The following is a 69597-nucleotide window of genomic DNA, read 5'->3' as shown; positions in this document are numbered from 1 at the left end:
TCCTTCACTCACACCCTCTGTTTCTCTCTAAAGAAACTTTAAAAAATAATAATAGTGGCTCAGGTTTTCTAAAAATTAAGACATCATGGCACAGATCCAGATTCAGAAAACTCACCTGGCATTTATACGTGTACCAGGCACACTAGGAGCCCTGTCTAAGCTGGCAAAAACCAAACATAAAGAAAACATCCTGGGGCACCTGGGTGGCTCAGTCGCGTAAGTGTCTGACTCTTGGTTACGGCTCAGATCAGGAGCTCACGGTTCGCAAGATGCAGCCCTGTGTCAGCTCCACACTGAGCGTGCAGCCTGCTCGGGATTCTTTCCCTCCCTCCCTCTCTCTGCCCCTCCCTCACTTGTGCTCTCTCTCTTTCTCTCTCTTCTCTCTCCCAACATAAATAAGTGAACGTTTAAAAAAAGAAGGGGCGCCTGGGTGGCTCAGTCGGCGAGCATCCGCTTTCCACTCGGGTCATGATCTTGTGGTTTGTGAGTTCAAGCCCTGCATGGGTCCCTGCTGTCAGCACAGAGCCTGACGTGGGGCTCAATCCCATGAACCGTGAGATCATGACCTGAGCCGAAATCGGTCGCTCACTGACTGAGCGCGCCCCAGGCGGCCCCGCTCACAGAATCTTGAACTTCGCCCTGGTCGGTTAGCTTGAAATGACAAACGTCCTCTGCGTTCTGTAGAGCGGTGGTTCTCAAAATCTGGTCCCTGGACCAGCGGCATCCACATCACCTGGGAGCATGTTACAAATACACTTTCTTGGGCCCCTTTCCAGACCTGCTGGATCAGAAACTGGCGGGGCCCGGCAGCCTGTCTTCACAAGCCCGCCGGGTGATTCCGGTGCTGCTCGCGTTTGGGAGCTGGACAGGCAAAGCTGCCTGGACGAATCGTCAGCAATCTGGTCAAGCCCCAGGTCCCGGTGCGGCCGGAGGGGGAGGGGCTGACATTCTGCATTCTCTTCCAGCCCCCTGGTGAGGACAGTCTGCTAGATCTTGGGCCACGCCGCCCTCCCTCCTGCTTCGGCAGTGCCTGAGTCACCAGGTGCATTTCGGAAGCGACCCTCTTGCACCCATGAAGTCTGGCATCGATGGGCTTAAAAATGTCTCAGGGTGCCTGAGGGGCTCAGTTAAGCATCCAACTCTTGATTGCAGCTCGGGTCACGATCTCAAGGTTTGTGGGACTAAGCCCTGCATCAGGCTCCGCGCTGTGAGTGGATTGGGATTCTCTCTCTCCCTCTCTCTGCCCCTCCCCTGCTCACGTGTGTGCGCTCGCCTGCTCGCTCGCTCTTTCTCAAACTTAAGAAAAAGATTCTCTCTCTCTCTCTCTGCCCCTCTCTAAACAAGCATGATTCCTAAGGTGCAGGGACAGCGGAGGATCACCAGTGTGGGTGTGGAGGAAAAGCCTGAGGCCCCCGGGGCTGAGTGCTGGAGCGGGTCTATCACGTGCACCCTGCCCACCTCTCCCGAGCCGCAGTGAGGACACTCTGCACCGAGTGGCTAAGAAGTGCACAGGTGAAGGTGACCCCGTGCGCCAGGTACCGATGTCAGCACCTAACGCTGGATGCAGAGAGGGAGCAAAGAGCACACCACAAGTCACCCAGGGGGAGAGGGAATCAGAATTCTTTGAGCCACGGGGATCGTGCGGGCTAAGTGATCACGGGGAGCCTAGGAAGGACATCGGCACACAGCTAAGCTACAGTAGGACAATTCTAGCCGCCATAATGGGGCCTCCTGACCTCTTCCCCGGTCCCTGGGGCTGGTAAGGAAGGGCCCTGCAATTTGGACACAGGTGTAGACCATGAACTGGCCCTGAAACCTTCTCCAGAGGCGCCTGTGGCCATTCTCAAGGGTTGCTGCGTCCTGGAGCAGAGGGAGTTCCTGGACCTTCCGGGGTATTCCACACAGGCTCTGAAGAGGCCCCATTCAGCCACGGAGGCCCGCTTCTTGGAGCGGGCTTACGGAGGCAGAGGAGAAAGGGTCTTGCCCCGAATCCAGCTCACAGCGGGCCGGGTGGGAGCCAGGGGCCGCAGACAGTGTCCCCACGGGCTGCAGGAGGGACATCTGTGGCTGGAGGCGGGCAGAGTGAGGCCCGGGGACCTGCACACCCGCCCCGCTAACGACCTGGCGAACCTGCTGCCGGGAGCAGGCGGCGCTGGGAGGCACCATCCAAGGCTTGGGAGACCCGGTGTTCCCCCGACGCTAGGAGCTCGAGCGTGACCCCCGGAACTTGAACGCAGAAGCCCTAACACCAGCACCTGGGAACGTGGCCTTATTTGGAGACGGGGCCCTTAACGAGGTGGTTAGGTTAAAAGAGCCCGTCTTGGTGGGCCCTAACTCCAGGTGGCTGGGCTCTTCTAACGAGAGGACATTGGGACACAGAGATGGGAGAAATGTGGGCACAGAGGAGGGGCCGTGTGAGGACACGGGAGAAGATGGCCGTGTACCGGCCTCGGGGGGAACCCGGCCTGCCCACGCCTGCATCGGGGGCGTCCTGCGTCCGGCACCATGAGAGATGAGCGCCCGCTGTCCAAATCGCCCCGCTGTGGCACTTTGTCGTGGTGGCCAAAGCAGGCCGGTGCTCCCCCAACCCGCTGAAGCCAGGCGGGCTGCAGGCACCAAAGCCTTACGTGAAGGTGATGCAGCCAGGGCGCCGAGGTCCCGGCCCCCAGGCTGTACCCGCTGGCCCGACACAGGCTGCTTCCGTGTCTCCAGATCCTGCCTTTGCCTTCGCGCGGCTGCGGAGCAGAATGTCTTCACTTTGACCTCAGGGTGGGTCCACTTTGTCACTGTCCTCAGGCCGAGGTGACGGTGACCTCACACTAAGCTCATTAGGCCCGATGGGGACAGGGAGAAGGCTGGAAGCTTAGTAACTGTGCGCCCCAGGGTGGGGGCTGAACCCCGCCCCGCTTGGGGTCATGCCGCCTGGGGGCCTTCCTGGGGAGGGGGCTGCCGGGAACACATCAGACTGTCCCTCCAGAGAGGACGGTCACTGCACGATGCGCTGGGCCCCGTGAAGGGTGTGCTGCACACCTGGGCCTTTTAGGGTTTTAGAGGTGACGTGGTCCACGTGTGGATGTGCTGCTCAGACCCACGTGTGGGATTGTCCTTAAGGCCACCACGACTGAGTGGGGCCTGGAGCACCTGAAGCACGGAGAGGCCGGGGCTGCCCGCCCAGGGCCTGGTGACCCAGCAGAGCCCGTGATACAGGAAGCGTGTGAGCCTTCTGGCAGGCCCCAAGAGAAGAAGCACACACAGCCCCTGTCTAGTCCTTGGGAGGAAGGCTGCGCCCTGTGTGGACAATTCTCTACTTGGAAAGCGGCTCCTTGCCTGATCTGGGCACAGGGTCCCTGCCTCAACTGCCCGTCATGGATCGTGTATTACCTGATCAGCCGGTCACCAAACGCACATGCCTCGGGGCCAGGAAGAATGGGACAGCAGGTCCCGAACACGTCCAGACCCAGCAAGGCAGATTCCCTTAGTCCTTGAGGCTCGAACCTCCCACTGGTCGGATGCTCTGCCCTCCAGGCCCAGGGGCACCAGCGTCACCCCCACCAGGCAGGGGTCACGTCCTTCTAGCTGTCAGAGGCCTGGGGCAGCACGCTCAGTGTGCTGAAAAGGAACCCTAACCGTTCTGCCCCCGCGTCACTCTGCAGCTCACCCAAAGGAAACACGGTCCTGGCGTGGAGTGCGGGACCACAGACCCCCAAGAGGACCCCCTCCCACTGCTCTGAGATTTCACGGGGGAGCCCTTTCCTCTCCCAACCAGCCTCACCAAAGCAAACTGAGGGACTGGGTGTTTGATGTGGTGCTAACACGCGGGGATGACAAAGCCCACCCAGCTGTGTGGCGTGGCCCACGGGACAGCAAGGGAGGGGCTGCCCTGGGCCTGGGGCACGGCCAGCGCTACCTGCCGGTCTGGCTGCACCTCTGGGTCCGGCTGTACCGCAGCTCCTGGCCACTGTGACACCCTCAGAGAAGCCATGCTGGGGTGGCCTAGGGGAAAAGGACAGGCAGGTGTACTGGCCGCAGCCCACATCACTCACAGACCTCCCTGGAGAGACTGGGCCAGAAGCCACAAGCAGGTGACGTCGTGTGGGCATCCAGCTGGTGCTGGCGTCGTTCCAGAGAGCTGGGACTCAACAGCCAAGTGGTCAGGTCATTTGCCCAGAGCCCAACGATTCTCACTGGAGTGGCCAGTCCTCAAACCATTGGGGCCACGGGGCCCCAAGTGTCTACCCTTGAGTGCCGCCCGCTGTCTCTCAATGCCCAGCCGGCCATGACGTGCCAGGGGAAGCGCCTCAGGACAGCCACCCACCTGGACACCCACACCCAGGTCACCTGGTTGCAGCCTCTGACCCAGCCGCCCTCCAGACCTCGTCTTCTCTGCTCTATCACCTTTGAAAGGGGCCGGGAGAGAGGGCAGCCACCACAGTCCTCCAGGAAGCCTCACAGATGACTGTGGTCATACCTAGAGAAGACGCAGGTGGCCATCCTCTGACAGGCCTCTTCTGGAACAACCCTTGCCTTCTTGCCCTGGCCTGCTCCCTCCCAGTATGTCCCGACTTGCCTGGACGCCTGGCATTCCCCAGCCAGACTCTTTGTCTCTGTTCCTGACCAGGCCTAGAAGGTTCTGGAGATGTGTCCGTGCAGTGCCCAACACAAGCACCGTCCCATGGGCCCGGCTGCACTGGGGACTTGGGACTAACCCGAGCAGATTCCATCGGGGTGACTCGGGGGTGAAGGTCACAGGCAGAGCTGTTCTCTCCCGCCAGGCTCTGTGGGCAGATGGTGGCAGGCCCCACAACGGAGGAACGCTCATGTCCGTGCCCGGCCCCCACACCTGCAGCAGCACACATCCCTCTCCCCTCTCCTGGGGTTTTTGACGCGCCTGAAGGAGGGTGCACATCCCCAGAGGAAGCAAGTCCAAGAGGGGCTTCTTTCCAGACCCAGACTGAGTTATGCTGAGACACTGGGGAGCCACTTGGAAAAACATACGAATGGATTCATACTTTACACCTACACCAATGAAAATTCCAGAGAGATGAAAAACTTAGACGCAGGATCCAAATTAAAAAGTCTCTCGAAAAAACATAGGCAATGTAGCTTCATAACTCTGGAATGAAGAAAGGCCAAATAGAGCCACCCAAAAGCCATAAAGGAAGTCTGATGTTTGACTACATAAGAATCCAAAATTTCTTCATGACAAAAGCATTTGTGAAATGAATGGATGGATGGGTAAAGGTCGGTTGATGGATGCATGGGTGGGTGAATAGTGAGTGGATGGACGGATGAACGAGTGGGTGGATGGATGGGTGAGTGGATGGAGGGATGAATGAGTGGGTGGGTGGATGGGTGAGTGGATGGGTGGATGAGTGGACTGGATTGGTGGATGGATGGGTTGAATGAATGAATGGATGGGAGGTAGTAGGGGGCAGATAGGTAGATAGTGGGTAGGTGGGTGGGTGGGTGGGTGGATGGATGGATGGATGGATGAGTGGATGGATGAGTGGATGGATGGATGGACGAGTGGGTGGGTGGATGAGTGGATGGATGGAGGGATGGCTGGATGGATGAGTGGATGGAGGGATGAATGAGTGGATGGATGGATGGATGGATGGATGAACGAGTGGGTGGGTGGATGGGTGAGTGGATGGGTGGATGAGTGGACTGGATTGGTGGATGGATGGGTTGAATGAATGAATGGATGGGAGGTAGTAGGGGGCAGATAGGTAGATAGTGGGTAGGTGGGTGGGTGGGTGGGTGGATGGATGGATGGATGGGAGGATGGATGGATGGATGGATGGATGGATGGATGAGTGGATGGATGAGTGGATGGATGGATGGACGAGTGGGTGGGTGGATGAGTGGATGGATGGATGGATGAGTGGATGGAGGGATGGATGGATGGATGAGTGGATGGAGGGATGAATGAGTGGATGGATGGATGAACGAGTGGGTGGGTGGATGGATGGATGGATGGATGAGTGGGTGGATGGATGGGTGAGTGGATGGGTGGATGAGTGGACTGGATTGGTGGATGGATGGGCTGAATGAATGAATGGATGGGAGGTAGTAGGGGGTAGATAGGTAGATAGTGGGTAGGTGGGTGGGTGGATGGATGGATGGACGGATGGATAGGTGGATGGATGGATGGACGAGTGGGTGGGTGGATGGGTGAGTGGATGGGTGGATGGATGGATGGATGGATGGATGGATGGATGGATGAGTGGATGGATGGATGGACGAGTGGGTGGGTGGATGAGTGGATGGATGGATGGATGGATGGATGAACGAGTGGGTGAGTGGATGGGTGGATGAGTGGACTGGATTGGTGAATGGATGGGTTGATGAATGAATGGATGGGAGGTAGTAGGGGGTAAATAGGTAGATAGTGGGTAGGTAGGTGGATGGATGGATGAGTGGGTGGATGGACGGATGACTGGATGGAGGGATGGATGGATGAGTGGGTGGATGGACGGATGACTGGATGGAGGGATGGATGGATGGATGAGTGGGTGGATGGACGGATGACTGGATGGAGGGATGGATGGATGAGTGGGTGGATGGACGGATGACTGGATGGAGGGATGGATGGATGAGTGGGTGGAGGGATGGATGGATGGATGGATGAGTGGATGGAGGGATGGATGAACGAGTGGGTGGGTGGGTGGCTGAGTGGATGGGTGGATGAGTGGACTAGGTTGGTGGATGGATGGGTTGATGAATGAATGGATGGGAGGTAGTAGGAGGTAGACAGGTACATAGTGGGTAGGTGGGTGGATGGATGAGTGGATGGATGGATGGATGAGTGGATGGATGGATGGATGGATGGATGGATGGATGAGTGGATGGATGGATGGATGGATGGATGGATGGATGAGTGGATGGATGGATGGATGGATGGATGGATGGATGGATGGATGAGTGGATACAGGAATGGATGGATGGATGGATGGATGGATGCGTGGATGGATGGATGAGTGGACTAGACTGGTGGATGTATGGGTGGGTGGGTGGATTGATGAATGAATGGATGAGAAGTAGCAGGGGGTAGATAGGTAGATAGTGGGTGGATGGTGGGTGGGTGTGTGGGTGGATGGATGGATGGATGGATGGGTGCATAGATAGACAGATATCCTACTGGTCCCACTGCTCTAGTTAAACCCTGCTACATTAGGTGGCCAAAAGGACAAAAGAGTAGACCTGAGTCGGGGAACAGATCATATGTAGCACAGGACAGTTCTTCAGGTAGGCGGCCAGAGAAAGTGTACGGAATGGAGGGAGGGAATGTGGGTGGGCGCTGCCAGGATGCCTGGGAAGGCGCTTTAGGTGCTCCAGGGAGCAGAGGCTGAGACGGCGTGGGCTTGGTGTGTTCCAGGCACCAAGGGCGTCGGTGCCTGGGGGAGTGGGGAGATGCAGACGGGGAGACCCAGGAGTCTTTCTCGGCCACCCTAAGATCTCGAGTCTTATTCTCAGTGTGGAGGGAGCTGTGGGAGGTTTGAGTGGTCCCCCCATCAGGTTTGCAGCCTGAAGGTGCCCTTCAGGCCGGGGTGGATGAGAGGCCGCAGGGCAAGAGTAGCAGCAGAGGAGGAGGTGCAGGCTAGAGCAGAGACGGACTCCACAGTGCTCTGCACACCGTGGGGCGGGGTGGGGGACAGGGTCTGACTTGGGCCGGCTGTGGTGAGAGGCCACGGGACATGGGGTCAGGCAGTGGCGCAGAAGAGGAGGAATGCGGAGTCGGGGTCACTGCTGGCCTGGGAGAGACTGTCCAGGGGAAGGAGGGCACCAGCCACCAGCCGCCCCCACCACAGTGCCTGGCCTTCCCCGCTCTGATCCTGACCCAAGGGCACTGCATCTTCCGAGCACAGGACAAGGCTCCCCTCGGGCCCTCTGAAACAGCTCATCCTAAGGATGTCGCCTGGGCCCCTGGAGTTCAGAGCCGCCCCATCCCAGCCCCGGGGCTGAGCACGCAGGCTTCTCGAGGGCTGGGTCCCCTCCCCTGCCTGCCCCTCCTCCCTGGGCCTGCGTCCGGGAGGCAGTCACCCGGGAGAGCAGCACCGTGGGAACCTCCTTGGGGACAGGCACAGGTCTCCTGAGGAAGTCACCCAACCTTACACTCCCACCCTGAACTCTGGGTTCCTAAGATCCTATCATCGAGGGGTAAGGTGCCAGCCCTGAGGGGCAAGCTCCCCCGCTGGTGCCGTGCAGCGGTCCGTGGTGCACACGGCATCCCTCACGCTGCGGTAACTCTCCTATTCTTTATACCAAATTTACAATTCTTTATACTAGGTCAACTATTCTACTCTTTACCCCTAGTGAACAGTTCTTTATACTGGGTTAACTATTATTCATACCAAGTTAGCCATACCTTATGCCTCGTTAATAATTTTTTAAGCCGAGTGAAGTACCCTTTACCCTGACGGAGTCAACTATGCTTTATGCTGAGTTAACTGCTCTTCAGGTTTTGTCCCGTGTCCCAGTTGCCACTGGGATCCCAGCTGGCAGCACCCCTCCCCCACCCCCCCTTGCCCTCTACACGTGAGTGTCTGAGACCCTCTGAGTAGCCAGAGGTGACCCTCATGATTTTGTAAAAATGCTGAAAACAAGAAAAATGGCAAAGCTGTTATTAGGGATACAGAAAATTCCAGTGCTCTGCCCTGTCTGAGATACTCAGTGACTTAATTTTGCCAATCGTGGGTCACTTGTGAGTAGAGTAAGAGGAACGAATACGTATAAAACCTCGAAAGCGTAAGATCAAGTTCCAAGAGAGGGGAGGAGGCCAGAGACTGGAGACCCCAGAGAGGGCTCTGACCAAAGGAAGCATGAAGGCGGTCAGCCAAGCGGCCAGCAGCTGCGGCAGGGACGGCGCTCGCCGATCCTGAGCACGCGAGGCAGCCGGGAAACAACGTCCTCTTAGAAAAATTCAATTATTGTGATGCGTCCAGCCTAGCCAGCATCCCAACCTCACCCCAAATGCCTGCAAAACCCCATCCCAGTGTGCACTCTCCGAGAAAACTCCTCACACTTAGGGGGAGCTAGAATCTGTGAAAGGACTTGATGTTACAAGGACAGGGACGCCTTGGGGGGCTCGGTCGGCCATGTGTGCGACTTCGGCTCAGGTCACCATCTCGCGGTTCCTGAGTTCCGGCCCCTCATCGGGCTCACTGCTGTCAGCGCAGAGCCCACTTCAGATCCTCTGTCCCCCCATCTCTGCCCCACCCTGCTCGTGCTTTCTCAAAAATAAATAAAACAAACAAACAAACAAACAAAAATGTCATACGGACTGCGTTTAGTGACTTACCCGTAGGGAGGGATTATCCTTAGTTTTCAGGGCTTAAAAGGAGACAGCTGGTCCGAAACCAAATTAAGCATCATTCTTTAGCTCTGCGAGCAGAAAACCCATCAAGTATGCGAGGCCGCGCTGGCGCCCCCGGGCTCCTCCGTGGGGTCGGCGTCTGCTCTGTGCGCGGGAGGGATCCACACTGGAGCCTCCTCTCGGCTCCCAGGAGAAGCGGCAGAGATGGCGGGATGGAATCGCTCGCGGGATCGCAGCTCCTGACCCCGGACGTGCCAGATGTGGCCCTGGGGAGGGGAGGGGCACGCCCAGGCCCTGCGCACTGACCGACTCCCGGCAGTGGCATCGAGGAGAGGTGGCGGTGTCACGTCCCCGTCAGGCTGGCTGCCCTGCTCCTGCCCACCGGGGCCAGAGGCACAGGGAGAGCCCTGCCAGCGGGGACACGTCTCCGGACTTGGAGGCACCAGACGCACTGCCATCCACCTGACGTAGCAGCTCGAGCCGCTTTTACACTTGGGCAGATCCTCTGGACTCCAAGACCATTTTGGGGGCTGGGTCCCCAGCAGAGTGCGTGGGACTGGGGATGAGGGGCGTGGCAAGACTGTGCCCTCACCCGCTCCCAGCAACCCACACGGGGAGTCAGTGCCCCCTGCCCCCAGCGGGCTTGGCCAGACACCTTTGTACCAGGGGCCCTGTAAGCCCCAAAGTTGTGGCTGCCGCCAGATCCCTTGGCTCCTTGAAGCGAACACGTGGCCAGAGACGGCTCTCCGGTGGCAGCGATGACCGTGAGACATGCAGGTATCTGCTAAGTGCCGGCCACCGTGAGTCTGTCTACGAGTCCCGGGCCTCACCGGCGCCTGCTGGTCCCGGTGGGGTAGACGCCAAGAACCGCCACCGAATCAGCCACGGCCTGACCGGGGTGCGGTCGCCGGGGTCAGTGGCCTGCACAGCAGGGCAGTCAGGAGGGCACTGGGGTGTGGATGGGGGAGGGGGCAGGGAGCCCCAGACCTCCTGTAGCAGCGGACCCGACCCAGCAGCCACGTCAACGCCAGCACCCCAGCGTGGCCTGGGCTCAGCCTGTCCGTCCCCGACCGCACCACACGCACAGGCACGCAGCCTGACAACTGCTCAGAGTAACCTACCTTCAGGTGAGGACTGGGCAAAGTCACACGGGGCCGCTTACCTCCAGCCTGCGAAATGGCACAGATTCCTCGAGGGGGCTGTCCTCTGTCTGGAGGGTAATGGGCAGATCCTGCCAACACTTTCGTAAGCATCACGGACGCCGTGATCCGGAATTCTACTCCTGGAAACTGACCCGCAGCTCACACAAAGCAGCAAGGACAGACAGGAATGGAAACAGCCAGCACCTGCCAAGCAGACAGTGGGACGAGGCGCTCCGAGGCCCCTGGGGAGGCGGCGGCCACGTGCACGGATCCACGTGCTGGCAGAGCAGACCAGGAGCCCCGTGACGCAGACTGGCTCTGGAAGGGCACCGAGAGCCAGTTGGTGGGAGGTGGCCACCGATCACCCATCCAATCGTGGGTGTTTATTTTTGAGAGAGAGAGAGAAAGAGCGCGAGTGGGGAAGGGGCAGAAAGAGACAGACACAGAGTCCGAAGCAGGCTCCAGGCTCTGAGCTGTCAGCACAGAGCCCGATGAGTGGCTCGAACTCACAAAATGTGAGATCATGACCTGAGCCGAAGTCAGATGCTAAACCGACTGAGCCACCCAGGCGCCTCCTCAAATTTTTTTGACGAGTGCAAGACCAGTGAGTTTCCCAAGTGGACTGGACACCTAGGGACGTGCCAGGCACGGGGACACCCCAGGACTACATCTCGACCTCACACTCCCCCGTTCTAGACTTCCCAGAAGAGCCTGGAGTTGCCCTGTGGCTGAGCATGGCTGCGGCACAGCAACGTGGGTGGGCTCACACTTCCCACAGGGACCACGGCCCTGGCGGACACGTTACCTGCACAACATTGCCTTCGCAGCACAGAGGAAGTCCCAGAGGCTCAGCCAGCCCAGCAGCAACTCAGAAGGGGGGGTGGGTGCTCCCCAGGAGCCGGGCAGTGAGGACCCCCCCACCCCGGGGAAGGGAGGGAGGGAGGGAGGGATTCTATCGGCAGCCGAGCCAAGTACACGAAGCTCAAAGCCAGAACTGCTTTCTCCCAGAGTTCTTTGTATCCGATTCCAGCAGAGCAGAAGGAAGGTGCTGGTGGGGCAGGGCAGAAAACCTGCCTCGCGGACAGCAGACAGCTGGGGGTGGCGGGCAGGGGAGGGGGAGGGCAACCTGGGACAGAGCACGGCCGCCCCCTGGGCCATGGCACCGAAGCCGCGATTGCTCACGCATCCCGGGGCGGGCCAGAATCTCTCTGTAGGCTACCTGCTGCCCTCCAGGTGATCATGCTAACGCCACGAGAAATGAGACACGAGGACACAGTGGATTCAACAAAGCGTGTATTAAACCACTTACTGCAAACTGGTTAAGATTAAGGCACTCTGAACTCGACGGTCTCCTTGAGGTTACAACACGTGGTGCTCTTAGGACTATTTATAAAATGCGGGGACCAGGACAGCCTCCCAGATGCGCTGGTGTGGCCTCGGTACCCCGAAGGGACTAAATGCGCTGTGTGAACAGGGCACAGCCCCACACCATTCACGACACAGCGTGACCTCACGTACATTACTGTATTAACACAAAGGCTGCTGGAATCTGCTAGAGTTTTTCTTATGAATAAAAGTAGAAAGTCAAAATCTGCAGGCTGCTATAAAATACTTAGGAATGTTTCGTAATACTTCAAATTGCTATCAAATGCCCAAGAAGTCAGAAAGAGATAGTCAAGAGTTTGTACAGTTAGTGTCTCAGCTTATGGACATTGCAGGACAGCGCGGTCACCTCACGGCACGGGCCGACGTGGCTGGGGGGGGGAGGGGGGTTGGGGGCGGGGGTGCTGTCGAGGGGTGTGGGGTGTTGGATCACACTGACCTGTATGAGAACCTTCCGTGACACGGAGAGCGGTCCCCGACGGCACAGTCACGAGTGCGAAAGCGGAACACATCGTTTGTCTTATGCACCTGTCGACCCACCTCCCCGAAGCTAAACGTCTTCCTAATCCAAAGCAATGTGGCGGTGGCCACCGGGACTATTTTCAGAGTGAAGAGAGGCAGTTCACACAGTTACTCCACGGTCTGCATCCCCGATAGGAAGGATGTGGCCATTTACTGAAGCCACAGATCTTGCTCTGAAAGGCCTGGGGCCGACGGAAGGCACCGCAGGGTGTACCCGGAGGCCACGGACAGCGTCCCAGCCAGAAGAGTGCGGTTCCAAGCTAGGGGTCGTGTGACAAGCAGGGCAGTCAGCAGTGTCTCCGTGTAGCACGTGGAAATCCCTCTGGCCGGCCCTGGACACCCTGCCCGACCCCCCAGTGGGCAGAGCCCCGCAGAGGGGCCCACGGGGCATGGTCCCTTCCTCCTCGGACAGCCTGGGGACCCCGTGGTCCCTGTGTGACCATGTTGCAGACGGCCTGACTAGGGAGAGCCTGGTGTGGCCACACACAGGACCCGGCGCCGGCCGTCACCAGGGCTGAAAAGGGAGCGGGGCGGTGATGGCCCCTCCAGGCCCACGGCCCAGAGCACCTGCTGCTGCCCCCGCAGGGGGCTCTAATGCTTCATTTGTCATTCAAGTTTTCACTGGAAAAAAATCTTGGTGTTCCGGTAAAAATACAAATTAAAATTTAAAAATTGTCCTGTAAGCGGTCTGAATTTTGACAGTAAAATTTCTTGGTGAAACACCTTTGGTGGAGGAATGAAATCCAAGACTCATTTGAAACGGAATGGAACGGAACGGAACAAAACACAGATTTAAGGTGAATCTAAGTTCTCCCGGACGCTGCTCAGAGCGGCTGGGGTCAGAAGGCACGGCCCGGCAGACTGCGTCTGGGTGCCCGGCTCCCCGGGGGGGCTGCCACGCAGGGCGCACAGCCGCCAGCCGGGTGATGGGAGGGCGGCGGGGTGACAGGGGCCCTTCCTCCCCCGCCGCGCGCGCACAGCGCGCCGTCGGGCACAGGGACGCGAGGACAGAAGGCGGGACGGAGGCCGGCTGCCCCGTCCGCGGTTGGCTTCGCCAGCGGAGAAGGGTAGCAGGATGTGGGCTTTGCCTCCTGGAAGTAACAACACAACCAACCGACCCCCCTGAAAAGCTTCGTGTCTGCAGTGACTAAATACAGATACAGAAGAGGGAACGGAAGCCCGCGGGTCCGCAGGGCGGCGGCGCCGTGCTCCCTGGAGCCGCGCGGGGACTGCTGGGCGCGTGGCTCAGTTGTTCTCGAACCTGGCATACGGGTTTTCCTCTTTAAACAGACCTGGAACAAAACAGACCTGGTTATAAATGTGCTCACACGGCAGGAAACGAAGTCCAAGGACACAACACAATTCAGTGTTTTGTGAACACTCACTGTGGCTCTAAGAAAAAGGGTGTTTGGAGCAGGTTCAAGCACCACGCTTCACCTTTTTATTTTTTTTGCAACTATTTCTACTTATTTATCTATTTTGCGAGAGAGAGACAATCCCAAGGAGGGGCTCGATCCCACAAACCGTGAGATCATGACCTGAGATCAAGAGCCAGATGTTTAACCGACTGAGCCACCCGGGCGCCCCTACGCTTAACCTTTTTGAAAGTCAAACCACAGGTGACTTTAAAATTGAAATAAAATTTACCAGAAACAATCATTCTAAGAAAAACAAACCTAAAGAAATAAAAACTTACTGGCTAATTCTCTCAAAGAGGAATTAAGAAACAGCCATTATTTCTCCCCACAGCGTTTGGCTAATATACAGAAATTAACAAAAGCACCCTAAATGTCCTTAGAATTAAGGCTACAAAACAATGAGGTGACTGTCCACTTCACCACCACCAAGTGCTCTGACGTGGCTAATATAACGCAGTTGTAAAAACACATCTCTGGTGCTAAACGCTCAGGCCTAGGAGTTTTCTCTTTGCAGTTCTGAACACACAGCCTCTCCCTCTCTTTAAAAACCTGTATCGCCCACACTTTTCTGGAGCCGCTGCACCAAGTGTATGTGCTGCAGGTGGGGGGAGGGGGTGGGCACGGGGCGGGAGGGCAGCCAGTGCGGAGGCAGGAGGGTGGCCCGTCTGGGGAGGACCGCCGCCTCGGCCTTGGGAGGAAGCCCACGGCGGTTCTGGTAAAGGGAGCCCGTGTGCCAGATGCCGAACACAGTCGTGTTGGAGCAGGACGAATGGAACCGCTCCCAGCTCTACTTCTGGTTTAAAGGGGAGAGACCGTGCTGTGATTAGGAAACCAGACGCCTTCTGAAACCAAGAGAAGGGTTTCCTCCATGCTGGTACGCGTGCCTTGGCCCGTCTCCCCCCTGGGGGCCCCCCGGGAATTCTTCCACGCGGCCGGGTCTTTGCAAAGTCCAGTCCGTTAGGTGGGCTTTACGTAAACAGGCACAAGCTGGCTTCCTCAGGGCAGTTCAGGGCCTGGCGCACCATCAAAACGGAGGAGTGAAGGGCCTCGGTGAAGGTCACGGAGAAGGCCCCGCGCCAGGAGCCCCGGCCCGAGGCGCCGCCTGGCCTCGCACACACCGGGCAAGTGGGACACGGCAGCGGGGGCAGACTTTAGGTGCTACTCGTGCGTGGCGGTAAAGGCACCGTGGTGGAGTCTGTGTGTGAGTGCACGCGAACGCGTCTCTCTCGCCGTGCACGGTAACGTCAGTCAGGTGCCAACAAGCTCCTCTCAACACTTCAGTATCGTGAAGCAAGGTGCCCGTGCCAAGGACAGCTGGCGTTCACTGGGCACGAACGTGCGCCTGGAAGAGGCACCGGGGACAGACGGCACCGTGCCGACACGACCACTGACACGACATCACCCACGCGGGACCCCGCCCTTGCCTAGGCTGGGAACGAGCACCCGACACCGGGTGAGTGCTGTGGACACCGGGGACCTGATGGGCCAGCTGGCAGAGGAAGCCGAGGGGCGGGAGCACACGAGGGAAGGCTCTGGCGGCTGCTGGACATCTCACCTGCAACCAAGGAGACCCAACGGCAGGGGGAGGGGCGGTCAGGGCAGCCTCGGGCCCCAGAACCCACACCCGGCGGCTGGCAGGGTCGACCCGAGCCTGAGGCCACACGCACAAGGGCGTGACAGTCAGAGGAGGCCTGCGTGGACGGAGGGGCCAGCCAGTGCTGGGTGGGGGTGCCGAGTCAACCGCACGGCCAGCAGCCCACCAGAGGGAGCCGAGGCTCCAGGACCCACTGCTCTAGTGCACAGGACCTGAAAACACCACGAGAACAGGGTGTTCCCTGTACAGACACAGAACTCCAAGAAGAGGGCGTTAGTTAGAAAAGATTTTGAGGGGCACAGTGGCTTGGACGGTTCAGCATCCAACTGTTGATTTCAGCTCAGGTTGTGATCTCAGGGCTGTGGGATCGAGCCCCACGTTGGCCTCTCTGGACAGTGCAGAACCTGCCTGGGATTTTCCCTCTCTCTCAAAACAAACTTTCCAATAAAAAAAAAAAAAAAAAAGGAAAGAAGAGATTTCGCAATTTTCCTAATCAGATTCAGCCCTGAGCCCAGCTGCCAGGTGCACCCGACACACAGCAAACACTGCTCAGGCCGTGAGGTCCACGAAAGCACCGCGGCCCAGAGCTGGAGGCCCCGCGGCGGTCATCGGCGAGAGCGCAGTGCGGCCACTTCTAGCAATCCCAACAGCCCCAAACAACAGCATGGACGCGGATGTGGGAATCAGCAGAGAACCAACTCAACCCGGGAGCAGATTTAATGCTCTCGCGGACTAAAACATTAGTATCCCCCCGAAATCCCTCCAAACAAAAACCAAAACCAGATGAATCACTTGGCGGCATGGAGACCTCTGGCTAACTCCTTTAAAAGGCGCGCGGCCCGCAGTCAGGTGCGGGAGCGGTGGGAGCACCAGGCGCAGGGGAGGCCACAGGGACCCGTCGAGTTCCGCCCCCTCATCAGCAAACGGCGCTCAGGAATCCAGCTGAGAGTAAACACCCTAAGGCTTCACCTTTCCAGACATTCCGTGGAGTTAGCTCCTTCCGGACCGCGCGGTCTAGAACCAATCGCTCCTCCCGGAAGCCTCAGCCCAGACCCTACAGTCACGTCTCACGGCCCGGAACCCGCTCCCGGACAAACAAAAGATGCGTGCAGTCAGTCGATCCTTACCGTATTTTTTTCTGATTTCATCGTGTCTGGATTTCATTTCTGCTCTCCTAAAAAGACAAAGAAATCTCACTTAGCACCAAAATATAACACGACGTTAAATGATGTACCTTCAGCAGAGTGGGGGGTCTGTCCTCTTTTCCAGGGAAGAGACCAGGGACCAGTGTGGGGACAAGCCCAGCCGCCAGGCCAGGCGGCATGAGGCTGTGTCAGCATCACGTCCTTTGATTCTGAGTTTCAACAAAAGAAATTCAAATATCCAAGACTGTATTTTTTAAAAATATCTTTCACGTCAAGAAAAACCTGACGTCAGATTCTGAGGAAGGTTGGGAACACGCAAGCGTTAGTTTTTACTTAGGGGCACACGGCGTTGCGGGGACAGCGCAGAGACCCGCAGGGCCTCGGCCCCCGCCGGCAGCTGACCTGACGCGGCAGCGCCTCTCCGGGCCACCATCCCGTTCCACGGGCAGGGACAGGAGACCCGCCCCCCTCGCCCCGTGCCACAACCCATAGGGGCGCACCCCGCCCCACGGCAGGGGTCGTTTCCCGGGGCCGCGCGGGCCGGGTTCCCGAGCCAACGGGGACCTCACCTCTCCTCCTGCCGGACCCTGCGCTCCTCGCGCTCCCGCGCGGCCTTCTCCTCTCCCTTCTCCGGCCTCCGGCTCCTCTTCCTGCGGCAGCAGCAAGCGCAGCAGCACGCGGCCAAGGCCAGCAGCACGGCGCCCCCCCCCGCCGACAGGGTGACGATCAGCGCCTCGAAGTTCACTGCAAATCGCAGCGGGAGGGAGCCGGGGGTCAGGACGGGAGCGGGACCGCCCCCTCCCCCACAGGCGGGGGCCCCGCCTGTGTCTCTCAGCGTGTCCGTGGGACTTGAGAACACTTGGCCGGCCGACCACGCAGACCCAGGCCACAGGGTCCGAAGGCGCTTCGAGCCTGACAGACGGTAACGAAGCGGGCCCGCCCTGAGGGACTCCTCCAGGCGGAAGGGGAGCCCCGAGCAGCTCAACTGATTATTTACATCCAAGTCCACGGCCCTACACGGCTGGCCCTTGAACACGGTTCACACTGCGAGGGTCCCCTAACACGTGCATTTTCAAGACCTACGGGGCAGAACTCAGGCGTACCTCCTCTTCCCGAGACCTCCTTACGAACACCTCCCCCACGTCACGGCAAGGACTCGGTGTGGAAGAACACAACACACAACACAGGTGCTCATCGGCTGCCTGCGTGATCGTAAGGCTTCGTCAACAGATGATGCGTGTTCAGGGACTCGAAAGTTGTGTGCGGATTTTCGAGGACGTGGGGGGGGAGGGGTGGTCAGTGTCCCTCACGCGTACGTTGTTCAAGGGTCAAGTGCGCTGACTGCCCCCGGGGAGACTCTGTGAGCCCTGCGGGCCCAGCCCCTGCCCCACCCGGGGCTTGAGGACGGCTGCTCGAGGATTTTGTCATTTCCTGTCAAGACCCAACTTCTGAGGCAAACAAGCAGTTAAAACAAGGTTCTCGATTCTTTCAACTTCTTTTAAGGATTTATAAACCCAAACCAGTCCCTATTTTTCTACTTAATTCAAACCAGAGAACTCGAGTTTTCACTCATCCACGTAAGTCAGCCCTGGAAGAGGCTTCAAGAGTGAAGTTAGAAAGTCTGGCCGCCACGCAGAGCTGGTCCCCTCGAGTCTCCCCCGTTTCCCGGTTTCCCGTTGGTGGCTGGGCGGGGCTTGCCAGGTGGGAGAGGGAGGCCGACCCCCAGTGCCCGGCGCCCTTCAGACCCCACTCAGGCCCGCCCAGACCCTCACGTTCAATGCAGCCGGCCGCTGGCCTCACACACTCTGTGCTTTGTTCAGCTACTTTCTTTTCTTTTTTATGTTTATTTACTTTTGAGACAGAAAGCGTGAGCGGGGGAGGGGCAGAGAGCAGGGGAGACAGAATCCCAAGGAGGTTCCATACCACCAGCACAGAGCCCGACACGGGACTCGAACCCACGAGCTGCGAGATCATGCCCTGAGCAGAAACCAAGAGTCACAGGCTTGACCGATGGAGCCACCCAGGCATCTCTGTTCAACTACTTTAAACAGAAACAGGTGTTACATCTGAAATGCCTTCTGGGCTTTAGATCGTGTGTTTTCTTCCCTCCTTTGACCTGTTCTGGAAGTGCCGGCATCACAAAAATTAGCAGGAACAGGTGTAAGAAGAAAAGACCTTTGCTGGCAGATGGCATCATCTTCTGACCAGAGAACTTCAAAATAATGAACTTTAAGAGCCAATCTGATCAGTAAGACAGCTGGTTCTGAAATATATCTACCACTCCCCCCCCCCCCCCACCTCCAAGACAGCATTTCTGACGAGCAGCTAAAACCAGTTACAAAATAAAAACAGACATCTGGTCGTGACGGAGGAAAGTACCAAGGGCCCCTGTCCCCACAGCCCTAGGCGGGAAGGCTGTGGCGTGCTACTCGAGGACGGAAAGACGGCCTCTGTGCATGAACACCAACCCTGCTTGTGCACGACGGTTTAACATGGTAAAGATCTTATTTTCCCCCAAACGAACACAGATTCAAAGTCATCACAGGTAAAACCCCAGAAGAATTTTGCCGAGAAGTGGGTGAAAGAATTGTAAAGCACCCACAGCACGAGGTCTAGATCTGGTGCTCCCTGACATGTGGGGGCCCCCAGTCTCCCCAGATGGCATGAGCCCCACCCACCCCCACTCTATTCCCACAGAGCAGGTCCTCGGCCAAATAACCCTACCCAATCCTCTGCGGTGCATGCGGGGACCCATAGCGGTTCCCACTTATCCCCGATGGGCAAGTAGCAGGCTCCCGTGCCCCCCTGGCCCTCGGGGTCAATTAAACCAAGCACGTGCTCTCCCGGGAACCAGGAGCACGGCAGAGCCTGCCCCCCACAACCCCTGGCTAGTTCCTGTCCCCCTCCCCCAGGCTGAGTCACCACGAACCGCAAACTGCTGTGGCCTGCTGTGGCTCTGTCTGTCCCGAGTCAGGGGTACGGCCAGCCCCACAGCCCTAAGGTGGGAATTTCATTTCACAGGCCAATGATCAAAAATGCCCCCACCTGAAAGGTGTTCAATATCGGCAGTCATGAGGGAAGAGCAAATCAAAGCCACAATGAGATGCCACTTCAAACCTGCCAGATGGACGAAAATGAAGGTGACAGATTACCCCAGGCCCTGGCAGGGATGTGGGACAAGCGGGAGCCCCGGTCGCCTGAAGGAGCCCTTCTTGAAAGGCGATGAGTCCACAATCCCGCTGCTCAGCATGTGCCCAGCGGGAGTGAGTGGGGGGCTGCCCACGAGCACGTCTGCAGCAGCACGGGGACCCCGGGCGTCCCCGGCAGCAGAGTGGGCACAGGGCGCCAAGCAGCAGCGAGACAGGCAGCCGGTACGCGTGACGCACGAGTCTCAGACATGCCCCCGAACGGGGAGTCGGACAGACCAGCACGCTTACTTTAAGTGAAGGGCGGGGCGGGCAGCACTCCCTGGGGTGGCAGGTCAGTGCACTGGCTGCCCACGGTCCCGACAGGGACAGGTTGTGAGCGCTGGGAATGGTCTACATGCTTTGCTGAGTGCAGATTACCTGTGGACTCGTGTGAAAATTCGCTGAACGTACGCGTGTGTGCGTACACGTGTGTGTTTACGTTATACGAGGACAGGAAGGGAGACTTAACGTGTGTGCGCATCATTAGAAGTTATGCTTCAACTTTAAAACACCTTGGGGGCACCCGGGTGGCTCAGTCAGTTAAGCGTCAACGGTTCATTTCAGCTCAGGTCATGACCTCGCAGTCCATGAGTTCGAGCCCCGCGTCGGGCTCCGTGCCAACCGCTCGGAGCCTGGAGCCTGCTTCAGATTCTCTGTCTCCCTCTCTTTCCACCCCTCCCCAACTCATATGTGCGCATGCGTGTGCTCTCAAAAAATAAACGTTAAAAAGTTTTTTTAAATAAACGCATAAACGTTAAACAAATCACCTTCTAGAGAAAATAGAAATAAAAGCACCTCAACGGTTCATGCTCAAAGTGCCAAGGGCTCCCTGGTCCAGGACTGGTCTCTGTGGGATCTCAAAAAGGGTTGACGTCCCCCAAGAGAGAGCGCCTACAGAATCCACCACACGCAGGCAGAAAGGGACATAGAAACACAGGGACCTGACCGTGCTGACCTAGCAGGACTCCAGGCACACAGACGCCAGCAAGACACAGTCCCCAAGCTGACCCTCTTCCCTCTGCCTCGCAAGTGGGCCTCCGGCACCCCGGGGACCCCTGGCTGCCCTCCCAGAAAGCACGCATTCTCACTGGCTTCCTGACTTCCTGCAGGGAGCCCGTGTTCTGGCAGCTTATGCTAACTGAGCACACCCAGACCCTCCCAGACAGTACTGACTCTGCAAGAGTTCCGTGAACACGAAGACTTACCCCAGCAAACGCCCCAGCGTGCAGAGCTCAGCGTACAAAGGGAGCTGGGTGGCAGGATCCTGGTCACGGGGTAGTCCAAGCACGCCTTATTGGTGTTGCACCAAAGGCACTGAAAGAGACGAATGTTTGCCAAACCCCAGAAACGCAGCGTAAACACCAAAGAACCAGACGGTCCAGGATACAAGCCCAGCCACACCGTCTGCTCCCCCTCAGTGGCTGACCGGAAGGCCGTGGTCCTCACCCCGCCACAGCAGCTCCACCCCGCCTTGCCCACCAGGGCTGATGTTACTCAGACCCTCTTCCTTCGGGCACCCTGCCCAGCCTCTCGGCCTCCGTGCAGTCCTGGAGGCCGCCAGGTGGCTTCCCGCCCGGGGTCTTTGCACGGCCTCCTCCCTGTGCCCGGAACCTTCTTCTCCAAACACACGCCCCTCAACCTCCTCCACAGGGCCTACCTGCCCCACCCCCCTACTTCCTTCCCTTCCCGACACACCGTCTCGGATCGTCTGCAGGAGGACAGGCGGGACCACACTCATTACACGTTTGCTGGTGGACTTTTGCAACCTTGGCAATCGCCGTACAAAGATCCTACCTGTGGTCTCTCCGGCTGCACTGGCCATTAAAGACAACGCAACTAAGGCTCAAAGCGTCCCTCCCAGGACCTGAGATTACTGCAGTGACATGCCCGCGGTGAGCCATCCAGGTGGCACTGACAGGGCACGCACACAGTGTGCCCTCAGCCTCCCCTCTGGCCTCCCAGGCCCCTACCTGTCCTTCCAGAAACCCGCGTGCGCCTGAGGACCCGTGTGGGCAGGCCTCCTGCGGCCCCTGCACCCTGCATTTCTGACCGGACCCGTCTGCGTCCAGAGCGGGCCCACGCCTTCAGGCTTACTGCCCGCCCGCCTGCTGAGATGGGGGTGCGTGTGCCCCCACAACGTCCTCCCACAGAAGGAAGGGCTGGACCGGACGCCGCCGCGGAAGTGCGTACTCCTGAAGCCAGAGCGAGGCAGGACACCAGGCTCCTTTGCGGCCGGGAGGACTTCCGACGGTGACATCCGCCGCTAAAAAGCCGTGCCACCAGGAAAACGCGCAGACAGGTGAGCAAGTTCAGGGTTACCAACAGTAAGGTCTGAGGCTGCGGTAGCAACACCCTTCAGTCTTTAACCAGCAAACACAAGGGTCCACTCAGACCCTACGACCCGACACGCTGCCAGGTGGTCAGCAAGTTCTCTTCTGAAAGCGTGGCCAGCGTCCTAGGGCAGAAACCACCCGGCCCGTCTGTCCTGACCTGCCTCACAGGGTTCCCCGCTGCCAGGGAAGGGAGGACAGGCTGCGTGGCTCTAAACTATCCTCGTAAAACCCGACTGGAGGGAGCTTCCCCTACGGTCCCAGACAAAGGCGTCAAAGCCCAGGGACTGCTCGGGGAGCCACACGGGATGGGGCAGAGGGACCCTGACGGGCCCCACACGGTGGCGGACTTTCTCCGACGTGCCTCTCTGCTGGTCCCCGACGGCCAGCCACACACGTGCCTGTGTGTCAGATCCCAGGATGGTCCACCTGGAGGAGACCGCCAAGAGCACCGGACCTGCTACAGGGTGGCTGCCCTCCTGCTCGAGGTCACGCAGGGTCAGCACGGGAGCATCCTGGCTCCCAGTCTTCCCTGTAATTCTGGTGAGCTGGTCAGTCTGAGCCCAGGACGCCAGGCCCTCCGGGCTGAGGGCCCGCATCTCTCCTTGCCCTCACCCTTCCCCGTTCCCAGGTGAAAAGCCCAGGGAGGAGCATCCACCCCAACCCAGGACAACTGATGGAGAACGCGGGACACATTGCGAGGACTGGGGGGCCCACGGTGCGTGGACGGCCCTCATTCCTGTGGGCAGGCCGGTTGGGGAAGCAGACTCCCCAGCCCTGGCTGAGCACCACGGCAGGCAGGGCCTCTGGGAACTCGCAGGACGCTCCCGGCCCCATCTTGGGGTTCCATGTGCAAAACAGAGTCACGGTCCCCGTCCCCAACAGGCCTCTATGCTCTAGTGGCATCGACATGAAAGCACGGGCCACAGGTTCACAGTTGCAGATTAGACGCTAAGTGACGCCCAGCCCAGTGCCCATCCTTCTCCGTTCCCCTTGCCCTCCACTCCCCCATCCTGCTTCTGAACACCGCCCCCCCACCATCACCAAGCCCACCAGCCTCAATGAGGCCTCCTGCCCACTCACACGTGTTCCCAGCCATGGGGCCCAACCCAGTTTATAAGCCCAGACACCTGGTCAGGAGGTAAGCATGCGTGTTAATGACGCTCAGGTGATATCTGCAGTTCTCACGAGACGGTTTACTACTCCTGAGAAAGACTAAAATGGCATTCGACTCCCATTACAGAAACTATCTCCACAAACCCCAGACGGCAGAACCTTTAACACCCACAAGACCCCACCCCCCCACCCCGTCGTGGAGAGCGGGGGTGTCTACTTACAGAGACGTTTTTCAGGCACTCCTCACAGGTCCTGTTTGTGTTCTGAGAACAAGCTGCGGGCAAAGGACAAACAGGTCACTGAGAACCGCTCACTGGAAACACCGGCCCAGGCGGCCAGGGAGGCACCCAGTCTGCGCTCTGAACCACGGAGACGAGCAGCCAGCCTCCCAGGTACAGCAGCGGGAGTTTCCCAGCCTTGCTGCAGGCCGGCCACCGGGGAGCGTGCACACGCAGCCCCAGGGTCCCATCTGCAAGGGGTCGTGCGGAGAAAGGGGCCTCGGGGCACAACGGCGGTACCGGTACGTACCTTCGGGGAAGAGAAGCGGAAGTGGGCGCGTAGCACGCACCCAACTGGCCCAGGCTCGCTGGCTCATCGGCACAGTCTCTGGAACCAAAGGCCACGGCAATGCCAGGCCCGTGGGACTAAAGCCAGGCCTCGGCCCCCGCCAGTCCCGCCCAGACCTGAGGGAGAAGCCCCCCGGAATCCGCCGGCTCCAGCCACTCTTCACGGCAGGGAGGGGTCACACCCCACCCAGCCAACAGCCCCGGAACTCGCAGCCGGGGGGAAAAACGTCCAAACGCTCTCAAGCAGCTGCCGTCTTCCGCACCCAGAGCTGAGCACACACGCTTACTCCGAAGAGAGGTCCGTGCCACCTCATGAGCCACCGGAACCGCACGCCCCAGTCGTAAGGAGCGACCACTTTGCAGGCGCCGGGGAAACTGAGATTAGAAGGGCTGACGAGGCCAAGTCCGCAGAGGCGGAGCCCCAGGGCACTGTCCGCCGCGGCGGCGGGAGGCGAGGTGGCTCAGCCTCAGCCATCGCACCCAAGCGCTTCGCTCAAGACGCTAGGAAAACGTGCCCACTTTACGGTGCCAGGGAAGCCGACGACAGCCAGATGCGCGCGTACAGAAGGTGGGCACACCGGTGGCGACGGAACGGCGCTCGGCCACGAGGAGCGCGCCGCGCGCACGGAACACGGAGCCTTCACCACGTCACGTGGACCGACGGACACCGGACACGGACGACCACCGGCCGGATTCCACGGGCGTGCGGTTCCGAAGCCGGCGAACTCATCTGCACCGGGAAAGGGACGGCGGCGGCCTGAACCTTCCGGAGAGATGGGCGCGTGCTGGAGCGTGACGGGGGTCACGTGGGCGTCACTCACCCAACGGCACACGTAAGACTCCCGTGTTTCACCGCACGCAAGATTTGTCTCCAAAGGAAAAGACAAACGTGAAGCTCCAGGTCACGACGCGCGCGGGGAGGTACCGGGACGAGCGCAGGATGTCTGCCGCGGACTTCGCCGAGCTTACCAGAGGGTCCGGGACGGGCCCCACGACGGAGGAGACCCAGCCAGACGTGAACAGCCGACACCCACGTGGCGGGCGTGCGAGGGAGCGCTCGCCGCGGGGTCTTCCCACTCTCCCGCGCGTGTGAACGCGCTCGTGACGCGTGACCCCGTCTGCCCAGGGGAGGAGCTCCCGTTTCAGTCACACGCGTGCTCATGACGTCCGCGAAGCGGGACTAACTCTCAGGCGCGTGAAGCCTAACCCTTCTACCTTCCACGTGCTAAGCACGATCCCACTTTGTTTAAAACGAAAGCCCGCTTGTCACGGGCCATCCCACGGCCGTCTTTCCGCTGGCACGCCACTGGCTTTACACTAAAGCTGACTTCCAACTACTGTTCTCAGAACGACGGACTCAGGGCGCCCGGGTGGCTCAATCGACCGAGCACCTGACTCGCGATTTTTGCTCAGTCACGATCCCAGGGCCGCGGGATCGAGCCTCACGTTGGGCGTGCTGTGTGGGGAACCTGCTTGGGATTCTCTCTCTCTCTCTGTCTCTCCCCATCTCTCTCGTGTGCTATCAAATACAAAATAATTTTTTTTTAATTTTTTAATGTTTATTTTTGAGAGAGACAGAGACAGAATGCAAGTGGATTAGGGGCAGAGAGAGAGGGAGACACAAAATCCGAAGCAGGCTCCAGGTTCCGAGCTGTCGGCACAGAGCCTGATGCGGGGCTCGAACTCACAAGCTGTGAGATCATGACCTGAGCCGAAGTCGGACGCTCAACCAACTGAGCCACCCAGGCACCCCAGATACAAAATAATTTAAACATTAAAAAAAAAAAGAAAAAGAACAGACATAACTTAGCTCCACGGAGGTAAAGAAACAGACAAGTCACAGAACCCCTCGATCTCTGCCAGCACCACTCAGAGGCGGGGTCGCAGAGGCGCCAGGACAGGGACAGGAACAGCACCGTCTGTCTCAGAAGCCCCGTGCCCTGGAGCCCGGAGGCGGGCCGGCTGTGCCAGGGCCGGGGACTCGGCCGCCACATCCAAGCACTCCCTCTGTCCGTCCGCCAAAGGGCCAGGCAGCGGGGGGGCCTCAGTGTCTAGACACAGTTCCCCAGGAAAGGGGCCAGGGCTCCTCGGAGAAGCAGCTGATCCCAGAAGTGGGGTACAGAGAGGACAGAATCAGCCCCGGACAGACTGCGGCATCACAAAGTGGCACCAACTTAGGAGCGGATAACAAAATAACTAAAGGACCCAAAGGCCGGCTTGAAGGCCGGGGGGGGGGGGGGGAGTCCTCCTTGCCAAACGGGGACAATTTAAAATCAAAGGGATTGACAGTCACGGACTCCAGCCTCTTGAACACTCCAGGGTTTCACCCGGACGTGGAGTAAGTACGGAGAAGGCCAACTAGCAGGAGCAGGAGCAGGGGGTTTGACCGCCTGCGGCTCTGCCATCATCGTGGGAAACCTGGACGCCAAGACCACCGCGCGCGCTTGTGAGGAGACAAGACACTTGCGGTCTCGGAGCGCCTCCCCAGTCTCATCGCTTATGAAGACAAAATGCACCTTACAAGTGCCCAGAGTATCGGCGGTACAATGACAGGACGACGGGACACAGCGGCAGCAGGCGCCCCCGGGGGTGCAGGGGGAAGGACACAGCCGTGTGTGGTGGAGTCCGTCAAAGGCACTGGAATCCAAGTAGAGGACACCAGGCAAGGCCAAGTGGGGCTCCTTCTACAGAGTCGTTTTCTGGGAACAGACTGGGGAGCGGTGCTGGGTGGGTGGGGAGACATGCTGGCCAGAAGCCCCGCACCGTCCTGGACGCGGGCAGGGGACGGAATGACACTACTGGGATGACGGGTACACCGGGTACACACACGCCCTACATTACATCTCCAAGTACTCACGAGTCCTGTCGATGCCAACTGTCTGATTCTGACCCTCATAGTCCCATGACGCACAGGAGGCCCGCCCCAGAGAATGAGGGGCGAGGGGGGAAGGGGGAGGGCCGCAGGACGACGGACCCTGACGGACCCTCGGGCGGTCTGGAGGGGGGAGAACAAGCAGACGCGGAGGGAGCGCAAGGCAAGCGTGGAAATGCTGACAACAGAAAGGCATGCGGAGTTTGCTGTGCGATTTATTCCTTCAAGGTTTCGGCAGCTTCGACATCTTTTCTAAACAGTCAGGCAAGGAGCCACCGTGAAAATCTGCACGACTGCCTGTCACACCGACTCAAGTCCTTTTTTCTTTCCTTTAGCGAGAGCAAAGCACGCACGCAGGGGAGGGGCAGAGAGGGAGAGAGAGAATTCCTCGCAGGCTCCGTGCTCGGCGGGGAGCCCCACGCAGGGCTCCCCAACTCACGACCCTGGGATCACGACCCGAGCAGAAATCAAGTAGGACGCTCAACGGACCGAGCCACCCAAGCGCCCCTCAAATCCTTGTCGAAAAATTCTACGAGAAAAGACATACCTCTCGTCAATCTTAATTGAGTGGCCACAGGGAGCAGGGGGGTCGGGTACGGGAACTTTTTCACGGGAATTTTTTTTGTTTTCGTTTGTAAAGTCTTTCTGAGAGCTGGACTCATGTGAACTACACCCCGAGATACACACCGTAAACCTCATCCACCCCACGGTGTTGGGACCACAGACCCGTAGGAGTCAACGGAGACCAGCCCTCCGCCTGCCCCCGCCACGACCACCAACCGGGCACACGTTCAACACAAGCAGAGACACCTACACTGGACAGTCTTCCCGAAAAGGGCCAGCACCGGGAAAAGGTCGTTCTGTTCTCTCCCTTACGAAACACCTCACCGTCTTGCATGGCTGGCAAGGAAAATAGCCCACTTGCTGCTGCTGCGGACGGCGGGGGTTGGCCTTCTCGGGCACGGGACACAGACCACGTGCTGATGGCCGCAGACCAGCACAACGGCCTCCTGCTTCCGGAGTCCAGCGCTGTGTGTGAACACGCCCGTTCCACAAGTCCCCCACTGAGAGTCTGTTTACCAACGATTAGAAACCTTCGGGCGTCACTCACTCTGATAAAAAGGTCTTTCTGTCAGGATACGCTCACCCACGTACTTCCCTAAAGTTCCGGGTGAGGCCACTGATTACATACAGAAAGGCACACACTAGCAGGGGTGTGACGAGATCTGTCCTGTAAGCATAAAGAAACGAGCAAGTACGCATTTACTGCATTTACTGAGCCCGCGTCACACACAGGCGGGAGGGCGGCACCTGGCCGGCCCCCGGCACAACAATCCCTCATCGGACACTGTGCCCCCTCTGCACGGCGACAGAGAGCACCTATGCTATCCGTGTCACTTGAGAATCGGGTGGAAAAATCATTTAGACGAAAGTCCTGGTCACCTTCCTGTCCCAATAAAGAGCTGAGCGGCATGGTACACGTCTTCCTCAACTTATGATGGGGTTTCGTCCCCAGAAACCCATTCAAAGGGGGAAATTTCCTATCAAAACTCCGTGTAATTCCCGGGTCTCGAAACTCTACAACACTTCCGTTAGCCTGCGGACGGGCACAGCCGCCTGGCCCACAGCCTGTTTTACAAGGAGGGTGGACGTCTCGAGTAGTTGACCGAATACCGTACTGAAGTGACAGGCAGACCGTGTGGGCCCAGAACGGTCGTCGGTGTGCGGGGACCGCGTGGCCGCCCAGCCCCGGGGTGACACGGCGTGTGGAAACTCCAGGCACCGTGTTTACTGAACGCACATCCTTTGGCGCCGCTGACAGCCGAAAATCCTAAGCCGAACCCTTGAAAGTTGGGGACCGTCTGAACATACAAATAACATGCACCACACGTATACACACTGGAAGGCCCTTACGACTGGTTTCAAACGCCGTGGTTCTCGGCGACAGACGGGCAGGTGAGGAAGCGCGTCCCCCCCAATCCTGTGCCGTTCGCAAGGAGCAGTCGGGGCGGGCTCCCACCCCCGACCTGCACAGGCCACAGCTGAGCTCCTTTGTGTCCTTCAAGCAGCTCCGAGGTACGGAGGAGACGCGGGGATGGAGTCTCACCCCCCACACGAGGTGGGCTCCACAGGGCCACGGAGGCTTCTGTAAATTCAGGAGTTTTGCTCTAAAGACCTTCAGAGCATCCTGGGTCCCTAACGTCTCCATGCCGCCAACACACAGTGGGACGTTAGGAACTGTCAGCGTGGGACCGCTGTGACGCATTCGTTGAATCTGCACGCCTGTCGTGGTTGACTTACGTGTCACCTTGACGGGGCTCAGGTGCCCAGACAGCTGGCAGACATTTCTGGGTGTGTCTGGGCGGGTGTTTCAGAGGAGGTCAGCATTCGAATCGGCTGGCTTAATAGTGAAGACCGTCCTCACCGTGGCCAGTGGGCAGCACCCAGCCCACAGAGGGGCCCCCACAGAACAAAAGCAGAGGCACCGTGAATTTACTCTTTTTGCCGAAGCTGGGACGACCGCTTTCTCCTGCCCTCAGACACCGGGGCTCCCGGTTCCCGGGCCCTCCGACACGGAGGAACCCCGGCAGCCTCCGCGGGGCTCCGACTTGCAGACACAGGTCCCGGGACCTCCCAGCCTCCACAGCCACGCGAGCCCACCCCTCACGACACATCCTTCCCCACAGCTGCAGACCCCCTGCCGGCTGTTTCTCCGAAGCGCCCTGATGGCCTCGCAGGGGGACCAGTGATGTGAACGCCACAGTCACACCCTACAGGGCGACGGGCGGTAAACAGCGCGTGCTCTGGGGAAGGGGGGACCTCAGCGCCCCAACAGTGCCCCCGTCCGAGGAAAGGCAAACGAGACCCGAGGGTACCTGAGTGGGAAACCCTCCCGGCACACCGCTCCTCCCGCGTGAAGGAGTTGCTGCAGGAGAAACAACAGTCCGCCACCTTCCCCCGAGGACCCAAGGACCGGAGGACCCGGGGCGAGTCCAGGGGACAAGTAACCACCGTGAGCTCAAGGGCGGAGGGGCGGCTGAACCGACAGTAAGTGCAGTGCCACGTGGCAACCGTTCTGATCTAATTCCCTAATTAAAAAACTAATGAAAGTCACCAAAGGACACCGCCACTCATCTCGGCACGCCAGGGCAGTTAAAAAGCAGAGCGGTCAAACACGTCACTTCGGGGCACTCCTGACCCGCCCCCTCCAATTACGCAGACACACACCCGCCAGCCCCTGAGAAAGACCCATCTCCGGCAGGTTATCCATTCCGGTGCGGTAACAGGTACCCACTCCACGTCTGCGCTTGGAACCCAATCCCAACCAGAAGAGCTCTGTGCACCGCGTTTCCACTGCCTCCTTACAAACGTCCAGAGAGCTACGTCCCAAGTGTCACAGGCACACACACGTTTGGAAGTAGATCAGAAGAAAACCAGTCCTGTACTGGAATCACGGCAAAACTCAACAAGCCGGGATAATACTGGCCCCAAGTCAGTCCTGCTTGTGGAGCCCTGGAAACAGGTCCAGAGGCCTACCGGTGACCCCACCACCACCACCAGTGATCACACGGGTACCCCCCACACAGCAGCCAGGGCAACACTTCTGACACACCCCAGCTTAAATGTTTCCCTGACCTGCCACCAGGCCCAGAAGGCTGAGTCGGAGGACCGGCCCCCCTCCACTGGCCGGCAGGAGGACAGCCTCCGGCAATACTCCATTTCTGGAATCTTCCGAGACCTCAGCTTGGCCCTAGGTAATGCATTTCCTTCCCTAGCAGCCTCTCACCCACCCACCCAGCACTCAGGGTTTCTTGGTCACCACCGCTGTCCCAGCACCTGGCAGGGCGGCTGATAAGAACGGGAGATAAACCCAGGAAGTACCCCCACCCCAGGTCTGTTGAGTGCAGAAGCAGAGTCAGCTCCTTCAAAGCGGCCGGTACTACAGCTCTCCTGACTCCACTGAGCCATGCAGTAACTCGAGTACTCCTTCCCGAGGGGAGTGGGGCCCCAGGCGCCACACCAGTGCCCGGCACCCACGCCTCAAGGGGCCTGGCCCCTGGACACCGGCTACCGACCAGCGCTGGGGCTCCAGCAGGTTAAGCTCCACTTCGTGACTCAGAAACTAACCGCCAGCTCGGTCAGAGAGGGTCGAGTGAGACTAAGAGGGAGGGCAAAGTACTCAGGATGATCCTGCGGGTCCCGCTGACACCGCCCCGCGACCGAACCAAGACAAAAGGCCGGTCTGCCCCCCTCCCGGCGCCCCCGCTGCAGCTAGACCAACGGGAAGGCCGCAGCCTGGGGCAGCGACTGGGCGCGGCAGAGACCCCGGGCCCCCTCCACCTCCCTGTCCCGGGACCCCGGGACCCCGGGACCCCAGGACCCCGCGCCCCCTCCCCCGCCTCCCCAGCCCCGCCCATGGACCCCCGCCCCCTCCACTTCTTCCCCCGCCCTGCCCCGGGACTCCCCGCCCCCTCCACCTCCCCGCCACGCCGCAGGACCCCCCCATCCCTCTACCTCCCCGCCACGGGGCCCCCTCCACCTCCACTTCCTCCCCGGCCCCGGGACCCCCGGCCCCTCCACTTCCACCCCCGCCCCGCCCCGGGACCCCCGCCCCCTCCACTTCTTCTCCCGCCCCGCCCGGGGACGCAGCGCCCCCTCCACCTCCTCCCCCGCCCCGGGACCCACCCCCCCCCCGCCCTCTCCACCTCCCAGCCCCGCCCAGAAACTCTCAGCCGCCCCGAGCCCCTCACCCGCTACGGACGGCTCCTGAGCGGCGGTCACCGAAAAGAGCAGCAGGAGCAGCGCGGCCACGCCAACAGGCAACTCCCAGCGGGGCACGAGCCCGCGAGGGCCGCCGAACGCCATGGTGGCTGCGGCCCCTTTCGTCGGTCGTCGGTCCGTCAGACGTCAGCCTTACGCGCTCCACCTCCGCGGACGGGCTAGTCACTCTCCCCCTGAAAGAGCAGCACGCCGGAAGTGGGCGGGGCGAGCGGCAGGGGCGAGTGCGCAGCCGCGATTCCCTGTTCGCCCCGCCCCCAGTCCTCCGGCCTGCCCCCCGCGGCTTGTGTTCCCCGCCTTCCGGAGCGGCGGGGACGGGACTCCGTGCGCGTGCGCGTGCGCGTGCGCGTGCGCGGCTGAAAAGCGGCAGTCTGGACCGGGCTCGCGGCGGTTCAGTGCGCGTGCGCGGCCTCAAGGGACGTTCAGGGGCGTCGGGGGCGCGGTGGGCTGGACCCTAAAGCCGTGCGGAAGTCCGGCGCGGTGGCCTCGGGGCCCGGTAGTGCCGCCGTCGGTGCCAGGCTGGTCCCCGCGCTCGGGCTGCACTGGACGGGACCTGTGCTCACAGAGAACAGCTCGCAGTGAAGCTGTCACCTGAGAGAAGCCTCGGGCTTCGCCCCGTGTGGTCGCGGAGACGCATCTGGGCCCGCTCCCCCGTCTCCACACCCCGACAGAGCCTTGGCCCTCGTGGTGCCTTCTCGGGAGCCTGCTCGAGGAGGGATGCGTACTGCAGGAGGCCGCTCGCTCTGCAGACTGTTTCCGTGACCAAAGTGGAGGGGGACGTGGCTGGTGTCCGGGGAAGCGGGCCACGCACCGCCGGCTCCCCCAGGCCCCCGGGGCTCAGGGCAGGGCCCACGGTGGGCCACCCGCCAGCCTGCTGTTCCCGGCCCCCACGCTGTTCGCAGGCATGTGGCACTGCTGCCCCACACCTGCCTCGGCGGCAACTCCGGCGAGCTCCGCAGTCTAACGTGAGGATCAAGACCAACGTGTGGCCTGGAAGCTTCCATGCCTCCCCTCCCGGAATGGGGGGCCCACAGCCCTTAGAGTTTAGCTTGCCCTTAACCTCCAGGGCCGGGGTGCAAGCACTGTTCTCAATCAAAAGAGTAGTTGGTAATTGTGCATTTGTGCCTCCTTCTGTGTGCAAGGACCGAGGGCAGCGCCCCATCATCTCTGTCCCGTCATTCCGTCATGGAAAAGCACCCAGAGGGGGTGGATAACTGGCCAAGGTCTCAGGGCCAGAAGAAAGGGGTGCATCAAGGGCTAGCAATGAACCTGGCCAGGTTCTACCTCTATGACCTCCCCCCCCCCCCCAGCTACTCAGTCTCTGTGAGCTCACAGCAGTACTGACCATCATGAGATCACAAGATCACACACGGGGAGGACCCACAGCCTCAGCGTTAGCTCTTCCCAGCTTCCACTTCAGGGCCGACCCAAGTTAGCCTGGGTGCCCATGGTGCTGGTCTTGGTCTGCGGCACAGAGGATGAAAGGATGAAGACCACGGGCCCGTGACATCGTGTCGATGCCAGCGTTGAATGCTTTAATGAGTATGTCTTCAACTTTGTTCGGCTTTTCGTGAAGTGACAAGGATTCCTGTATGGGTAAGGCAGCAAAGGCCCCTTAACTGTAGTAAACTGACCCACTTCTCCTACTGCAAATACCTCCAAATATCTCCACTTGGATCTGCTGTTTAGGTAAACAGACGTTTAAAAACTCCATTTCCACTGGAAATGGAATAAACACCTACCTGGATTTAGATATATGGCCCCAGAAACCAACACGTTTTCGTCCTAACAGCGCAAACACACAACAAACAATTTAATGATGGTCGAAGGACATTGGACGTTGGTAAACCAAGACTCCGTGGACACTGCTGCATTTGAAACGGCGCCATCAGCACTGGCATGTTTTTTAAGGAGGCGTCACACCCAGCGTGGAGCCCAACGTGGGGCTTGAGCTCGTGACCCTGAGGTCAAGAGCTGAGCTGAGATCAAGCGTTGAGTGCTTAACCAACAACTGAACGACCCAGGCGCCCCAGCAATAGCATTTTTTTTTAAATACCCAGCAGTAGCATTTTAAAACCCAACTGTGTTCTGCAACATTTCAACAACATGGATGTTCAAAAAATACTTGGCATCTAGAGTCCGTTTCCTGTTTTGAAAGCGGGGAGGAAGTGGCAGCGTTACTTCAATTGCATTCAATTGTCAAAGAGCTTTAAGCTTCCAGGGGAGACTCAAGCAGCATCATGAGAGGCACACCCGCGATAACTTTTCAGAGAAACGGAATGACTCCTCTTGGCCACGTGCAATTAAAAGCGTATGACTGGGGCGCCCGGGTGGCACAGTCGGTTGAGTCTGCGACCCTTGATCTCAGCTCAGGTCATGATCTCACAGCTCATGGATTCCAGCCCCACATCGGGCTCTGTGCTGATGGCGTGGAGCCTGCTTGGGATTCTGTCTCGCCTTCTCTCTGCCCCTCCCTGGCTCGTGTGCACGCGCTCTCAAAACAAATAAACTTAAACAAAGTTTTTAAAAAGAGCGTATGATTTTTCCAAGAAAGATAGCCAAAGAATCAGACCGCACAGTCACAACGCCATCAATTTAAGGGAAGTGATGGTCAAATCCTGCACGATGGGAAAGGCTGTCCTCCAACACCAGACTGGTCATTGGGTGGAATCCAGAGCCGTGGTGATTTCACATTTCCAGGGTCCCCACCCTGGAGTTGTGCATATGGGAGTGGCTTGCTGGGCATTTTCACCAGAGTTGTTTTTATTTGTGGTCAGTGTGCCTGCCATCTGATTTTATTTGTCATCAAGAGTACATTCCTCTTGGGGCACCTAGGTGGCTTGGTGGGTTGGACATTTGACTCCTGGTTTTGGCTCAGGTCAAGATCTCATGGTTCCTAAGACTGAGCTGTGTGTTGGGCTCTGTGCTGACAGTGCAGAGCCTGCTTGGGATTCTCTTTCTCCCTCTCTCTCTGCCCCTCCCCAGCTGGTGCTGGTGCACATGCGCATGCTCGCTCTCTCTCTCTCTCAAAAATTAATAAACATTAAAAAAAAGAGTGCATTCCTCTTAGTAAGTTAAGGAATTACTTCCAAAAGGCCCTGTAAAAAAAGAGCAAAGCTACTACCTGAAACAGGTAACACATTAGATCTCTGTGATCAGCTGAGGACACAGGGAGCACTTGAGGGGCTGGGACTTTGGATGGCCTTGGAGGGATCTTAGGAGCTCTTGGATAGGCGGGGGCTCCAAGGGACTCTGGGGCGGAGGGAGGGATGGACAGAGCCCATTTCCATGGCTGGATCAAGGGATGTTAACGGAACACGCACCTGGACGCGCGGCGACTCCAGAGAGAGCTATAAGGGGCTCTTACCTGCTTGGGTTTTGGAGCTGGTCCTGGTTCCTGCCGTGTGGGGCCTGGACCAAGGCGTGAGACCCGGAACACTCTGGTCAGCCATCCCCTGTGAGCGGTCTCGATTCTTAAAGTGTTTTTCTGTGTCAGCCTCTCAGAGTCCTCAGAAGCGGGCAGAGGGGGCTCTAGTGAGCCTCCACCCGTAATGTGACAAGACAGGAAACAACTTTTTCAAGGTCACGCCGCCAGCCAGAGGCAGGGCTAGACTTGGAGGCGGGGCTTCAACCGAGTCCCCTCCAGCTCCTCTCCATCCCACGGGCACAAGGTGCGAAGTTCTCAAAAGGATCGATGGAAAACTATCGGGAATACGTCACAACCAGGACAGGGCCTGAGGGCAACCATTCTGCAGTCCATGTTTCCAGAAACTGCCTCGGGGTATCAGCTCAGGCCTGGCTTCAGCTGGCCCTGCCAGAGAAGGCGCCCAAGCAGGGCCGACCCCTCCCAAGGGGGCCTCCCCGCTGCACACACCTGTATTCCTCGCCCACATACCCCACCGTTATGTCCGTGATTAGACTCGTCCTCCAGTTTCGCCCAGGGCTTCTCAATCGTGCCTCAGAAGCACATGCAGAACATGACAAACCCAGACTGTTAAGCTCACCGCAGAGCCCCTGACTCAGCGGATCTACAGCCAGGCCGAGAGTCTGCGTCTCTAACAAATGCGCAGGTGAAGTTGGGCCTGCGGTGAGGAAACAGCCTTTGAGAAGCGGGGCTCTGGGTCACCAAGTCCCCACCCGGCCCGCTGCGCACTGACACGGCCGGGGCGCACTTACAGGCCATGCTTCAGGCGGTCCCTCCCCCCCCCCCCCCACCACCAATGAAGCCCGAGCCTGAGAGGGACACTGACGTTTCACGCTCCGCAGGTGCAGGCCGGGCTGAGCCCCCTGAGCTGCCAGTGCTGCCAGCATGAACCTTTCTAGGTCCCCCACCTGCCCAAGTAAAGTGTCCCAGGTCATGTACAGCAAGAGGCCCTCACACAGTTAGCATTTACAATAGAAGTCAGGAACCCAAAGCCAGGCGCCCCCCACCGGTGCAGGTCTGTGGCAGGGTGGGGGATGCTAGGGTCGTGGGGATATAGGATAGGATCAAAAATTGACATTTGGTCTTAATGTTCCTGGCACAGAGCTCCCAAAACCCTTGGAGTTTCCTGGATAGCAAGAGTGATGAAGGTATCTTTTGTTACTTACGACAATCCTTTCAAGTGCATCTGAGTTTCTGTTAAAGAGGGGACTTTTGGAAAGCACCAAAGCCTGGGGACCAACCTTGTGAGCAGAGGCTGGAATTTTCAGTCCCACCCCACTGACGGAGGAGGGAGGAGCGGGGAGGGGCTGGAGATTGGATAGTCACCAGTGGCCGACAAGTTAATCATGCCTGTGTAACGAAGCCTCCATAAAAACCCCAAAGGACTGGGGTTTGGGGAACTTCTGGGTCGGGGAGCATGTGGAGGGGTGGGGAGAGTGGCCCCCAGGATGCAGAAGCCCCACACCCCTCCCCCGTTCCCGGTACACGTCTCTCCATCTGGCTGTTCGTTCACATCCTTTGCAATAAGCCGGTAATCCAGAGCGGAAGCTGTTCTGAGTTCCGTGAGCCACCCTAGCAAATTAATTGGATCTCTGATCTGTAGCCAATTACCTGAAGCCCAGGCGACAAGCTGGAATTGCATCTGAAGGCCGGGAAGCAGTTCCGTGGGACTGAGCCCCTCACCTGTGGCATCTGATGCCACGTCCAGGTATCTGGTATCAGAATCAAGTTCGATTTGTGGGACACACAGTCAGTGTCCTCAGAGAACTGAGTCACTCGCTCGATGGCGTGGAAGAAACACACGTGTCGGAGGTGGCCAACCATCCAGGTTTGCCTGGACTGCGTGATTTGCTGGGAGGGAGGACTTTCAGGGTTAAGGCCGGGACATCCCAGGCCCACGGGGCTACTTGGTGTCAACAAAAGTGAACAGAACGTTAGAATCTCCAAAAGAGACAAAGAGAGTTTTCTTTGAGCCCAGGTTAGGACAGCTGTCCAGGAAACACGGTCTTCACAGGGAAGGAGGTGCTCTGGAGAATGAACAGTTTTTACCAGAGTTATATACTTTTTTTAAATGTTTATTTATCCTGAGAGAGCGAGAGCTCCTGAGGGAGGGTAGGGCAGAGAGAGAGAGAGAGAGAGAGAATCCCAAGCAGGCTGTGCACTGTCAGCACAGAGCCTGATGTGGGGCTCGATCTCACAAACTGTGAGATCACGATCTGGGCCGAAATCAAGAGTTGGAGGCTTAGCCGATGGAGCCCCCCAGGTGCCCCCACATTTGTATACTTTTTTGACATCCTGTGAAAGCTCGGGAGATCGTAGAGCCGCGTGTAGGCAGGAGTCACGGGTTTTGTCGTAAAGGAACGTGGGGAGCAGGAAAGTTGATCGGTATGTCAAGGACGAGATGGTCTTCCTCTAGCGTAGTCATTCCCAGAGCAGGCGCCCGGTGCAGGGGCGGCGGGCTGTAAATCAGGCTCTGGGTCCAAACACACTTTCCCTACAGTCGTGCTGACTGAGAAAGAAATCTAAACTGTCCCCCCCCCCCTCGTAAATCAGGCCCTTAGAGAAGCCGTGGGCTTGCACCCAGGTCATTCTGACACCTTCCCTCTCTTCTCACCCCGTGTTTGCCACCTGCTGCTCTGGACCAGCCACTGACTTGTGTCCGGGAGCCCCGAATTCTGGATCAGCCACCGGCCCGTGTCCGGGAGCCCCAAACTCTGGATCTGGGCTCGTGGGCTTGCTTTGCACAGTTCTGCACTGTTTACCACACAGACCCCCAAAAGCTGGAAGCCTGGAAGCTGGGCTCACTCCCTGCTCTGAGCCGCCCCCGGAAGGTGGTTGGGGGAGGGCTAGGCCCTACCTGACCTGTGGGGTTAGCAGTGTCCTAGTTTTGAGACAGGTCGTGTGGATGCCAAGACTGATCTGGTGAAGGAGAAACGGCCAAAACACACCCACGGTACACTCTCACGGTATCCCTTCCACTGAAAAGGGATAAAACAAAACCCACTAGATGTCAGCTCATTGAAGTACATGCATATTCTAGAAACAGACATCAAGTTGCTTAGATAAATGATGTATGGTTTTGGTCTTGAGTCTCAAAGCCGTCTATAAATAGGAAGGTGAAAGAGAACAGTCCCAAAACTGGAAGCTCTTTATTTTTATTTTTTTTATTTTTTTTTAACATTTATTTGTTTTGGAGAGACAGAGAGAGGCAGAGCATGAGCAGGGGAGGGGGAGAGAGAGAGAGAGAGACAGAATCCGAAGCGGCTCCAGGCTCTGAGCTGTCAGCACAGAGCCTGACGCGGGGCTCGAACTCACGAACCACGAGATCATGACCTGAGCCAAAGTCGGACCTCAACTGACTGAGCCACCCACGCGCCCCTGGAAGCTCTTTCTTTAAAAAAAAAAAAATGTTTATTTATTTTTGAGAGTGAGCACAAGCAGGGGAAGGGCAGAGACGGGGGGACAGAGGATCTGAAGGGGGTTCTGTGCTGACAGCAGAGAGCCCGACGTGGGTCTCGAACTCATAAACCACGAGATCGTGACCTGAGCCAAAGTCGGATGCTTAACTGACTGAGCCACCCGGGCGCCCCTGGAAGTTATTTCTCGACCATTTTTCCCACAGACAGGTGTGTACCTTTAGAGTGAGTGGGAACCCCAGCTGGAGGTCTGGGGATGGAGGGGACACAGGGCACCATGAGAGAATTCCAGCCCTGGTTGTAAGAAGAGGAAGTGAGGTTGCCACCCAGCGTGTGTGGACACAGTGCACAGGGAAGGGACCCCGAGGAAGGAGAGCAGTTTGGTGGAAAGATGCCCGACGTGCCTCGGATGTGACTGGGCTTGAGAGGAAGGACCTTGGGCAGGCAGGCCGCGTGTGAGATGGGCTCGACTCACACAGGGGCGCCGTTGAGGTCACAGCGACTGGGCAGGCTGGGCCACCAACATTCATAGGGCGGGGAGCCCGGGGGTGACCACGATTCCATTTTGTTCAACTGGATTTTTAACAGTTCGGAGGAGTAGAATCAATCCTGGCTCTTTTTTCCTAGGCCCGGAAGGATGTGGCGCCCCTCACGTGGGAAAAGGCGACTTTGCTATTCTGTTTCAAATGCGCCGTGTGAACAGGGCCGGTCTGGAGTGGGACACGCGATCCTGGCCGATTTCTAGGGGACCTGGATGGGGTGGGCCGTCAGGGGCGGCCCGGGGAAGGGGAGGCGTGCGCCCCGGAGGAGGAGGACGGCTGTCGCCGGGGCTGGCATGAGGCCCGGAGGCACGAACGGGCAGGAGGTGCTGGAGCGGCCCGGCGTGGCGCCCACGCCCTGGCGGGAGAGGGGGAGGGGCAGAAGGAACCACCAGCAGCGAGGATTGCTGGCAGCCGAAGGTCAGAGTGCGAGGGGCTCGGCTTCACGTCTTTAAGCCTTGCTCTAAGCTCTGTGTCCTACGCCGCTCCGACCCTGGCCCACACCCAGCCTGCCGACCTGTGCCAACTGGCGGGAACTCGCGTGTCCAGGGCACCACCGCTGGGTACCGACACGCACAGCGATCCCGCGACACCGGGCCGTTTCACTCGGTCGTGCGGCGCTGGGCGGGCAGGACTTCCAGGTCAGCCCTGTCCAGCCCGTGAGACACAAACGCTCCTCTCGGCTTGCCTTCTGCTGCCCCACCCCCAGGAGCAGGTGCAGATGGCTGGGTGGGGGGGGGGTGGTGAGAAGCTCATCTCCCAGCTCCCCACACGGCCCCTGAAGGCTTAGGAGGTGGGGCAGGGACGGGGGCAGAGAGGGCCATGGACACAGGCCAGCAGGTGAGGAAGGAGGAAAGAGAACAGACCCCCACGGCACGGCCCACAGTCGACTCGTGTCCTCTAAGCGTGCAGAGCCCACAGACAGCCTCTTCTGAAGTTTTATTAATTGTTTCTACACGCGTGACTGAAAAACAGTATACTCAATGGGATGGAACCTTATACCCTGAGAAGTTCAAGTATAAATAAATTTGTGCTGCCTTTAATGAGCCCACCACTCTTTTATGCGGGAAAACGCATCTAACCTTGAAAGACCCAAGCAATTCCTTCTTCACGTCTCTACGGAAAAGGTCAGACACATCAGAAGGGGGAGGCTGTTCCTTCTGATGGGTCCCTGTTGTCACCTGGCCATATCTATTGTTCTGAGAGCAGAAAAAAACAGTGGATTTTTGGTTAATGGGTGAAATGTTCAAGCGTCGTAAGCTGTGTCCGTGGAGGACCCGATGGAGGAGATGTGATTCGGGGGTGGTCCCATCCGGTCGGTTCAGACACCATTGTCTTCACCAAGTGCTCTTAACTCTCAGCAAACTTTGGGTTCATGACTGTCGTGGTGGCGCTCTTGAAAAGGGGGTTGTCCTGGTGGGAAAAGCGACGCGACTCATCAGTGCAGGACAAGAAGGAGCCAGGAGTGGGGGTGGCCTTCCCACAGTCCCAGCTCTAAGGATGAGCTTCGGGGACAGGTGGACAGAAGTCACAGAGGCGGGGGTCACAGGGGCGGGGGGGGGGGCCTGACCCCCAGGACAGCCACTCACATTGTTCCACTGGGACTTGAGCTTCTCCTTCTCAAATCGCCTGTACTCCCTGAGGTCACTCACGTGGGTCAGAACCTTCCAGATGCCCAGCAGGAGGATGCCGATGAGTACGACCCCCGCCACGATGCCCCCCACGATGGGGGCAACTTGGGGGCCCGCCGCACACTCTGAGGCAAGGGAGAAGTACGCACTCATGAGTGTTTCGGGCCCCACGTGTGCCCTGCCCCAGGACACAGTCCAGTGCTTAGGGGGACACAGCTTTCCCACCACTGGGCTCACCATCAAGGCAACAGGTGGGGGAGTGAACCACAGCCCCAGGCCCCGGCCAGGGAAGGGGCAGGGCAGGGCACAGACCAGGCCCTGCGGTTCCGGATGAAACTTAAAGGCCCCTCGTTTACACGGGAAGAAAGTGGGGCCAGGACGCCAGTAGCCAGGGCAGCCTGGACAGGACACCAGCCTCCTGAGCCAGCTGCCACCATGGACAGCCGGTGGCCCCGTCACCAGAACCTACTGAGACTGAGTCAGTACTCAGGCAGGTGCGGTGCCCGAGGCCCCCGACACACCTGGTAGCAGGGGTGAGGGATGAGGACTCGCCTAGTGAAAGCATTCCTGAGGAAACCAATGGCGGCGTCCTGGGGCCCCCACCCTCCTCCTCCAGGGCTCTGGGCTGCAGTGTGTCGGGCCTCAGCCCCTGACCCAGGGAACAGGGCCCTTATTTGCCTGACCCTGGGTGCCCGTGTTTTCATGCGCTCCATCATCCTGACCTTTCTAGCGGGCCTCGGCGTCCTACAGAGGTTAAACAACTTGGCCAAGGGTGCACAAAACCACGTGTGACCGAAATCTGCCCGTCAAAGAAACCTGGCGAGAGGTGTCCACCCTGGCAGGCCGGAACCTGCAGCCCCAGACTCAGGCCGTGAGCTCCAGGCCACACAGAGGGCCTGAGCCCCACCTGCCCCTCTGGGGTTCCCACCGCGGGGAGGGGAGCTGGGTGCGGGTCTCAGTCCCACTTGGGCACTGGCGGATGGCTTGCCCACACCTGCTGCATTCGCCTGAGCGCCTCGGCCCCCCAGCCTCTGTCCGTCCCCTCAACCTCTCTGAGTAGGAAAGGAGTGGGGTGCTGAGCGTCTGTGTGCCCTGAATGCCCCTGGGGGCCACCCCAGAATGTACCCCAAGGGGCATCGGTGTCCCTAAGTCCCAACACCCACACGTGCTTTGTCACCGTCACCCAACGTGTGCCCCCTAAAACCCGACCCGACCCCTACACACCATCCGCTGCTCCCGACCCCGTCCCCATGCTCCACTCAAGCGCAGGCTCTGTCCCCACGCCCCCGCCACCTCCACACCTAGCCTTGTCAGTGCCTCGGTGCCTGCGTCACGCAGAGGCCCTTTGTGGGTCCACGTCCGAAAATGCAGCTCAGAGTTGTCCCTCACTCTTCTGAAAACTGCCAACAGCCTCTTGGTATGTTTGGAGAGAGACCCAAATGCCTCCCAGGACTCACCGGGGCCCGTAAAGACCCAGCGCCAAGGGCCTCTGACCCCCCAGCCTTCACTTCGCTTTGTGTGGCTGCCCTCATCCTGCGGTCTCAGCTGCGAGGGTCCTCTTCCCAGAGACCTTCTGACCTCTGACCTCTGGGGCACCGCCCCCCTCCCGTCTTTGCACCTCTTGACCCTGACCACAGTCCTGCGCTGTCTCGGGTACTGGCATTTCAGGTGTTGACCCAGCGTGTCTCCATCCCCTTGGAAGGTGAGACCCCACAAGAACAGGACTGGCGTCCTCGTGTCCTTAGCCATTACTGGGCCAGGGACGGCCCTGGGCTGCAGCGACAGACTGCAGGCAGCATTTAGAAAGCTGACCCCCTCCAGGGCTGAGATCTCAGCGCGGGGATCTCCAAAAGCCCGCAGGGGTCCTCACACAGCTGTCCCTCGCCCAGTTCTCGGGACCCACAGCTCCAAGCCCCAGTCAGCTGTCAAGTAGGAGGTAACCAGCCTGAGAACCGTCCCCTGGCTCGGAGCACGGCCTCTCAGGTGTCACCGGTGAGGCAGGGAGGGGCCGGTCCAGGAGGACCACAGCTGTGGACAACTCGCCAACCCCCAGGCCGGCCTTCTAAGCGGGGAGACATTGGGGCCACCCCGGAAGTCTCACCTCGGCTGTCATCCACGTAAATGTCATAGCTGTCCCTGCCAACCCGCTGCCGCAGCGTGTAGGTGATCCAGCAGCCGTCCACGTCCCGCTCCTTGCACGTGCGCCCCTTTTCCGGGGGCTTGCTCAGCGGGCCCACATTACCGCACACCGAGGTACAGTTACTCCCCGAGTGGCTCGGGTCAAATTTCAGGCACTGGGCGCACAACCTGCGCAGGAGAGGAGCGTGGGGCTGAGCGCAGGTGCACGGGGTCTCAGGCGCCAGGAGGGCTCCCGGGTGGGGTGACGCGGGCGAAGGCTTCGGGGAGGAGGAAGGGGCTCCCGGAGGAGTCCGGGGGCAGAGCTGCGGGGACCCGGGAGCTGGAGAGCAGCATGGGTGCGGGCGGGCGGGGCGGGGCACTCACAAGTAGCGGCCGCAGGGCGACGGGCAGCCCAGGCACTCCAGGCACAGGGGCGGCTGGTAGCCGGTGTCACACTCACACACGTTGCAGACACAGCGGCCGCGCCCGTTGCACTCAAAGCCGTCGGGGTTCAGGCAGCCCCGGGTGGACCTGTCACACTGGCACGCGGAGCCCTCGAAGCCCGGGTTGCAGGAGCACTTGCCGCAGGAACAGGTGCCCCGCTCTGCAGGACGGCAGCCGAGACTCGGCCCCGCCCATCCGGCCCGCACCCGTCCATCCGTCCGTCCGCCTGTTTGTCTGTACCTGCTTAGCCCCATGCGGCTGCATCGGGCTCACTGGGTCCTCCCGTCCACGCCCCCCGCTCACCCGGGTCCACCCGGGTCCGTCCCTCCCCCCTTCCCCCCTCCCATCCTCAGCCCCGCTTACCTGGCTCTACCCGGGTCCACCCGTCCCTCCGTCCGCGTCCCCGCTCCCCCTCACCCCAGCTCTCCCTCACCCCTGCTCACCCTTGCCCCCGCAGACCAGGCCATCATAGCGCTCGCAGTTGACGTTGTCGCACTCGCAGAAGCGCCCGAAGATACTCTTGTTGGGGACGTCGCTCTGGTGGCACACGCACTGCCCGCACAGGCAGTCCCCCAGCCCCGAGCAGATGAGGGAGTTGTTGTCCCTCCGGCAGCTGCCCTCCAGCTCCTGACTGCTCCGGCCCTGCGTCTGGCATTCACAGTTCTTCCCGATGTAGCCGGCGTCGCACCTGCAGCGGGAGGGGCCCCGGGTCAGGCCCCCTTCTCCCAGAGCTGCGGCCCTGGGCCACACCGGCCCCACACCTGCCCGCACCACTTCACCTGCAGATGCCGCACTCCATGGAGCCCTTGTCACCACAGAGGCCGCGGTTCTGGCTCATGTCCCTGCACTGGCACTCGCACTGGGGAAGGACGTGAACGGTCACCGTGTCCGTGAAGCCCAGGGCCCGGATGACAAAGGACTGCTCGTGGATGCACTCTGTGGCCGTGACCTTCACCTGGAAGGTGATCTGTGGTGGAGAAGAGCAGGGCTCAGGCAAGGCCGGGACAGCAGGCTCCCACCCCGCTCCCGTGTCCTCGCCCTCGCCTGGACGTAGGGGTTTGTCCCGGGGCCAGGCCCGAGCAGGCAAGGGGTGTGTGCTTGGTCCCAGGCCTGGAGAGTACCAGCCCTTGCAGGGGCCCTTGCAGAGGCCCCGGAGCCAGAGGACGGAAGAGGGAAGAACACGAGACACCTTGCGATTCTCCAGGACTTGGGACTTGACATGAGAAAAGAGAGAAGGGCGTGGGGAGAGCCGGTGTCCGCGGTGCCAGAACGTGGGGGCAACAGGCCCACCAGAGCCCCGCCAGCCAGTCCGGATCCCGGCGCCCATCCCTTAACCCGAGCTCCTCGCATCCCTTCACCCGAGCCCCGCCCATCTCTTCACCCTAGCCCCGCCCATTCCTTCACCCGAGGCCCCCCACCCCCCCACCCCGCGCCCATCCCTTCCTGCTTGGACTCGGGCTGGGGCGAGGGGGGGGCTCTCTAGAATTTTTTTATCACACACGTGTTAATAAGGAGATTACATGACTTAAAAGGACGTGTATTTTCTCCTTATGTCTGGTATGCTAGGATGCCAGAATCCCACAGGAGGCCCTAGATCCTGGGTATGGACTTGTGCTCTGACCCCGAATACAGGCCCCACAGGAACCGGGTACGACAGCACAAAGCCCCACCACCCTCCCTGCGCGGGCAGTCAGCACAGAGCTCAGGGGGGCACCGGCTTGTCAAAAGCAAGGCACGGCCCAGACCAACTTAAATGAATTGCCACTGGGGCCACGAAGGTAGAGCAGAAATATCAGGAAAAATATATAAGAAGCAATCACCAATCATAAGATTGAATAAATCCCTGTGTGGGTCCACCCAGTGTGAGGGGAGATACTTCAGTAAAAATTTATGTGTGACATTTAGCGAGTAACATATCTGAAGGAATTCCAATGTCACATTTAAAACTGCAATAAAAGCGGTGTTTTGCTGAATATTAGTTCACAGCCAGAAAAAGGGAAAATTTAATTCTCATGGTCATAATAAATTCAAAATATTATGGAAATAACTTAAATATCAATGTCTTTATCTAATCATCTGTGTGGCCCATGCTTTAGTATCTTTGCAAAACACACAGCACACATATATACACACACCACACGCATATACACACGCACACACACACACGTACACAAATCAGGAAACCGGACCAGACTTGAGGTGTGTGGAAAGGACTCTGCTCCTTGCTGGACACACTGCCCAGCATCTTGCCCCAGGGGGCGCTGCCATCCCCTCTGTCCTCCTGCACCCGGGAGCCCTGTGTTGAGCAGTGTGCTGAGGGTGATACCCCCTGCTTGTCCCTGTGCTTGCCCCGTGTGCCTGGGTGCACTCCTAGCTGTGCCTGGGAGAGAACCTTCCCGACAGTCGGAATGGGGCCTCACCGGGACGTTGATCTGGACTCCGTCACAGTCCCCTCTGGGCTGGTCCACCTGTGATACTCCATTACTGCAGAAGGAGTCATAGGTGATTTTCAGGGTGTTGGGGACAGTGTTGTGGTCCAGAAAGACCCTGGAGGAGAGTTTCTGCCGGCAAAAAACGGCTACAGATTAGGGAGCTTCCTCCCGCTGTCCCCGGGCCCTTCCTGGCCAATGGCTCTGAGGCCTCTCCATTTCTCACCCCTCCCTCCTCCCCCCACATGCCCGCTGAGAGCTGGGGAGGCGCTAGGTCCTGTGCCCCGTGCAGGTGCGAACAAGGTTACCAACGCCATGGCCCCTCGAGAGGCCAGGAGGGCACAGATGGGGACAGACGCAGCCATGAGAACGGGGACTTGACAGTCCCGCCCACCACTGAGTGCCCAGTGCCTGGCACAGGGTAGGAGCTGGAAAACCCATTTAAGGGAGTGGGAGACAGACAGGGACAGAGAGGGAGAGAGAGGAACAGAGTCAGAGTGAGTGAGCGGGGACAGGTGACCGTGCCATCGGTGTGTAGACAGAAACACTGGGCAGCGGCTGGTGCTCAAGAGGTACTGCTCTGGGGGTTAGGGGCTCTGCAAGGGTACATGGAGCACACAGAACCCCCTCGACAGGGCTGTAACTCGACACCCTCATCGGGTGCTCTCGCCACCAGGAACTTTGGCCTACAAGGGGGCTCCGTATCGGGGAGGCGAGGTTCGGGCATGGGACGAGCCGCTCCATCCCCAGGGAGGGCACGGCTGCCCTTCGGGAAGAGCCAGGCTCCGTTGCCCAGGAGGCCTGACGGTGGCCCCAGGGGGCAGGGCACTTCTGTCGGGCCCACCCTTCTGTTGACCTGCAGCAGGGAGGGCGGGGTGCCTGCGACAGCCCCAGGGACCCCGGCTGAGTGCCAGGGGGACTCACATTGTAGGCGTTCTTAATGAGCTGCACCACGTTGCTGGAATCCTCTGACAGCTCCCCCACCGCTGACTTGGGGATGACCTCGGTGAGTTTCTGTTAGGTAAACAGACCACACGGTCACAGCTGCAGCCCTGGGGCCACGGGAGCCCATGGTTCCGTAACACCCCAGTTTCCTTCTTGGTCATAAAATGGCCCAGAGAGTCCCCCACCAGATATCTTATCGCGTTCAGTTAAGACAGCGTGTGGTCAGTGGCTCAGAAGCTGAGCACTTGCCGATTTCCTCGCTGTAAACACGCCCCCTCGGCCGAGCTCAAGCTTGTGACGTCACTGAACACAGAGCTGGGAAGAGCGCGCCTCACCGCCGTGAGAGTGTCCCCACCATGCGGCTGTATCAGGTGCAAACAACCAAGGGCATAGAGTCGTAGGACGTGCCAAAACCACCAGGATGGGATCAGTTCTGAGCATTTTAATGTGTTGATATAATTTAATTTTAATAACGACTGTGTGGGCGCCTGGGTGGCACAGTCGGTTAAGTGTCCGACTTCGGCTCAGGTCATGATCTCGCGGTTCGTGAGTTCGGGCCCCTTTTTAGGCTCTGCGCTGACAGCGTGGAGCCTGCTTGGGATCCTCTCCCTCGCTGCCCCTCCCCTACTCATGCTCTCTCTGTCTCTCTCTCTCTCAAAATACATAAATGAACTTAAACATTTTTTTAAAAAAAAGACTGTTAAGCAGGACTGTAATAATCGGCTCCAGTAGGACCCGGGTCAGCTGGTCCCGTGGCACCTGCACGTGGCAGTGTGGCGTACCTGGACCGCCCGGACAGCTCTGTGTTCCCTCCTTACCCTCACACTACCTCTCCCGGAAGGTTGCATCATGGCTCACTTACAGAACCGATGGTTGAGTCACTTCTCTGACCCAACGCCCTCCCGTAACTCCCCGGAGAGACTCCAGTCACCTCCACGGAGTCCACAAGGACTGTCACGGCCTGGCCACCAACGCCCTCTGGCCTCTGCTGCCCTCTCCCCTTCCCCCCCGGGGCGGGACCCCACCGTGACTCCGGGAAGCCGGGCTCCTGTCCTCTGACCTGCCTCCACTCTGATGCAGGTGTACCAAGGACAGTGCAACAAGTGCTCTCCTCACAGGCTCTGGGTCACCTCGATGTCCCTCACCCAGAGCCCCATGAGTCGGGGTCAGGAAACAGGCTCAGATCTGCCAGGGCACTGTTCATGCTAGTGGGTTTGGGATTCAAATCTCCTGCTTCAGCTTCTACCCCATCACCACGCTGTCCTGTCCCAATAGCAAATTACTGGGACCTGCTACGTCTGGTAGAACGGCCTCCAGGTCCCGACCTGCCCATGTTCACGCAGCCAGCACAGGTGGGCAGTCTTCTGTTACGAAGCCCCCGGCCCTGCGCTGAGCCACTGTCCCTGTGGTCGGGCAGGCTTCCGCTGCCCGCCTGCCCCAGGACGGCTCCTAGACACCTGCCCCTCCCCCTCCTCTGCGTCCCCTGCAGGGTCCTGTCCTCCTTTGGAGTCTGGAGAACTGACAGCAGGAGCTGCTGACTCTGCGACGCCCCCTCCCCGGCGCCCCACGCCTCCCACGGAGGGGGAGGGGCTGGCAGGTGCTCTCCCAGCCCAGCAGAGCTGAGAGGAGGCCAACCCGCCTCAAGCCGGCTGTGTGCACACGCAAAACAAACACGGTGCCGGACCGAGGGCAGGAAGGACGGAAGAGAAACTGCCCCAGGAACAGAAAGTTCCCCATGTTCTAGAAGGATGGAACAAGAACAGTAATTCCGTGAAATCAGGACAGACCCAGGGTTCCCAAAGCAGAGAAGGAAGTGTCAGTGTGTGAGAGAGTTGGCTTCTGAGTGGCGGGGCAGCTCTGGCGGGGGCCCAGGGCTCTGCAGGGTATCCGGGGGTGCTTCCTGGTGAAATGCCGCCGGCCTGAGGTCCTGCACTTGCCCATATGTGCCTGATAAACGCGTGAACCGCACGTGTTGGGACATAAAACAAGAAGGAAGCCTCTGATCTGCAGAAAGACTTTCTACGTTGTAGCAAAAATGGAAACATGGTGACTGGATTTCACCCACAGAGAACATCCTTCTTCCTTCCTCCAACCGCACAGAGCCCAGAGTGGGCGCCCCCGCCTGCCGTCGCCCGTCGCCCGCCCAGGCGCAGCTCAGCCCGTAGAGACGCAGGGTGCCAGCACCACTGACATGCCCGTGCCCGCCCTGCTGCTCAGGACCCGATGCCACCGACCTCATAGGTTTTCACCATTCTCCTGGTCACCGCGAAGATGGGCTGGATGTTACTTTCAGCCAGTTTGTGAGCCAGCTGGCCCACCGACGGGTAGTCCTGGTGGGGAGACAGACGCCTGGTCAGCCGGTCCCGGGGTTCAGGGACACACCACCAGGCTATCCGGCCACTCCCACCTGGGGCCCAGAGGCCCAGCCTCCCACCCCCGGACGATTCCACGGTGCAGTTCGATCCACTGCAGGTGAGGGCAACTTCCTGTGACGGGTGCTGACCTTTCCAGACCAGAGGATGCCCAGCTTCTCCATGCTGAGGGGCGGCGTGCCCCACGAGGAGCTGTGCCCGCCTGAGGTGTGGCCCCCTTGCGCCAGCCCCCTGGACCCCTAGCGCTGCCTCCTTGCTCCCCTGGGGCGGAGCCCAGGTGGGCCTTCCCTCCCAACCCCCCCCTCCCCCCCCCCCCCGCCCCCGTGCCACCCACTCCCTCCCAGGACCGGAAGGCCACCTACAAATTCATTGCTCCTTTTGTACATGTTGTCTTCCAGGTGACAGCGGCCGTCATTGGGGGTCAGGATGGCGCCCAGCTTCCCGTCACCCGCAAAGTGGAAGCCGTCGTCCGTGGCGAACACCAGCAGCCGGGTGACATTGCGCCAGCCGATTTCCTCCTGAGAACACAGCAGAGTCAGCGGCCTCGGTTTCCCCAGTGGGCAGAGCGCGGCGTGGGGGCTGGAGCCAGGCGGCCCCTCTCATACAGCACCTCCGCCGGGACCGGCCGCGGGGCTCGGGGTCCCCGTGTCCAGGCCGGATTCTAGCACCGTGGCCTGCTCCTGAGGTGTCTGCGGGACAACCTCCCGATGGCCGCGCCCACGCACAGGCCGCGCTGGGGGTTCCGACCAGGGACTGGGAAATACCCCACAGAAGGAAAGAAGACACTCACGGAAACGTTTACTACCGTGTAAAAACGTGGCAGACACAAAAGATGACAGAACCTGAGGACACGCAAAGGGACAGGGCAAGCCCGGGGACGTTAGCGGCCCGTGTCGTCCACGGGACAGCACGCGGAAATGGAAATGTGCGTCTGGGGTGCAGCAGGAGACACTGGGAGATTGGAATCGTCCGAGTCAAGTCGTGCATTTACATCATGACCAGCGGGCGGGAAGGCCAGGGTCAGCAGGGGGCAGGGGGAGGCCTGCTGGGGCCAGGGGCGGCAGACACGGCCACTTAGCGCACATGCCTGGGGACGCCTGGCAGGGGACGCTCCCTCTCCCTGGGTTTGGGGGCGTTCTGGGGAGCAAGGCTGGTCGGGGCCTCCCCTTGGGTGGGGTCTGGGGACCGGGGCGGGGCTTCCCCTTGGGTGGAGTCTGGGAACCGGGGCTGGACGGGGCCTCCCCTTGGGGGGTTCTGGGAACCAGGGCTGGGCGGGGCCTCCCCCTGGGAGGTCTGGGGACTCGGTCTGGGCGGGGCCTCCCTTTGGGTGGGGTCTGGGGATCTGGACGGGCCTCCCCTTGGGGGGTTCTGGGGACCAGGGATGGGCGGGGCCTCACCTTGGTGGGTATGGGGACCGGGGCTGGGCGGGGCCTCTCCTTGGGGAGTTCTGGGGACCGGGGCTGGGCGGGGCCTCACCTTGGAGGGTCTGGGGGCTTGGGCTGGGCGGGGCCTCCCCTTGGGTGGGCTCTGGGGACCCGGTCTGGGCAGGGCCTCCCTTTGGGTGGGGCCTGGGGATCTGGACTGGGCCTCCCCTTGGGGGGTTCTGGGGACCAGGGCTGGACGGGGCCTCCCCTTGGGGGGTTCTGGGGACCAGGGCTGGGCGGGGCCTCCCCTTGGGGGGTTCTGGGGACCAGGGCTGGGCGGGGCCTCCCCTTGGGTGGGCTCTGGGGACACGGGCTGGGCGGGGCCTCCCTTGGTGAGGGTCTGGGGACGGGGGCTGGGGGGGGGGGTCTCCCTTTGGGGTTGGTCTGGGGACCCGGGGTGGAAGGGGCCTCCCCTGGAAGGGGTGTGGGGACCCGGGCTGGGCGGGGCCTCACCTGGCAAGCGGCGACCTGCATCATGGCGTCCAGACCGCCCTCGGGGGCGTCCAGGTTTCCGGAAATGAGCTGCTTCCCCACCTCGGTCTGGAACTGGTGGGAGTTGTTGGTGAGCTTCAGCACGTGCCTGAAGGCGAACGGCGCCTGGCACTCCTTCTCTTTGTTGGGGCACGGGTTCTTCAGCTTCTCGGGGTGCGTGTTCACGAAGGGGAGCACCGTCTTGTCCACGAAGGACCCGAAGCCTGAGGGGTGGGCGGGACGAGTGGGGTGGGCAGGAAGCCCGCCCTGGAGCCTCTGTTTTCCTACTGCGCAGCAGGGCACGTGTGCACGAGTGTGATCGTGTACGAGTGTGAGCACGTGCACGCACGGCGTGTGAGCGCATGTGCACGGATGGAGGGTGTGCCCGTGCGTCCCTGCACACGGCTCGGGAGGAGGCAGACGGGGGAGTCAGGCGTCCCCTTTGCCTTACGCACGTGTGTGCCCGAGACTCGCACGTGGCAAGTGAGTCGGCGCAGGTCAGGACGCTGCCGGTTTGCCGGCTTCTGTCTTTGCCGGCGTGACTGCTGTGCGGCCCCGGCCTACTCTGCTGACTATTTGTTTTTTTAATGAGTAGCACGGTAGAGGGTTTGTTTTTTGAACATATCAGAAAACAAAGGAGAAGGAAGGAGAGGAGGTGGAGGGCTGGATGGCGTTGACAGCGCCCGGGGGGCCTGCGTGGGGCCCTGGCAAGCCCCCCCCCCCCCAGTGCCCTGCCTGGCAGAGGCCCGGGGCAGCAGGGCCGGCCAGGACTGAGGGGGGGAGCCTCACCGATGCGGCCCGACTCGGTGATTTCGTTGAGAGCCCGGAGCAGATCACCCCCCAGCTTCTTGACGTTGATGAGGTCGTCCAGCATGGAGTAGGAGAGGTCCATCAGGTAGTACAGGTCGATGGGGTAGCCCTTGGCCCGCCGGAAGGTCACGTTGAAGGCAGCCGCCTGACCTGTCGGTAGGGACGGGGCAGAGAGAAGGCATCTCAGGGGCACTGACCTGCCCCCCACAGGTCCCGAAATGTTCACTATAGCCCCCTTCTCCGTGGCCCGTGGACGAGTCACAGGGCGCCCAGCTAGATGGAGCATTTGGACCACGCACACCGCTGAGCGCTCGTTCGTCAGGCGCTGTCGAGGTACACGTCTACTTGGCTGTCCCTGCAAGCCACGCTCTGTGCCCCCAGCATGGGGCAAACCCAGCCATCCCGGTGCAGGCCCCCTTCCCGATCACGTCCCCTCTGGCCCCTGTCTGAGTCACAACACGTTCTCATGTGATTGCTGGCTTATTTGTCCCAGACCTAGGGCGCCCCGTCACATAGCAGATGCTCAATAAATCGCCAAAGATCAGGGACGGCGTGACTGAGTTGTCTCTCTGTCCCGTTTCCAGCCCCCAGCTCCCTGCAGGACTGCCATCACGGAGGTGAGGCTGAGGGACAGACTCCACCCCGTCCTGCCCTGGCCTGTCCACTGCATGGTCCTGCTCCTTCCACCACAGCCACCTTCCCAAAGGGCACTTCTTAGGGCACTGGCAGGGTTCTGCGGTCAAGTCAGTTTGAGCAACACTGATTTAAACAGTCATTCGAGTTCCTTGGCTACAGGACTTATCAGAGCCTTTGCTCTGCCAAGAGCACCTGGCATTCTGAGAGTGGGACAGAAGAGTGTTTCCCAGATGGTTGCTTCTCCCTTTTGGAAAGGACGCAGAGCAGAGGCACATAGCCACGGGTGGTGGGTGTGGGGGCGCCCTCCTGCAGGCAGAGGGGACGGGGCCACAGGGGTGCTCAGACTCCATCCTTGGGGTTTCCAACCGTCCTTGGATTCCTGCCCACCTTGCTGTCCGACCTGGCACATGGACACTTGTGCCATCGGTCAGCCCTGGCACCCAGAGCAACCGACACGCATGCTCCTCGTCTGTGGCCGAGGCCACGCCTACCTGGTCTCAGGTAGAGTGTCACTTTCTGTGGGGACAGCTGCTTCTGGACGCCCTCCTGGTCGTCGTGGGTCTCGGCCAGGCTCCTGGGGTCTATGATGTCGTCGGCTGCACATCCCTTCAATAGCAGCTGCTCCCGGGTGTCACAGCGAACGGAGTCTGGCTCCCCCAGCCCAGTGAAGTTCTGGGGGTGGGATCGGGGGTCAGGAGTCAGGAGGAGGGTGGAGAAAATGTGGGGGCCACACTGTGGGTGCTGCATGAGACTGGCCCTCGGGGTCACTCGAGGAGGCTGACCCACCTTATTCCCACCTGGGATTCAAGACAGGTGTCCTTGTGGGGGTGGGGCGGGCGGGAGGCTGGGCAGCCGGGAAGACACCTGCCTTCCAGTGGCCCCTCCGTGGGGCTCCTAGGTCCCCCCGGTCTGGGAACCAGCCGTCTGCCCTCCACTGCCTCCGGCAGCAGAGATGACGGAAGGACCGATGTCTCCAGCCCCGGGCTGGCCCATGGCGGGGTCCCTCAGCAGCCCCAGAGCCGGGAGCACCCGGCAGGGGTGTCCACGCCCTTCAGCAGCCTTCATCGGAGGCTCTGCCCTGAGAAAAGGCACGTGGCACCCGGGGAGCCCTGGGTCCAGGGCAGTGTCCTCACGACCCCACGAAGACCCCTGGGTTCTGACAGCACGGGGCAGGAGAAGGGCCCGCGTTCGGTGGCACCAAGGGAGGACACGCTAAAGACAGGTGTGCGGCTCTCTGCTCCTTTCACAGAAGGAGGCTCAGGAAGGGTAAGGCGGCCACGCAGGAGGCCGGCCCGGTACAGCCGGGGCCACGGAGGGGCCACGAGGGCTGGCGCTTCCTGGGCTGCCTGTCTGTCCCTTTGGAGCTCTGTCGGTGCGTGAAGTACTTGAGACATAAAGCGAAATCCACAGGAACAGACAGAGTCCCAAACGGGATCCCCGTGGAAGGAAGCGAGGCCAGCTCTATCCCCAAGGAACGGAACGAGCCCACGAAAGGGAAGGGAGAAATCTAAGTGGCTGGCAGAGGTTTCCCCCCCGGGCTGTGGCCGTGCCGCATCCGAGCAGAGAGACCCCACCACACCCCACTTCTCTGTAGGCTGCTGGTGGCCGGGGTGCGGGCTGGCAACTCGGAAGCCGCTGCCCCCGCCTCGTAGGGTTGAGAAAAGGAGGACGTGTACTGCAGCTATCCGGAGGCAGGCTTCTCGAGAAAGGGAACCAGAACCTTCAGAGCAATGTCTGATCCCACCCTTGGGGCCAGGAGAGTGCGGCTGGGCCTGGAGCGTCTGGTTGTTCTGGAGTAAGAAAGTGCTCAAAAAAAGTGATGAGGGCACAGGCTGGCGGCGGGGGGTGGGGGGGTGGGGGTGGGAAGGGTCCCAGTGGCCAAATGTGAAACCATTTGAGCCTCAGAATGACGGCGATAGATTGTAAAGCTATTGAATAAAATAAAAATCTATGGGGTCTACACTGATGAGAGAGAAGAGACTGTAGGAGCCGTTGCGGGAGTCCGTGAAGTGGACACCACCACTTGGCAGCCCTCCAAGTGACAAGTGATTCGTGCCCGAATCACCTACGGGTGCCAACCTGAGCGGGTGTAAGCCTGGCGGGGAGCGGAATGTTTCCTGGCCTCGGCGCATCTCCCCACAATTACTTACTAACCGCAAGGAGTGAATAATGACATCATGGCAGAGACGCCGGGCAGTCGCCCCCTCGGCTGGGCGGTCCACACTGGCATCACCAGTGTTGGGACGCGGTGACAGCACGAGTCCCGGGCGGGGCTCCGGCCAAAACGCACGCTCTGGGCCCAATCGGAGGGGAGCCGGGCAAGCCCACGCTGAGGGCTTGCACACACCTGCTCCCCTGAACTCCGGGGAAATGTCAATGACGTGATGACGCAGAGCGAGGGGCGCCCTGGATTGGAGGCGACTAGGGGGACAGAACACCTACGTGCAGAGCGTGACCCTGGGGCACCACACAGACAGAGGGAGATGCCATCGAAGGCATTATTGGAACAACTGGCAAACTTTGTGTAGAGCGTGCAGGGGTGATGAGGTGCCACGGGCAGTGTGGAGCCTTGGAAAAGTGTTTTGTGGTACTCTGAGGGGACGCATTGTGGTTAAGGACCCTTGAAGTATGAAGAATTAAGGGTGCCCCAGGGTGGGAGGGTATGGTCAGGATCCGGGGGTCCCCCGGGGCGGGAGGGCACGGTCAGGATCCGGGGGTCCCCGGGGCGGGAGGGCACGGTCAGGATCCGGGGGTCCCCCGGGGCGGGAGGGCACGGTCAGGATCCGGGGGTCCCCCGGGGCGGGAGGGCACGGTCAGGATCCGGGGTCCCCCGGGGCGGGAGGGCACGGTCAGGATCCGGGGGTCCCCGGGGCGGGAGGGCACGGTCAGGATCCGGGGGTCCCCCGGGGCGGGAGGGCACGGTCAGGATCCGGGGGTCCCCCGGGGCGGGAGGGCACGGTCAGGATCCGGGGGTCCCCCGGGGCGGGAGGGCACGGTCAGGATCCGGGGGTCCCCCGGGGCGGGAGGGCACGGTCAGGATCCGGGGGTCCCCCGGGGCGGGAGGGCACGGTCAGGAGCTGGGGGCGTCCCAGGGGAGGAGGATGTGGTCAGGAGCTGAGGGTCCCTCAAGGGAGGGGTTCTCTCTAGGAGGAGGGTGGGCCTGGGACAGGAACTGTCAATTTAGGGACTGTGCCCTGGAGGTCTTATTATGGGTAAAACATAAAAACGAAAAAACGCAGCGGAGGAGTTAAGGTCCCGACACAGAACCGCCCACAACTTCTCCCCTGAAAGCTGTGTCCACTTCCCTGTGTGTCTCCTCGTGGTCTGTGGTCTGTGGTCAGGGCTCGTGCCTGGGCAGGGGGCACAGAGCAGGGGTCCGCCTCCCCTGGGGCTGCCCCGGGGTGCGGCCAAGTCTGCCTGTCCCTCTGACAGTCCCGTGCCCCTGGGCTGTGCCTGCCCCCCCCCCACGTCCCCCCGGAAACAGAGGGGTGGGCGCCCCTGGGTGCCAGCAGCTCCAGAGGCAGAGAGAGGGCGCCCGGCGGGGGGGTGGGAAGGGGGGAAAGGCAGGCCAGGTGTGGGGGCCCTCGGCGGGCGCAGCCTAAGGCGGCTCTTACCAGCTTCTGGCACCAGGCACAGCCGGGGCCCGACTCCACGCAGTCCCGGCAGTTGCTGCCCTTGAACTTGGTACACTGCTGGCCGAGGGCTGGGGGCAAGATGAGGCGGCTCCGTGAGCGGCGGCCTGCGCTGGCCAACCCCACACGGAGCCACGGGCACTCGGGGCGGCGGAGCTGGGTGCGGGTCAGGGGGTGGGTGGGGGAGGAGGGGCAGCCGGAGCACCAGGAGGGGTGGGAGGAAACCAGGCTTCGCGGGAGGGGGAGTGCAGGGAGACTGAGGCCCGTCCCTGGGACTTGTTCCCAGGGGCGCTGCCCCTCCAAGGCTGGAACTCGGCCCTGGAGGATGCGGGGGGGGGGGGGGAGGAAAGGGGCGAGCCCCTTCCCCCCCCCCCCCCCCCCCCCGGCACGGACCGCATGGCCCTGCCTGCGCGGAACTCACCGGACCAGAGGGCGAGCAGACCCACCAGGGTGAGGAGCGGGAAGTGCTGGCACAGCATGTCCTGGGGACGGAAGGGGTCTCAGTGACGGGGCCTCGGACCCCACACTCTCCAGACTCTCCGGCTGGCTGGCCCACAGACGCGGCGCCCGAAGGCCCTGTGCCTGCTGCCCCGGGGTGGCCAGCCCCCGGGAGAGGCCGAGTGCCCGAGGCGGGCTGTGCTGGCAGCAGGAAAGGAGGCCTGAGCGGCGTGGGGCTCACTGCTGAGCCCACCAGCCTCCAGGGAGGAGCAGGGAGTGGGCCTCCCTCCAGGGACACGTGTGCACGCAGGCGCACACCCGGGACACCCCCCCCCCCCGCTGCACCCATCACACACACACACACACACACACACACACACACACACTGCACACTGCATGTGTGAGGCTGCACCCGTGGATGGGGGCTGTGGCCACCGTGTGCCCGAGTCCTCAGTGAACTGAGTGCCGATCTCAGACCAGAGCCTGGGCTGGCCCGGGGCCTCCTGGCAGCTGCAGAACCAGTATGATGGGAGCACCTGCCGGGAGCCAGCCTAGCCAGCCGCCCTGCTCAGACGCCCCTGCGGGAGGGGAAGTGGGTGCTGCGGAGCCCACTGCTGCCTTGTCCGAGGCCACAGCCCTAGGCCGCCAGCGTTCTGTGTTTCCTGACGCACACCTGCCGTCCTTAAACACCCAGCACCTGACGTTCGGCGTGGACAGGGCCCCGACACTGCCTGGTCCTGATGTTCCCAGATGCAAGGTCGTTGGGGCGAGGCTGGGGACGGGTGTTCAGGTTCTCGTTCTGGTTCCTCAAGGCAGACCCGGCACCTTCTAACCCACCGCCCGATGGGCAACACCTCCCTCGCCGGGATGCCACCCTCCCCTGAAGGCGCCCCGGGTTGGGGGCTGCCTGATCCTGGCTGGGCCCAAAGCACCGATGCCCCAGGTCTCAAATCCTCAGCTGGCTGTGGTCTTTCCACCAGACCAAGAAGGCAAACAAGGTGTAGGGGAGCCAGGAATCGGGAGCTAGCAGGCAGGAAGGGGGTCGCATTCTACCAGAAGCAAACATCCAGGGGCGCCTGGGTGGCTCAGTTGGTCGGGCGTCCGACTTCGGCTCAGGTCGTGATCTCACAGTCTGTGAGTGAGTTCGAGCCCCGCGTCGGGCTCTGTGCTGACGGTTCAGTGCCTAGAGCCTGCCTCGGATTCTGTGTCTCCTTCTCTCTCTGCCCCTCCCCGGCTCACACTCTGTCTCTCAAAAATGAATAAACGTTAAAAGATCAGTACAGCCCACCCAGAACGTCACGTGAAGGCCGGCTCGTCTCCCGAGGGCAGGCCTCTGAGGCCCTGGGGCTCCCCACCCCCTGACACTGCCTGGTGGTGGCCGGCCAGGAGGGTGACCTCGGGGCCAGCAGAGGCCCTGACCCAGGGCCCATGGTCCCTGCCTTGCCTGCTGGGCTCAGATGCGGCCTGTAGGTAGGTCCCCGTTTGCACCCCTGTAACCCGTGTCTCTGCACCCAGAGGCTCTGGGTGAAGGAGAACCAGCCGGGGCTCCCCTGCTCCCGTGGCGGTGTTCCTGTGCGTATTAGCCCCGTCCAGTCTCAAGTTCCCATCTTTTTGGAGGTGCCCCTGCTCCCTGGTCCCCACCAATATTATGATCAGGACGCAGAAATGTCAAAACAGAACACTCCATCCTTCCTGTTCAGGGTCAAAATTGCAGAAGCCACGTGGCACTGTGGCTTCCTGGGTCATAGCAGTGGCCACATGGGCCCAGGCAGCAGTCTTCAGTTCACTGCGGCCAAGCCCGTTCACGAAAGAAAGCCCCTTGTCTCCCACTGTGGGTGCGTGGGGCTCAGGCGAGGCCGGTCCCGGTTTCCATCTGGCCCCTCCAAAATTCCACAGCTGACCGCCGGTGCAGACCAGCCCGGGGCTGACCTGGCCACCGCCCCAGGCACATTCGGTCTGTGGGTACCGGCCCCCTAAACAGGAGGCCAAGTGGAGGGTGGAGACCCTCCCCAAGTGCCCAACCATGCCTGCGCTCCCGCAGGGCAAGCCCGTGCCACAGCCCCGGGGAAGGGGCACGTGCTCTCCTGTGGCCACAGACTGGACCCCAAACATTCACAACAACCAGCACAAGAGCTCCTGGGGTCCTCGCATGGGGAACGGAGACCAGCGGCAGGATGTAAACCTGGGTTCCCGTTTTCCCGACACACTCCTCCCACAGAGAGGGAGGGAGCCTTGATTACGGTAAGAGGTAAGACGGCCCACAGGCTGTGATGTCCTGACATTGACCACAGGAAGCCGGGTGGGGGCTGTGGCTGCCCTCTCTCCACGCGATCCTGGCCTGCAGGAGATGGGGGCGGCCACGGAGGACCCGCGTGTCCCCCAGCCTGGTGGGGTGGGAGCGGGGTGGGCGGGGTGCCCCGACACAGGGTGGCTCTGGCCCGCAGCCAGCCCTCCTCTCAGCCTCGGGCGGGTGGGGGCGGGTGGAGCCCCCTCCTCCCTGGGCCTCAGGGGGCGGGGCTGCGGTGCACCTGCCCGGCAGGCAGGACTGGCCCTCAGAGGCCAGGCCTCGCCTGAGACCAGCATCCTGGAGCCACACAGACCGGGCCCCCTCTGAGCGCAGTCCTGCAGCCCGGCTCCCGCTACAGCACAGGGTGTGGGTGCCCGAGCCCTGATGGCCGCCCTGGCACACTGCCTCGGCTTCCTGTGAGACCGCAGCTCTGGGTGGGGGCAGGCTTGGAGAGCACTCCAGTGCACCCCGGCACCCGGCACCCATGGGCACCCGACTCGTCAGGACCCTGGCTCGGGAGCTGGAGGGCAAGTGGGAGGCCCCGGCTGAGCAGGGCAAGGAGGGGGGGCCCAGCCAGGAGTCCTAAGGCGCGGGCACCCTGCTCTAGCAGCCCCCAGGCCTCACCGACCCGGACCCGGACCCGAGCACGGCCCCTCCGGTGCAAAACCTGAAGTCTAGGCAGCTTGAGCTACCCCAGGCCCTCCACGACTGTGAGGACTCTGCCCTCGGGGAGGCTGCTGGCACAGCCTGGGTCCAAACTGCAGGAAGTGGTGACTCCCGAGTCACGGGCAGGGTCGGCCCCCCCAGACCCAGAGACCCGGGCCCCGAGGCACCCAGTGGACGCAGCTGACCAGGGTCTCCTTTGGCAAGAGTAAAGCCCTTAACAGCCAGGTGAGAGGGCAGGGAGCATCCGAAGAACGACACGCTACATTCCTCCCCAATCTCTCACACACAAACACAACCCATATTTGGTAAAAGACAAGAAAAAGCAGAAACATTAGAAAGAAAAAAACTTCGGGCAGCATGCCGAGGGAGTGCACAGTGTCTGACTCAGGACAGTAAGCTGGTGTCAGATCAGGTTTCCCGTCAAAGAGGAGGCGGAGAAAAAGGCAAAAAAAGTGTGGGGGCCCGTGTGGCTCGGTCGGTTGAGCGTCCGACTTTGGCTCAGGTCGTGATCTCACGGTCCGTGGGTTCGAGCCCCCCGTCGGGCTCTGTGCTGACAGCCTGGAACCTGGAGCGTGCTTCGGATTCTGTGTCTCCCTCTCTCCCTGCCCCTCTCCTACTCGCACACTGTTTCTCTCTCAAAAATAAATAAGCATTTAAAAAATGAAGAAGAAAATCCCTTCGGAAACTTCCTCTATCTCTACCCACGCAACTTAAAAGTATATAACCAATTGTTCCTGACGCCCCCAGTATCCCTCTTTCTGCCCACGGTCCTGTGCCCGTGCTTTAATAAAACCACCTTCTTGCACAGAAAACGTCTTAAGAATTCTTTCTTGACCGTTCCCTCCCGGCCCACATCACATCAAAAGATGAAGGTTTTGCAAAAGTACAAACCCTCACGTTAGGCCACTCCAGGTCCCCAGGGCTCACTGGCCATCAGAACGGCTCAGGCCTGTGGGGTCAGAAAACCCACCGACCTGGGTTTACGGGCCCAAATCAGGTGATGGAGGGTGGGCGAGGGGGAAGGCTCTGGCGAGGAAGTTCAAAGATGGGAGGCAGCCCCCCCCCCCCCACCCCCATGCGGTCCTCATCCCCGGAGCCTGCGGACTCAAAGCTGTTTCATGGTGAAAAAGCCCATGTCTACCAGGGATCTGAAACAGGCACCAGCCTTCTTAAACCAAAAGGCAGAGTATGGATATGGAGTCGCTTCTGCGTTCTATAAAAACACAGAATGGACAGAAGCTGGCTTCCGCGGGGGCGGCTGGAGCCACCACCTGCTGAGCACGGAGGCTCCGGACAGACCCAGGGCACAGAAAGCGCAGTGAGGCCAGAGGACGCAGGGCCTGTACGCTCCCTGGACCCCCAGCCCTACAAAAGTGTCTGCGAGGCACGTCGACCGTTGCCCACCTCACCCCGCGAAGTCTGACGGCACACATTGCAAGGGCCAGTTTCTCAGCATGTGGAAGAAGACGAGACACCCTCCCACGTATCAACTAGACATTTTAAAGAGCTCAGGGGCGCCCGGCTGGCTCAGTCAGGAGAGCATGCGACTCTTGACCTCAGGGTCGTGAGTTCCAGCCCCACGCTGGCTGCAGAGATTACTTAAATAAATAAAACTTTGGGCACCTGGATAGCTGTCGGATGAGCGTCCGACTCCGGCTCAGGACGTGATCTCACGGTTCGTGGGATCGAGCCCTGCATCGAGCTCTGTGCTGACAGCTCAGAGCCTGGAGCCTGCTTCGGATTCTGTGTCTCCCTCTCTCTCTGCCCCTCCCCTGCTCTTGCTCTCTCTCTCTCTCTCTCTCTCTCTCTCTCTCTTTCTCTCAAAAATAAATAAACGTCAAAAATAAATAAATAAAAAGACATTAAAAAAAGAAATTTTAAAACAATGTGATAAACACCTCTCAGGTCAGAGAGGAAGTCAAAATTATATTTGCAGACAACATCCTCTGTGCAATTCCACCTCTGTGCGGTGAAAACCCTCTGTGCAGGATGGGATGTGAAAATAGATGCCCGATGTGCTTTGGTTGCAGGTGAGGACAGGTGCACGTACGGGGACGGAAACGCAGAAGTGGGGGAAAGAGCAGGAAAGCTTTGGTAAGGGAGGCAGGAAATACACAGACGAGGGCAGAAGTCATGAATGGGAAAAGCGAACAAAAAAGCGAAAATCGACAGATCGGACCTGCTTCCTGGGAAAAGGCAACGACCTTGGTATGATGATCGCCAAGCAGCTTGGGGAAGAAGGGTCAAGATGGCAGCGGTGCTGCTGGGGGGCGGGGGGGGGGGCAGGGTGACCCTGGCTCGTGGCCCGGGGCTGAGTCAGAGACAGGGAGTGGGTTGCACCCCAGCCTTCAAAGGGGATGAGCAGAAGTGGGGGTTCCCCAGGAAGGGGCCTCCTTCACACCAGAGGCTGGGTAAACTCCGTGGAATTCGGGGACATAAAATGATAACAGAACCAGAAGAGTGTACCTCTGAGTCAGGAAACCTTCTGAGCATAAAACTAAGGAAGGAAATACCAAGAAGACAGACTCAAAACGGGTCATGATCTCACGGTTCATGAGATCAGGCCCCACGTCGGGTTCTGAACTGACCATGTGGAGCCCACATGGGATTTTCTCTCTCTCCCTCTCTCTCTCTCAAGATAAATAAACTTAAAAAGTCAGTGATAAAGAGGCAAGTGTCCCAAGAAAGGTGGTGGGCAGTCGTCACAGCCGGCTGACAAACATTTGACCAAGTGCGGCGGGCTAGCAGCCAAGTAGCCAACCCAAAGAGCCGGGCTTCCCGTCCACCTGTGCAGCTGGACAGCGGCCCGTGAAGCCCACCCTGTGGGCCCCGCACAGCGGCGAAAGTGGGCAAGCGCCTGTTCAGGGCAACTCAAGGTTCGTGGAAAAAGAAAAAGTGGATATATCCCAACGGGCCACGTGTCTGTCCGTCTGTGCCGCGCCGGGGACCCGGGCCGGGGGCTCACGCGGAAGCCGGGATCTGCTGGCTCCCTGACCCCCCCGGGAAGTGGGGTTTGAATTATACATTCGATTGTGGAGTCAGCTGGAGTCTGAACTACCGGTGGCCCTCGTCACGGGTGGGGGGCCTCCTCCACGGTGCACACAGGTCCTTCCCATCCCCGGAGAGCAGGCGGCATCCTCGGAACAGTCTGCAAGGCCCGTGGTCAGTGTTCCCGTCTCTCGTGAAAGCCCCAGGTGATGACCGTAATTTGCCCTGGGCCTCCTGCTGCCGCACAGGGCAGGCCGGCCACGGCCACGGCCACGGCCACGGCCACGACTGTAGGGCAGGGAGCTCCACCCAGGTTGCTACAGAGGCCAGAGGCTGAGCCTTCGGGAAATGATTTACTCTACCCCCTCCCATTCTGAGCAGCCCGCCCCAGCCCTCCCACCCCGTCCTCTCCCCGGCGGAGCTGATCCCTAACCTCACAGAAACCCCACATGGGCCACTGGAGTCAGCACAACCCTCAGTCACCTGGACATCAGGTGCCCACAGAGGGAGACCCTGTGCCTGCCTGGGATGTAGCACTGAGGTGTGGGCTCGGCCGCTGCCACCAGAACCTGGGGTCCCCCCGCCTTCCACCCCGCCCCTGGCTGCCCCTCCTCCTCGCCCACTCAGGGTCCCAGGTGCCCCCAAAGGTGGGGAGCCCAGCCGGGGACGGCAGAGCAGGACCCCAGCCCTGGGTTGGGGGAAGAGGACGGGAGCCAGGACGAGGTGAGACCAGGGGACCGAAGGGCGGTGTCGGCCGGGATCCAGGGGGACCCCGGGGCCCAGACGCGGCTCCAGGCCCCCCACTCCCAGGAGGCCTCGGGACAGGCCCCCAGGAGCCTGGCTGTGGGAGGCTTAGTCACACACCTATGTCTGTCCCCCAAAACTCAGCTCTCACACGACACCTTCACAGCATTCGGCCCGAGCTCGCAGACCTCTGACGGTCCAAGAGAAGCGGTGGACCCCTCAGCAGGAAAATGCACACGTACCACATGCACACCTACACACACCTACACCCCCCCACACCCATGCACACCTACACACGTGCACGCTTACAAGCGCACACATGGTGCACACCCCCTTGCACCCCCACGTCCACACACACCTACACACTCATATACACACGCACACTCACACGCAAGCACACACACAATGCACACCTATACACCCACACACGCCCATACACACATGCACACTCACATACAAGTACACACAACGCACACCTACATGCACCCCCACACCCATACACACATGCACGCACACACAAGTACACACATAATGCACACCTACACACACACACACCACCTACACACCCCCATACACACTGCACACTCACACATAAGTACACACCATGCACACCTACACATGCCCAGACACACATGCACACTCACACACAGGTACACACAACGCACACCTACATGCACCCCCACACCCATACACACCCTCATACACACACGCACACTCACACACAAGTACACACACAACGCACACCTGCACACACCCACATACCTACACACGCCCGTACACATATGCACTCACACACAAGTATACACACAACGCACACCCACACCCCCCACACCTCCACACACCTGACACACAACACGCTCTCACATACCTCACGGGCAACACATACACGCCTCACACTCAAATACTTATATAAACACACACATTTGCTCACACAATGCTCTCACACACGCACACACGTGTGCACCCTCTCACCCTTCCACAGGCACCCCCGCTCTCGCTCACACTCACCGCACACACCGCGGGAGGAGAGACCGCCACAGCCAGCCTCAGAGGCGTGGAGAGGAGGGTCTCGGGCAGGAAAAGGGAGGCGAGCCGAGGCCCGCCAGCGCTCCCGCGGCCCGGCCCCTCCGGGGGGGGGGTCTCGCCTGCCCTCCAGCCTCCTCCGGGCTCCACGCCTCGCAGCCCCCGTGGCGGGGGCTCAGGAAGTGCGTGTGGTTTGTCGAGAGCCCCTAGACCCAGCGACCGAGGCCCGGAGCTGCGCCCCGTCCTCCCGCCTGGGTCCCGTCCCCAGTTACAGCCGTCCCCGCCTCTTTGTGGCTCTGACCACGGGGGGCACAGCGCTCCCCCTGGCTGGAGTGGACGAGCCCAGGGTGGGTGGCGGGGACCAGGGCCCCCCCTCAGGGCTGGGCCGCTCCCCGGGGAAGAGCCGCGGGCCCAACCGGTCCCCCTTTAGGAAAGCGACCCCTGCCCCCCCGTCCCCTCACCTCGCTGATGCCCTGGCGACCTCGGTGGGGTGTCCCGGCTGGGCAGGGAGGGGGCTCCGCTCTTTACCGGGCTGGGCTGTCGCGGCGAAGACGGCCCGCGAGCCCCGACGGCGGTGAGGGCACAGTGCTTCCTGTTCCCACTGCTTTGGAGGAAGTAGTTGCAAGTGGCTGATTGCACCACAGGTGGCCCATCAGACCCCAGCCCTCGAGCTCTGCACGGGCTCCCTGTGGGGGTGTCCCAGGAAGTCGGCCCAAGCCCCCTCGCCCTGCCCTGCGCACGCACCACCCACCGGCGAGGGGCAGCGAGAGGGGGGAGCACGCCGCGGACCGGCGCGGTGGCCCCCAGGGCCCGCCCCTGGGCGAGGCCGTGGCCGTGCCCTGCAGGGACGGAGGACCTCGGGCTCGCGCCCAGGGGCAGGGGCCCGGCCCGCAGACTGCACTCACAGGAGAGGCGAGAGGGAGAGGTGCCGGGGACCCAGACCTCGGTCGTGGAAATAAAAAGCACGACAGGGACCGAGGAGCAGAATGCCAGGGTGAGAGTGAGCCGGTGGGCAGTGCAGGACCGGCGTCGGCACGGAGGCTGGAAGACGGAGACACGCGGTGCCGATGCCCACACCCAGCGGAGCCCCAGAGCCCAGGAGCGGCGGCCCGTGGACAGAGAGGGGCACGTGCCAGCGACAGGGGCTCCGGGTCCCGACCAGCCGGGCGAGAGGCCGCTGCGTGCCCTCAGGAGGCTTCTGACGCCCTCGAAGGACAGAACAGAGGGCAAGAAAATGCCACGAGGTGGGGGGCTGGGAGGGGGGACGGCGGGGAGGAGAGGAGACACGAATGGATTAGGTTCCCAAAGAAATGAAACCAGGCATGTTCAGATGAGCCAGGACTCAGACACCTAGCTCCCTACGCTCTGCGCAGAAGACGCTCTCCATCGAATAAACCCGGCAGGGGTACGCGGTGAGCCCACAGAAGTGAGCAAGGAAATTCGCAGAAATGATGAAGCCTACGTAACTATTGGTTTCATAAACAGCGGTGAAAGTATCGACGATCTGAAACAAAAATCCTTCGGAACCGGAACGGGAGATCGGGGGCCACTGTCGCTTCTCACACTCGTCAATGGACAATTTGATAAGAAATATTTCATGTCATATCTGAGAGCCATCCAAAAGCCTTCTTAAGGGGCACTGCGGTGGCTCAGTCTGCGTGTCCGACTCCGGCTCAGGTCGTGATCTCACGGTCTGTGACTTTGAGCCCTGGAACTGCTTCCGATTCTGTCTCTCCCTCTCTCTCTGCCCCTCCCCCACTCACACTCTTTCTCTCTCTCTCTTTCTCTCAAAAATAAATAAATAAACATTAAAAAAATTTTAGGGGCCCCTGGGTGGCTCAGTCGGTTATGTGTCTGACTTTGGCTCAGGTCATGATCTCGCGGTTCGCGAGTTCGAGCCCCGCGTCGGGCTCTGTGCTGACAGCTCAGAGCCTGGAGCCTGTTTCGGATTCTGTGTCTCCCTCTCTCTCTGCCCCTCCTCTGCTCACGTTCCGTCTCTCTCTGTCTCTCAAAACTAAATCAGTGTCAAAAAAAATTTTTTTTTAATGGTCTCAAAAGATACAACTCAAGGCCAAAAGCATTCAGTGCTTAAGGAACGATGGGGGCACGGAGTTTGTAATGCACGCAGAAAGCAGTCACAGGTCTTCCTGTGCTGAACAAAATAGCTGCGAAATACATAGAACGAAACTGACAGATACATAAGCAGACGCAGCGAACATCTTGAACACACCTGTCTCAGAAATGAACAGATGAAACAGAAATGCAAGTCAGGCCTACGGAGGATTTGGGGAATGGACGCCCTTCTCCCTAATTGACAAACACATCATGTATTAAGCCACAAAGGAAATCTCAACATTTTCTTTTTAATTTTGAGAGAGAGAGAGAGAGAGAGAGGTAGCAGGGGAGGGGCAGAGAGAGAGGCAGAGAGGGAGAGAAGCCCAAGCAGGCTCCACACCAGCAGCGCAGAGCCAGAGGTGGGGCTCGAACCCACGAACCTTGAGATCATGACCTGAACTGAAACCAAGAGTTGGATGCTTAACCGACCAGCCACCCAGGCGCCCCAAATCTCAACATGTTCTAAAGCACAGAAGTCACAGGAGGCCAAATTCAGGGACCCGGTATAAGAAAAGAAGATGCTGACCAGAGGACAGCATCGATGGAAAACGCCGCCCCCTGAGAAACTGGAGGCAAATCTGGAGAGGAATCGGCAGCACGCCGTGGCGGGCTCACGCAGGGAGAGAATAAGCAGCGATGTAGCTACTAATCTGGAGCTGTATGTATCCACAGGACGCCATTCAAAACCTTGACACTGAGGTTCTTTAACGCACGAGTTGCAGAAGGACGTGTGTGGTGGGATGCAATACACCCGCTCACCAGCCCCTCTGAGGGCCCAGGGGGCAGTGGTCCTGCAACGGAGTGCGGAGGCTTTCAGTTTTATATAGTTGTTTTTTTTTTTTTAATTGTTTAATGTTTATTTATTTTTGAGAGAGAAAGAGAGACAGAGTGCAAGTGGGGGGAGGGGCAGAGAGAAAGAGAGAGACAGACAGACAGACAGACAGAATCGGAAACAGGCTCCAGGCTCCGAGCTGGCAGCACGGAGCCCAATGCGGGGCTCGAACCCACAGACTGCAAGATCGTGACCCAAGCCAAAGTCAGACGCTTCACCGACTCAGCCACCCAGGTGCCCCAGTTTTATATTTTTGAGGAGAAAAACTACTGGGCAAAGTAAGGCCAAATGTTAAGATCTGACAGACTCAGATGGTGGGTACGTGGGTGTCGGTGACGCCGGTCCTCACGCTTTTCTGTAGTCTTGAGATATTTCATTTTCTTAAAAAGGAACTGACAGGGAGTGGTTACACACGAGCTAGAGGAGCGTGTGGGGTAATGGAAATGTGCTAAAATTGAGCTGTGGTGATGATTTCACAACCCCGTAAAGTTGCTAAAATCATCACGGTATATACTTACGATTAGTGAATATTGGCATGTAAATTCTACCCCAATGAAGCTGTAGGAAATAAAACAAGATGGAGAATATTTAGGAGAAAAAAGCCACCAGCGGCTTCCAGCCCCGGCTGAGACAAAGCAGGCACGCTCCACCCCGTCTCTACCACTCATCGCAGCTAACGCTATCACGCAGGGTGAAATAGAGCAATTTTCCGACAGATTGGGGTGAGAAATCAAACCCTGATGAAAGGCTGATAGGAGGGGAATGTCCTGCCCCCCGCCCAGGAGTCCTGGCTTAGCTCAAGGTGTTCTGCACCCCAGAACAACACGGTGCGCGTGGCCAAGAGAAGCCCTCCTCTCTGGCCCCTGGCCTGGGAAAGCAGTGCCTTGATGGGTGCAGAGAGGAGGGGAAGATGTCCCGCTTCATTTTCTTCATCTCGGTCTTGCCCCAGAGGCAAACTCCTGCCCGAAACCTGGGCTCCCAGGAAGGTGGGAGCATCAGCTATAACAGCAGAAGCTACTGCTGTCCTCACTGTGGCCCAGAGTGACGCAGGCACAGGACACACGCGGCAGGGGGTGAGGGTCACAACTCCTGCTTGACGGCCAGAGGAGCAGGGAAGGAGGCCTCTGGAGGCCAGGGCACGTGGGCGATAAGAAGGGGGTCAAGAAAGAGATCCCATAAAGCTTTGTATCAAGTTCCAGGCTCACCCCTCGGTTGGACATGTGTGGAAAGGCTTTGAGAATTGAGTCATGGTGTAGACCACTCCCAAGGTCAAAGACTGGACCCAGGGGCATGCAAGTGTGAGATGGGTCCAAATAGCACTACAAAGCCTGAGAACTAAACTCATGCGGGAAGCAGAGCCCACAGGAAGTGGCTCTGAATTTGTGCTCTGCCCTAATCAAGCTGACCTGCCAGCAAAAGCAAAATGAGCAATGTTGGAGAAGATTGTGATAGGATCCAGAATTAAGCAATATTGAAAATGTGTAAAATACAATCCGGAAGTACTCAAACAACAATAATACCAAAGAAAACTGCAAGAACTTGTAAGGTAAAAGATAATAAACAATGCCAACTCTGAGATGACCACCATGTTGAAATGATCAAATAAAGCATTGAAGTCAACTACCATAAATACGCTCCATTAAGTAAGGAAAGCACTCTGGAAACAAAAACAAAGGTGAAAAATTTTCAGCAGAGATTTAAAAACTATGAAAAAGAGTAAAATGGGTATTTACATTTAGAAACACAATAACAGATATAAAAAATTCACCGAATGGCCTTACTAGGAAAATGGTACAGACAGAAGGAGAGTGAACTTGAAGACCAGTATGAATGACAAAGAGGAAAAAAGAGATTGGCAAAGACAGAGACCGGACACCTGCAGGATGCCATCGAGAGTTCCAGCATCTGCATTGTTGGAGTCCCAGAGGGACAGGAGTGAAAGGTTGACAGAAAGAGCATTTGAGGAAATAATGGCTGAAAACTTCCCAAATTTGCTGAAAAATATAAGTTTACAGATTCAAGAAGTCCAGTAAACCTCAAACAGGATAAACTCAAAGAAAATCAAGCCTAAACATCACACTCAAACTGCGGAAAACCAAAGATAAAGAGAAAATTCTCAAAACCATGCAGAGAAAAATGACACATTACACGCAGGGGAACAAGTATTGAGTAGCTGTAAATTTCTCACCAGAAACCACAGAGGCAGAAGACAGTGGCACAGAGATCAAAGGAGAGGGCTGTTAGCCTTGGATTCCACGGCAGCACATTCCCCACGAAAGAGGGAGAGGTGAGGACATTGTCATACAGAAGCAAAGCAAGAAAATTAGTCCCCAGCAGGTAAGCTCTAAAAGCAATCTTAAGACTTCAGGGGAAATGATACCAGAAATGTGGACATTTAGGAATAAAGACAGAGCAACAGAAATGGGAAATATCTGCGTAAATACAATTTTTGTATTTGGAGGCTACTTTTCTCTTCTTAAGGTCTTTAAAATATGTTGATAAAAACTACAGTTGACTCCTCGGGGCGCCTGGGTGGCTCAGTTGGTTGAGCATCTGACTTGCAGTTCATGGGTTCGAGGTTCACGTCAGGCTCTGTGCTGATAGCTCAGAGCCTGGTGCCTGCTTTGGATTCTGGGTCTCCCTCTCTCTCTAAAAAAAGAAAGAAAGAAAGAAAGAAAGAAAGAAAGAAAGAAAGAAAGAAAGAAAGAAAGAAAGAAGGAAAGAAAGAAAGAAAAAAAGAAAAAAAAGTACAGTTGACTCCTGAAAAATGCAGGGGTTCGGGGTGCTGACTGCCACCCCAAAATTAAAAATCCATGTATGACTTTTGACTTAGTCGATCAAG

The 69597-nt window shown here is 59.6% G+C and overlaps 2 protein-coding genes across 2 annotated transcripts; both read right to left on the bottom strand.

Annotated features, from left to right (window-relative positions):
- Window positions 1-11736: 11736 nt before the first annotated feature.
- LOC102972298 (PTTG1 interacting protein) lies at window positions 11737-31572 on the bottom strand. Its single transcript, XM_042998989.1, has 6 exons — window positions 31344-31572; window positions 23376-23428; window positions 20914-21022; window positions 17090-17264; window positions 16503-16549; window positions 11737-13655 (listed from the first exon to the last, which is right to left on the bottom strand). Exons 1-6 carry the CDS (start codon window positions 31456-31458, stop codon window positions 13609-13611), a joined length of 546 nt encoding a protein of 181 aa, XP_042854923.1. The 5' UTR covers window positions 31459-31572; the 3' UTR covers window positions 11737-13608.
- An 8102-nt stretch (window positions 31573-39674) lies between these two features.
- Window positions 39675-64422, bottom strand: ITGB2 (integrin subunit beta 2). The gene is made up of 16 exons (XM_042998936.1): window positions 64270-64422; window positions 56084-56144; window positions 55645-55733; window positions 52522-52702; window positions 51374-51544; window positions 50567-50808; window positions 49052-49207; window positions 48552-48647; window positions 46297-46386; window positions 45364-45504; window positions 43723-43910; window positions 43387-43631; window positions 42884-43103; window positions 42483-42688; window positions 40340-40506; window positions 39675-40163 (listed from the first exon to the last, which is right to left on the bottom strand). Exons 2-16 carry the CDS (start codon window positions 56139-56141, stop codon window positions 40101-40103), a joined length of 2313 nt encoding a protein of 770 aa, XP_042854870.1. The 5' UTR covers window positions 56142-56144; window positions 64270-64422; the 3' UTR covers window positions 39675-40100.
- Window positions 64423-69597: the final 5175 nt, after the last annotated feature.

This window comes from Panthera tigris, chromosome C2, assembly GCF_018350195.1.
Source record: "Panthera tigris isolate Pti1 chromosome C2, P.tigris_Pti1_mat1.1, whole genome shotgun sequence".
Taxonomy (NCBI): Eukaryota; Metazoa; Chordata; class Mammalia; order Carnivora; family Felidae; genus Panthera; species Panthera tigris.
The sequence above is the reverse complement of the archived record's forward strand: the minus strand, read 5'-3'. Positions and strand labels throughout refer to the sequence as shown.

Coding starts and splice junctions, on each gene's coding strand:
- LOC102972298 (XM_042998989.1), bottom strand. CDS start 31,458: ATGGCGTTCGGCGGCCCTCGCGGGCTCGTGCCCCGCTGGGAGTTGCCT. Junction 21,023..23,375: donor AGTGCCTGAAAAACGTCTCT/GTAAGTAGACAC, acceptor CGTCTCTTTCAG/TGCCTTTGGTGCAACACCAA. Junction 16,550..17,089: donor AGGGTCCGGCAGGAGGAGAG/GTGAGGTCCCCG, acceptor TTGTCTTTTTAG/GAGAGCAGAAATGAAATCCA.
- ITGB2 (XM_042998936.1), bottom strand. CDS start 56,141: ATGCTGTGCCAGCACTTCCCGCTCCTCACCCTGGTGGGTCTGCTCGCC. Junction 49,208..50,566: donor TGCAGGTCGCCGCTTGCCAG/GTGAGGCCCCGC, acceptor CTGTGTTCTCAG/GAGGAAATCGGCTGGCGCAA. Junction 43,632..43,722: donor ATGGAGTGCGGCATCTGCAG/GTGAAGTGGTGC, acceptor CTCCCGCTGCAG/GTGCGACGCCGGCTACATCG.